Genomic DNA, 72,089 nt, shown 5'->3' on the forward strand with positions numbered 1-72,089 from the left:
ACAGTCCAAGATACTGTAAATTCCACCGCTTCATCAGTCATCCGACAGAAAAGTGCTTCGTGCTGAAAGATCTCATCATGAAGCTGGCTCATAAAGGAATCATCAAGCTAGATCTTGACGATGTGGTGAAGTCAAACTATACCACCATCACTTCTGGCTCTTCCAACTCAAAGTTTTCACCTCAACCACTGGGGGCATGTTCCGAGTCAAGCGAAGTTGAAGGATGGATTCATGTCACTCCGAAGAAATTACACATAAAGCCTACATCTCTTCCACAAGTTTGCCAACCGAAAAGGGGGCAAAACAGCTTTTGTCAACCTCAAAAGCAACGGGAAATTGTTAAAAATGATGAAATTTCAACACAAAGATCGTCCGTCCCCATCACGATGTGCGATTTCTTCCCCGAAGACTTCTTCAAACACTCAATCAAGACACCTTGCTATGAAGATTGCAAGGAATGCCTCTCTAAGATCATTTGACAAATTCACAATGCTCATTGTTCGCACAAGCCTAAACTGCACGAACCAAAACTCATTGTCCGCACAAGCATAAAAGGCGACAGCAAATTGCTCCTTGCTTGCACGAGTTGAAACTGCAAAACGGCACCAAAACGCTCATTGTCTGCACGAGCATAAAAGGTGACAACAAATTGCTCCTTGCCTGCACGAGTTAAAACTGCAAATGGCACCAAGAAGCTCCTGGCCCGTAAGAGCATAAACTGCGTACGGCACAAAAAAAAAATCCAAAAAAAAATTTGTATTTGAACTACGTTTTGACTTGATCTCTTTCTTTGGAAGGGTACGTAGGCAGCTCGAGCATTCGACTTCGAGTTCAGTCACATAAGAAATAAAAAAAATAGGGGTTTGATTAAAGTTTCATTGATGAAGGTCAATTTTATTATAAAAAAATAAAAAAATTTGCAAGTTTCTTTGTACAAAATTAAATTACAATTTCTTCGAGAAAAAAAATGAATACATATGTTATTATGTATTTACAAAAACAAAAAAAACAAAAAACAAAACAAAACAAAACAAAAAAAAATAAAAATAAAATAAAGGGGCTGGCCCCAAAACTTTTTCTTCCCAAAGCCAGCGAGCCCAGCTACAAATCAGGGCCCAGCTCTCAAAGCCCATTCTCATTCGGCTCCAAGCCTTCGTATTCGTCTGTGTTTTTTGAATCTTCTCGATTCAATTTCAAGCTCTGAAATTTGTCGCTGGAAATACCCAAATGGTGTCACTCAAGACGCAACTGCAGCTCAGCTCAACCGGATCGGCCTTCTGCACCTTCATCAACCAAATCTCTTCCTCCACTGACAAAGACAACCAGCTCTGCTTCGCTTCAGCCTAAGCCTTGCAGAACACAGCTATGGCAGCAAGCGTAGCAAGTAGCAGCCAGCAGTGCACAGTTAACGACAGCACAACCTCCGTCTTCTTCCTCTACAAGCTTGACGACAAGGCCAACCACTATAAAGACTTTCACACCAGCGGCTCCTCCTCCTTGCTCCGCGCCAAGAACACCATGAACATCATGCTCGCAAAGCAGCATCCCTCTTGCAGCATGCGAAGCTCAGCCTTCCTCCACAGCAACGAGCAAATGGCAGCCATCGTCACAGCAGCTACAAGTAGTCACGAGCAGGACTCTTCATCACCACTTGGCTCTACCTCTCCTTCTGCCTAGCAAGGATGCTCCGCTCCAACTCAGCCTACTGCACCTCTGTCTCTCGGCTTCCTCATCATCACCCACCTTCAACCCTCGCGGTTTGAACCAACAGCCATTCTTCACCAAAGCCCATGAACAGGGCCAAAAGATAACCATCTCCTCCATTAAAACCCTTACTCTGCTAGGGAATTCTCTCGTCCAAACCTTCAAGTGGAGCGGCCTCCAGAATGCTCATGCTCTCCGACTGCACCGTCGCCGCCATCTGTTGAGCTCGACAAGGTACTGGAAAATGGCGTTCTTAAGCGGGTGTTCAGCTCGTCCGGCTCCGCCGCCTACAGCTTTGTCACCATGGGAGCTATAGCAATGGCATAGATTTCGTCACTCTCCAAACAGCAAGGCCTCCGTCACCAAGGTCTCCGTGCTCTCGGTCCAAACTTCACAGCAGTGCCCATCCACTTCTGCTGGTAAATCTCAGTTTGATAACCATGCAGCAGCAACTGCAACACATGCGTTGTGTGCATGAACCAGTTGGAAGTGAGTATGAACGAAGCGAGGGAGTTACGGGACTACAGCAGCTTCGTCTTCTCCTTTGCATGGCACAGTGCCATCTCCCCATCTTTTCCTCTGCAAGGCAGTAAAAAAATGCAGTGGCTATGCAATGGCGGGGGTGCAAGGCAACAAGAATGCAGTGGCAGTGCAATGGTTATGTAGTGGCAGTGGCAAACAGCAACGGCGAAGAATTTCAATAACCGCCGTCAAACGACTAACCGGTCATGAAGCCTCGACTGTAGCTCTCCGTCCGTGTCAAACAGCAATGGCGAAGAACTTCAATAACCATCGTCAAACGACTAGCCGGTCATGAAGCCTCGACTGCAGCTCTCCGTCATTCTTTGTCCTTCCCTGCAAATTCCCCAGCCCATCATCAAATTTATACAGAAAAAATATATAATAAAAAAAGGGGGGGATGGTGGAGCAAAGTGGTGCTGGCACCACGTGAAAAAAAAAAGGAAGATAATGATGGAAGCTTGCTGGATACACGACACAAGAGGAAGAAAGAAAAGAGAAGTGGGGGGTGCATCCAGCACCGAATGTTAAAGAAAATAATATATATGTTTTGGGTGGTGCATCAACACCAAAAAATAGCGGAGATTATAATTATATATGTAATCACAAGGCATGGCCCATAGACATTCAACTATTAAAAAACATTTTCATTTTAAGGAATTCATAGTGCATTAAGGACACTTCTTTTTATTTATTGGTTAGGATAAAAAATCTGCGAAATTTCCCCATAATTAACACCCAACACTATAGTTCAGATTATATTATTTCAATTAGTTTCGCCAATAAAATTTATTCAAATGTATTCTTCTTTTTGAACATTTTTCCATTTTCCTAAAGGTCTACTGTAGGCATTAGGCTAAAGTAACACTATGAATAATTTCGACCTAACATGCATTTTAATTGTGAGTCGGGCCTTATGTTTTGATCACCTCTCAATGACACCCACTATACAGACCAGATCGACCAGGGTAAACTCTCTCGGACCAGGAGTGTCGAAAAACTCTCTCGGACGTGCCTCCTTAAATGGTAGTGAAATACAGTCAAACAAGTGTGCATGTCACACACCTATCAGCTAGCTTCCCACAACGACGGGACCACCACCATCCGACTCAACACTCTTTGAAGAGACTGGCGGTTTTGGTTTCTTAGAGACCAATCCACGCGCAGTCACGCACTATGGCCGAGAGTGGTGAATAATCACTGTTAATCATCTTCTCCCAATTTTCTAGAAACTTTCCAGATTTTATAGATCCTTATGCTCTAGCACCTTGTAGAACGAAACTATGGGGAAAGATTTGTGTGAAGGCCCCTAAGGTTGTGAGGGAGAAGTTACTATAGGAATTTTGGCTAGGGGGCTATGGAATGGCTGCTGTATTTACAGGCATATTCCACAAGATCAACTTAATAACTAAAAGATAGGGTAAATTACACAGTAGCCCCTCATGTTTTGAGGTTTATTACAACCCCATACAACAACTTTAAAACATTTCACTTTCATAACTCAAGTACTATTTTATTTCAATATAATACATCCGTTAGATTTTCCATCCATTAATCCGTTAAGTGCTGACGTGGCTGCTAAATGTGTGCCACGTGGCAATTTTTTTATTTTTTTTAAAAAACTAAATCTTCTAAAAAAAAGGTTAATTAACCACCCCTGTACCCCTCCCCCCACCCCAGTTCGTCGAAGAAGAAGAGGGAGAAAAAAAAGAAGCTGCAGTTCGTCGAAGACCCAGTTCGTCCATCCCCAAAACCTGCAACAACAACAAGAAGAAGAAGAGGGAGAAAAAAAAAAGAAAAAAGAAAAAAAGCCCCAGTTCTTCCCACCCAAGCCATCACCCACCCCCAAAAATTCCACCCGAGATTAGGTGGATCTACCACAAAACCAGTCCAAAAATCATCTCAAACTCAAAAGTATTTTCAAAACTCACCCACACTGAAAATCACAAGATCCTGGCGGCGGGGGGAAAAGAGAAGGGTCGCGGGTCGTGGCAGGGGGAAGGGAGGTGGGTCGCGGGTCGCGGGTCGTGGCGAGGTGGAAGGGTTCTGGGCTTTTTTTTCCCCCTCTTCTTCTTCTTCTAGATTGCAGGTTTTTTGCGGGTGGGACGAACTGGGATTGAGGTTTTTTTTTCTTCTTCTTCCTCCTTCTTCTTCTTGTTGTTGCAGGTTTTTGGGTTCTGGGTTAGGTGGGTAGTCAGGGATGGAGGGTCTTTGCGATGAGGGGGTGTCCTTTCCAGATCTGGTTTTGGGGGGGTGACTTTCTGCAATCCGGTTTTGGGGAGGGGGGATTTTTCTGGGTTTGGTTGTGTTGGGGGGGACGGGTTTCTTTCTGGGTCTTTTTGGTTTGGGGTGTTCGCAGGGGGTAGGGGTTAGGGGGTTTCACGGGGATGGGGTTTTCTTTCAGCTTTTGTTTTTTGTTTTAAAGAAGATTTAGGTTTTTTTTTTAAAAAAATTATTATTTTTGCCACGTGGCATACATTTGGCAGCCACGTGGCACAAATGTGGTAGCCACGTCAGCACTTAACAAATCAATGGATGGAAAATCTAACGGATGTATTATTTTGAAATAAAATAGTACGTGAGGTATGAAAGTGAAATGTTTTAAAGATGTTGTATGAGGTTATAATAGACCTCAAACCTGAGGGGTTACTGTGTAATTTACTCTAACAGATATTACTAAGACCTCTATTTACATTTGGGTGGATTATTATTCATTTAATAAGCCAACCCATCACTCCTTAGTCCTTACTGATGGTTAGAATGAGAATAAGGTAAGGGAGAAAAGGGGAAGAAAAAGAACGAGGGTGGTGACTGGTGAGGGTTGAGGAGGATAGAAAACACAGAGAGTCGCTCGGAGGTGTGGGGGATGGGTGGGGGGTGGTTTAGTTACTTGGGTTTAACTTTTTTTTCTTCTTTTATTTATTATATTATTATTTTTTCCTTTGACCAAGAGTTTGCAATTTCAAATGAAATGGAATATTTTTTATGCAGGTTAATTTTATATACAGGGTGATCGTGCTAAAACTCTATATGCTTCTGTCGTTTATCACTTACGAGCCGTGCGAGACGAAAGTCTCATGCACGGCTTTGAATGAGAGAAATAAGTGAGAAATCCTCTTTTCGATTCTGACTCTCCCACTTCAGTTGTTACTTTTCTTTCCGTTACTTCAAAAGTAGCTACTTCAGCTTCAGCCACTTGAATTTTTGATATTCTTCTTTATTTCTCATCAAACGAATGACATCATCTTTTGGAAATCCTTGCTATTCTTAGCATGATATTGGAGTATTTCATTGTTATTACTCAAACAAGCATGAAATGTATGCTTGCATTTTTGTCCATAGGTCAAATTGGATATGTAATTATTGGAATGCAAGCATGATAACTTATATGGTGTTATATATCTCCATGAATCTAGGAAGTTTTGCTTGCATTGTATCACTTAGTCTACGTACAAAACTGATAATATTCAAGATTATACAGGATTATACACAAATGATCTTTTTTTGGCTATCTCTTTAGCCCTATGTCTTTTATCCTTAGGAAATGTCTCTTATTCTTAGGAGGTCTTCCTCCACTAGTAGGTTTTCATTTATTCTGGTGTGGATGGCAGGCAGGCCTCTGTTTCTTGGTTTCAATAAGACTCCTATTTAGGATGAACGCTGGTGTCATGCATAACACATGCAAGTCCGACGGGAAGTAGTGTTTCCAATGGCGGACAAGTGGGTAACGTGTAAGAACCTACTATTGGGAAGGGTACAACAGCTGGAAACGATTGTTAATACCTCGTAAGCTGAGGAGCAAAATGAGGAATTCACCTAAGGAAGGGCTCGCGTCTGATTAGCTAGTTGGTGATACAATAGGTTGGTAACTTACCAAGGTGATGATCAATAGCTGGTCCGAAAGGATGATCATCCACACTGGGGCTGTAACATGGCCTAAACTTCTATAGGAGGCGGCAATGGGAATTTTCCGCAATGGGCGAAATCCTGATGGAGCAATGCCGTGTGGAGGTAGAAGGCCTACGGATCGTGAACTTCTTTTCTCAGAGAAGAAGCAATGACGGTATCTAGGGAATAAGCATCGGCTAACTCTGTGCCAACAGTTGCGGCAATACAGAGGATGTAAGCGTTATCCGGGATGATTGGGCGTCAAGCATCTATAGGATAAAACATTTTAATTTTTACACATTTAATTTTTTTGTATTTCAAAACAAAAACATGTTTATGGAACTTAATATTTTTGTATTTAACAACAAAAATATGTTTATGGAAGAGTATAAATAAATTTATTTAAAAAAGAAACTTCGAGTACGTTCGTTTTCTGTATAATTAAGAGAAAATCATTTCTAGCAATAGTGGGTAAACACCAATCCCAAATATAAGTATCACGAATTGAGTGTCCAACGCTAGTAATGACACTAGCAAGAAAAATCACCTTCCGAAAGACATGAGCCCGAAATATAGAAGTAAAAGATCGTGCAAATAATTTGATGTCTTCAGGAATAGTCTTTAATCGCCACAGTAAAAATGGTTCAGCCATTTGCATGTCGAACTTTGAATATTACATGAGAATAACCAATCATAGAACACCTCACTTCATTAATAAAGTGACATCTTTCGACGAAAAATCAAAGACTTTTCGTCGACCGAAAGTTAGAATGAATAGCTAGCCACAAACTTTGAGAATCTTTGTCTATCTAGTCGATCATGACTCCTAAGGCAAACTAACTCTCGAGCTTCAACCACATCTATCCAGTTGGTCGTGTTCATTGGTTGCTTTCGAAAAACCATGTATATCCAATCGGTTTCATCCTAGCTACCAATCCAAACCCAAATATCAAGGAAAAAATTGTGATGATGGTTAGCAAGTCAATTTCACATAAAGGATGAAAGGTTTTGTATTGAGCATTGATTTGTGTGTGAGTTTAAAGGTCTTCTTCATGTTTCCAATGCTTTTGTTTATATAATGTTCTCTTTTCAATTCCCACTCCAACTTAACCTCATTCACAGCTTATCTTAAAATTCACATAAACGAGCTTGGTCTATGAACTCATACTTGTTACTCTAATATCCAAATCTTATCGCCACATAATGTTTTTCAGGCTCAAAACTCTTCGACTGCCTCACCACTCTCCTACCATTGAGCCAAGGAAGATCACTCATTTCTTTAGGCCATACACAACAATTACTCGGCTCATACCACAATTTCAAGCACAAACAATATTTTTTGAAAATTGTCACACAACGAAATTTCTTTCAAGTATTACATTATTATACTATTAGGAAAAGCTTGTAGCTCTACCAAAAGCATCTTCAAACAAGAACAGTTATATTGTGTTGACGAGCTCTAGTTAACACAATTTTACCATGAATCGACAAGTAAACTAGAGGTTTTAAAATGCAAAAATGTCCTAGGAATGCCCCTGGTGCACGACATCTACTTATGAAGCTTTTCTCATACAACTTTAGACGGAAATCGATGAAAGTGGTACATTTTGGAGCTTATAGGCGGTAAGAGCAAGTCTAGCGGTGGCCCAACCCACATGGAATTGGGTTAAATTGTCCTTAACCCAAATTGGTCAGGTAATTGGTGGGCTCTAAGATGCTCGTTGGACTGCCCTTGCAACAATTGTTGGGCCTTGAGCCTGCTGGCAATTGGCTAGCCCCACCCACATGCATCGAAGCAAGCCATAACTCAAATTTGGGTGTGCCACATCCTTTGGATTTCCAACTGTTTGTTGATCAAGACCATTGAATATCCATCAGTAAATTTTTTTTTGAAAAAGATTTTGTGCCACGTGGCGTTTTCTGGTGCATCTGATTTCAAAATTTGAAAAATTCAACGACCATAATTAATTTAGCAGTAAAAAATAAAAATAAAAATATATAAAAAATTCAAAAAAACCTACAATGTTCAAACTTAAAAAAACTTACATAGGTTTCTGGTTTTTGTGCTAATCTTGGTTTAGGTGAGATTTAGTTTGGGCTGCTTTTATTGGGCTACAACTTGCATGGAATTATGGAATTAAGAAGATTATGGTAGAATCAGATTCTGCACTTGCGGTTCAATTGATTTCAAATGCAAAAGTGGATAATCACCATCTGGGAAGTTTAGTACTGAATTGTCATGCCCTTATGAACCAAAGTTAGTCTTGTGAAATTCGTCATATCTATCATGAAAAGAATTTTGTTGTTGATGATTTGGCTCGTTTGAGTTTGTCATGCAGTTTGGGTCTAGTCTTTTTTGAACAAGCTCCTCTTTCTTGTCATCAGTTGCTAGTTGCAGATATAGCTAGACTCTCGTGACCTCATGATATCCTTATGTAATCTTTCTTTTCTTTCTGGCTTATGTCCTGTTGTTAAAAAAAAAATTACAAAATTTAACATTAAAATAAAACACATTGCAAAAGCGATAATGACGGAAAAAGCCAAGAGAACGTTAAAAATAAAATAAAAAAATATTTATGAATAGTATTCACCTTTTAGCCTTTAGAATTAGGGCTGGGCACTGGCCGAGCTGAGCCTAACTTTGGAGGAACCTGGTCCTACCCATTTTAAAATGTAATGGGCGGGGCAGGGCCGGGTCGAAGGATTTTGAATTTGGGAACCAAACCTAACCCGGCCCGTTTCAAATGGGCTAGTTCGGGACGGCTCCATGGATCCAATTACTTTTTTTTTTTCAGCTTTGGAATAGCACCAATTTATTGAGCAGAAGCAGAAGCAAAACCAAACCAACCATTTTAGACACTCATTTACACTACTCAAAACACACAAAAAAAAAAAAACAAAACAAATCCTACAAACATTTATGCACTGCATGTGCTTAAACACAACTAAATCAATGTATATACTCCGCACATGTTAATGATTCTTCCATGCATGTCCCAAAATAAGCAAACCATGAAATCCCAGATCCATAGTTTCTAACAGAACCCATTACTCTTACACACAAAACTACATCAAATCAATCTCACATATAACCAAATTGTTCAAATCGGTAAATTGAATCAATCAAATGGCACACTAGTTGAACCCAACCCTGAAAATTACACAAAAATTAAAGAAAATCATAACCCTAAGTCTCAATTTCTCGGCAACAGCAAGCATTACACAGAAATTAAGGAAAATGGAAAAGGAATTACCCGAATCGGCCAGCTTTTTAGGCCTGGCCATGCTTGCTACTCTCGCCGATCCTCGAAATACTTACAAAGTCTTCCTTTGTGAAAACAACATCGTTATAGGCCAAAAGCATGGGGCCTTATGGCGCGATGAATTATTTTAACACACAAATTAAACCCTCTTGTTGTCAATTGTAGTAAAGAATGTAAGTAGGGATCGTTCTAGGCCGAGGATTAGGAGGGATTGCTAAAACACTTGAAATTGACTTAAAAACGTAAAATTAAGTTTAAAACACCAAACTAGACTCAAAAGATGCAATACAAACTAAAAAAATTCAAAACTAGTTTAAAAGACTCAAAACTGCTTAAAACAATGAATTAGACTCTAAACTGACTCTAGGGATGGTTTTGGATGAACTTAGGTTCTAACTTGACTCAAGACACTTAAAAACACAAATCAAAACAGATTTTGACTAATAAAACACTTTGAAGTAAAGGGGGTTTTGGTTTTGACGAATTTGAAAACAAAACAAGTAAATTAAAGAACTAATGAAATCTGCACGAAATTGAGTAAATTGAATGGATGGAAGGCTAGCTAGGAGGTTCTTCTCCACACATGACATACTTGCACATAAACCAATTTTCAGTTGTTCTTTCGATCAATCATGAAACTCAACACCCCAGGTTAATTAAGTCCGCTTAAATTAACCTTCAAGTTCTCTTTAAGTTATTGAATTGGATGGGAAAACGCATACAACAATTCAAGCATTCTTCAAAAGTTCTTTACGTGAACAGCACAATAAAGATACAATCAAAGATCATTAAGCATTATGAAAACTAGAAGTATTGACGAGACATTCATTACTATGATGAGCATGAAACACCTGCCAAGAATTTATTTAACGCGATCGTTTATAAGCAACCTCCACTACTTGTGAATATAAGTTTGTAACTATTAGGTGAAACTCCATTATATTCTAGCATCATATTCATGCATGCAAACTAAGTGTGCACTCTTAATAAACATACACGAATAGGTTATCAATCAAGCAGTTAAACAAATTGAATTCACAACTTATGAAATCACAACTAAAGGTAATCAAATCATATTGCAAGCATGAACATGGTTTCGAATTCCCCCTAACTAAGGGGGGTTTAGTTCCTCATACTCACAAAGCAAAGATAAACAAATTTAGACATTGAAAACAAAAGAATGAAAACACCTAAAAATGCTCCAACAATACAACTTGAATGGCAAGCACGTCCAAGGGTCCTCTTTCTTCTCTTTGTTGTGGCACAAGGTGTGGTTTGATGGATGAGTGGTAAATTATGGTGGTGGATGGATATATGTGAGTTATGGTGAAGGGTGGATGGGTGGATTGTGTTCTCTCGGCCAAGGAATGAAAGTGCAAGTGTATGGAGTTGTGAGATGTGAATGTAGTGTCTTTTGATGGATCTTTTTCTCCCTTTTTGTTATGGTGAATGGTGGATGTATTTATAGGTTAGGGAGAGAACCACCATCTAATTAAGGTGGTAGTGGTGTATGTTGTGGTAATGAGTGGATGTAATGGGTGTAGTGGGTGAATGTTTGGTAATGAGTGGATGTAATGGGTGTAGTGGATGGATGTTTGGTAATGAGTGGATGTAATGGGTGTTGTGGATGGATGTTTGGTAATGAGTGGATGTAATGGGTGGATGTAATGGGTGTAGTGGGTGAATGTTTGGTAATGAGTGGATGTAATGGGTGTAGTGGATGGATGTAATGGGTGTAGTGGGTGAATGTTTGGTAATGAGTGGATGTAATGGGTGTAGTGGATGGATGTTTGGTAATGAGTGGATGTAATGGGTGTAGTGGGTGGATGTTTGGTAATGAGTGGATGTAATGGGTGTAGTGGATGGATGTTTGGTAATGAGTGGTTGTAATGGGTGTAGTGGGTGGATGTTTGGTAATGAGTGGATGTAATGGGTGGATGTAATGGGTGTAGTGGATGGATGTTTGGTAATGAGTGGTTGTAATGGGTGTAGTGGGTGGATGTTTGGTAATGAGTGGATGTAATGGGTGTAGTGGATGGATGTTTGGTAATGAGTGGATGTAATGGGTGTAGTGGATGGATGTTTGGAGTTGTAGGTCAACACACTTGCACACACACATGCTAATTTCTAGCCTTCAAATCTTCAAAAATGTCCATCCTCATGTCTCCATGCTTGCACTATCCAATCTTGGCCCAAAAATGCTCCAAAATGCTCCAAATAGCACTTTGTTGCTAACTTTGTTATTTGAACCTACAAACACACGAAAATAGCTTAAAATACATAATTGACTAAGAAATAACAACATAAATGCACAAGAACAAGCTAACTAAGTCGCATAAATATGCTCTTATCACCTTGCCATGGTGCTAAGGTCGCCGAAAGAAAGGAGTCGGTGCCAAGACTCGCTCATTCTCCAGATCTTCAACTCGGTCTCTGACATCAAGACCATCATCGGTCTTCTTCCAGGTCTTCGACTCGGCCTCTAAGACGTGGTATCGAACAAAAAGCTTTACCAGCAGTACAAATCTGAGAGTGGTCGAAGAGTACGAAGGCTTCGACGATGTGGCAGCGGGGCTGAGCGACAATATCAATGAGGTGAGGCTGGTGAGTGGTAAGCACTGTGAGAAGCAGAAGACGATTGAGAATTTGAGAGTTGGAGGCGAATGAGAGGGAGTCGAGGGACTGAGGGAAAGGGTTTGAGAGTCTGATTCTGGAACTCGGGAGGAATTCACTAGGGTTGAAACTAACAGTTGAGATTGGATGATAGGTTATCTTTCAATCTCGGTCATTCATTCTAATTAGAAATGGGTCGATCAGGGAACCTGTTTTTCTAAGTATTTGGACTCGGTCTGCCCCAAAAATGAAAAGGGCCCACCCCATTTTTTCTTTAAAATATTAGGAATCGGCTCGTACCCGCCTCAAACTGTGATTATACGCCTCAACCTGTGGTTCCTATACCCGTTTGCCCAACCCTATTTAGCATTGCTCTATATTGTGCAAGCAACATTTAGGAGAAAAGGAAAAAAGTTAAACCACACAAAAATTATCAGGTGATGTGAAAAAAAAAAAAATATGAAGGGTAAAATTGTAAACCTAACTTAGATACCAAAACCCTAGCTTGTACAAAAGGTTATTTCCTCTCCTTTCTTCTACCCTTGCACTGCGTCGTTCCCTTGTCTCGCAATTCAGCACCCCATTCCGCGTCGCCATTTTCCTGTCTTATTCGACCTCTATTGCTCTCATCTGGAAATCCAACCTCCAGGTTAGGGATCCTTTGTTATATTATTTAATATGAAATCGGCTTGAATTTTCTGTTGGGTTTCTGAATTTGAATAAGAACTTCATAATCGCAAATGTTTATCTGGGGCGATTAGTTTAGTGATACATATTCTTTTTCTCCTTTTCATTTTCCTGACAATTTTATTTATTGAAAATTTAGAGCTTGATTCATAGAAACATATAGGTCAGATTTGCTTTGAAACTGGGTTCACTTAATGGCAGCTATTACCAAATATCATGCTGTTGTTTTGGTGGTTACCTGTGTTTTACTTATTATCGTAAATTCGTTATGCTTGTATAACGGTGTACCCTCCTTTAAGTCCGGCGGCATTTCACTTTTCTTTCACCTCTTTGGCTTGTTGTCTTGTTGTCCTAGTTGATGTGTTCTGTTTTTTTGCTTACAATATAAGTTGAATTGTTGCATGCTTTGAACTAGATCAAAATAATTTGTTTTTCTAATTTTCCTTTTAGTAAATGTAGTCTTCTGTTGATCTCCCGAGTCGCGATTCACAATTTTTCATTGTTGCTTTTCTTCATTCCGTTGTCTTATTGACATTTGCTTTTTTGATTTGTGTTTCAATATATTACTCATGGAATCCACGATTAAGCATGCTATTGTAATCAAGGTTATAAGACGGACTGGATCTCGTGGGCAGGTGACTCAGGTGAGAGTCAAATTTTTGGATGACCAGAACCGTTTCATCATGAGGAATGTTAAGGGACCAGTGAGAGAGGGGGATATCCTTACCTTGCTCGAGTCCAAGATGGAGGCAAGAAGGTTGCGGTGATCAATCTGATATGGTCTTGTTTGTCGACGTTCCTACGTCTGTTTTGGTTATTTGAAAACAATTATTATTTATGTTGGTGAATGGCTGTTGTGTTGCCATCTCTGGGTATTACTAGCATCATAGGCCTGATTTTTGTGATGAGATTTTGTTATAGAATCGTTCTAAACTAAATTGTCTTAACAATCTTTAAGTTTTGTTTGAATATGTAACAGTGGTCCTACTTTCTGTGTCAAATCTTTGTTTTCGTTTTTCCCTGACCGCATATTATTGTTCTCTAGCAACAATTTGGTTCTTAAAAGTTGCCATGTTTTGTTGCTTCGTTGGTGTTAAACTTGGTATCAATTTTATCTTGTTCTTCGTTTTGAAGGGTGAAAAGGAACCTACCATAGGTTCTTTCCCATACCCTTTAGATATTTCCAATGGGATTGATTTCGACACCTTTTTTAGCTTCTTATACACTTCTATTTAATCATGCCTATTGATTCGTTTTATTTATCAATTTGATGACAATAAATAAAGAGTGGGAGTGTGATTCTATAGAAGGTCTTTGAAAATCACATTCCTTTTCTAAATTGCTAATCATTTTATTCTCTGAATTTCCAAACTTTTTAATGCTATTTGTATGAGAAAATACACCATATGGTTGTGGTTCTACACTTGACTAATGCTATTTGTAAGAAGCAATTCAAACAAAGAAGAGTCGTCGAGTCTTTTAGCGGTGGCTGTAACTGAGTATGTTATTAAGTTGGGTGGACAAAGGCGTTCTAGTCTCTGCACCCACGGTTGGGTAAGATTTGATGCGTTGTGAGGCCATTAAGCATGCCTTAAATTACTCGGAATAGTAGAACACCATGCCCATTATGGTGGGAAGCAAATCAGCAACAAAGAAGAGTGCAATACGGTTAATATCAAATTTGTCCCCTAAATTTTTGGTGTTCTTACATTTTGGTCTTTGATATTATTTTTATCTTTCTAGTTTCTCTGAATCTTTGAAAGCGTGTTTAAGGAGAGAAAATGGTTTTCGTTACAATCTTACAAGACATATAAGTTGGACATTTTTTGTTTGCTTTTAAGGACGAGATTTTAGCCAACGATGCTAAACCCTAAACCCAAACTCATACATTTCCGGGAAATGCAAAACACAAAAAACCATTAAAACCACACTTACATTCTTGTTAATTTGCACATGCAATTTGGGGAAAGAAAAATCTGGTTTGGTGCGGTGGCACCACCTGCACCATCTACACACCCTTAGGATCAACAGTGTGCTCAAGACACGAATAATTATTATTTCAAGCTTGAGCTCGGCTCTTTGTAAACACAAACTTGAACTTATATGATTTTTTGGGTTCTTTCTCAAACAGAAAGATTGTTAGTTTGGTAATAAGGTTGAACATTTATCAGCCATACTTAACAAGGGAACCGAATCAAGTAGGTACATTTTGTGGTGCTCGTTTGAATGTGCTTTTAAAATAATTGAAAGCGTTTTTTAGAGAAAATGTTTTTGGATCCAAACGCTCTTGAAGTGCTTTCTATTCTGCAATAAGCACCAGTTATGTGTAAGCACTTTAAGTGCTTTTTCAAGATTTACTTGCATTTTTACTGAGGATTGATTCTAAAAATATTTTCATCAAAAACGCTTTCAGTCATTTAAAAACAAAAAAAAAATCACAATCTTGGAGCTTCAAACCTGGAACCTTTTTTTTTTTTTTTTTGTATTTTAGAAGTCGAAATCTGCGTTCTTACCACTGGACCACTTGATTTGGTTCCATTGGATTATTTTGATCAACTTGATTTATTGTATATTCATGAATCATAATCATGGACCACACTCCACTTGATTCTCCCATTCCACGTCCTTCTCCCTTCATGTAATCCCACAATTATTTGTCACATACCCATTTGTTGCCAACTTGCCATACCAAATTAAACATCCAACCAATAAAATATATTACCTACAACAATCAGACGACCCTGCCCAAAATTCCTGCACCAATCAACTGCACACAAAAATTATGGAGCCACGCGACACTTAGTAAACCCCACACCCACTTTCTCAGTTCTGCAAACAAGGATTTGGATCCCATCCAGATCCAAATTGTGGAAATCTTAAGAATCCTCATATTTTAATTATTCATCGTATATCATGCGGTCAGAAATTATTTGAATTTTTTATTTAAAATTAATATACAAATTATATGTAACAAAAGTTGATTGTATGATATGCGATAAATATGTAGAATGTGATGATCCTAGTATCCCTACAAACAGGATCCTTATCCTGCAAACAAACCCATTTGTTCATTCATTTTCCTCTACTTTCTCAAGAACCAAACATTCGATACCAATGGCCATTTCCAACCTCTTCCCCTTCCTTTGCCTCCTCTGTTTTCTTTTTCCTCCGGTGCTCTCCATCCTGCCCGACCTATCCGACCGTCCAAAAACCTTCATCGTCCACGTGTCTAAATCGGAGAAGCCATCCCTCTTCTCTTCCCACCGCAGCTGGTACATTTCCATCATCCAATCCCTCCCGTCCCCCCACCCCACCAAACTCCTATACACCTACGACCCCGCCATCAACGGCTTTTTCGCCAACCTCACATCCTCTTAAGCCAACCAACTCATTTCCCACCCCACCGTTCTCTCTGTCACGCCCAACCAACCACATCAGCTCCACACCACTCATACCCCCAGCTTCATCAACCTCGATGAATCCTTCGGCCTGTGGCCAAACTTCGACTACGCTGAGGATGTCATAGTCGGCGTCATCGACATCGAGATTTGGCCGGAGCGCCCGAGCTTCTCAGACTCGAGTTTTGGCTCAATTATGTCCCGATGGAAGGGCACCTGCGTCACCGCCCCTGACTTCCCGTCCTCCTCCTGCAACTGCAAAATCATCAGAGCCAGAGTCTACTTCAAAAGGTACGAATCCCACATCGGAAGATTAATGGACAAATCGAATGAATCAAAGTCGCCAATAGACACCGAAGGCCATATGACCCACACGACCTCCACTGTCGCTGGTTCTCCGGTTGTTAAGGTGAGCTTGTTCACATACGCTCAAGGCGAAGCCAGAGGCATGGCCACCAAGGCAAGAATTGTCGTCTACAAAATCTGTTGGTCTTTTGGATGTTTTGATTCAGACATTTTGGCTGCCATGGATCAAGCAATTGCCGACGACATTGACATAATTTCGTTCTCAATTGGAGCCAATGGTTAATCTTAGTCGTACGATCGAGACTCTATAGCCATAAGATCTTTCGAGGTCGCCAAGCACGGTGTTCTCGTCTCCACCTCGGCTGGAAATTCTGGGCCTAACTCATTTACGACCACTAACATCGCTCCATGGATTCTCACAATTAGTGCTTCCATCATTGACAGAGAATTCCCCACAGACGTTATCCTCGGTGACAACCGACTTTTTGGTGGGGTTTCGTTGTACTCCGGCGAGCCTTTAGTTGATCACCAACTTCCATTAATTTATGGTGGAGGCTTAAAGCAGGTACTGTTACACATGGGTTTTCAAGCCATCAAAAGTCCAGTGGAATATCGTTGTCTGCGACCGCAGCAACAATGCGAGAGTCAAAAAAGGAAGCGCGGTGAAGCTAGCTGGTGGGCTCGGGTTTCTCTTGGCCAACAAAGAGGACAACGGGGAAGAACTTCTTGCCGATGCTCACCACATCCCAGCAATAGAGGTGGGTGAAATTGCGGCCAATCAAATAAAGGAGTACATCAAGTTGAGCCAATATCCGACGGCCACAATTATTTTCCTAGGAATTGTAATTGGTACTTTGCCGCCAGCTCCAAAGGTCGCAGCTTTTTCGAGTAGAAGACTGAATTCGCTCACATTGGAGATTCTCAAGCCAAATGTAATAGCTCATGGAGTGAACATTTTGGCCGGTTAGACTGGGGCGTTTACCCCTACTGATTTGGACATTGATCATAGAATAACCGAGTTCAATATAATTTCGGGGACGTCCATGTCCTGCCTGCATATGGGCGGCATTGCTACTTTGCTTCGAAAAGCCTACCTAAATTGGTCAATTGCCGCTATAAAATCTGCTTTGATCATAACAACTTACACTTTAGACGATTCGGGTAAGAAAATCAGGGACCTTGCAACAGGGAAAGAGTCGATTCCTTTTGTTCATGGAGCAAGACATGTTGATCTCAACAGAGCTCTCAATCTCAGGTTGATTTACGATCTTAATGTGAACGATTATGTTGCATTTTTGTGCTCAATCGGGTAAATTCGAGGTAAATTGCAGTTTTCTTAGGAAAGCCTATTGGTTCTGATATATGCTCAAAGAACAGTTTGTCTAGTCCTGGTGATCTGAATTACCCTTCGTTTTCCATCATTTTGAGCTCGGATCAAAGCCTGGTTAAGTACAAGAGAGTCGTTACGAATGTGGGGAGCAATGCGGATGCGGTTTATAAGGTGAATGTGACTGCTCCAATTGGTGTTGAAATCAGCGTTTCACCGAGCGAGCTGGTGTTCAATGATGAAAACCAGAGTTAGAGTTATGAGGATACATTCTGTAAAGGAGTTGGCTATGATGGCGGAGAGCGATATGGGTCTATTAAGTGGATAGATGGTAGTCATCTGATGAGGAGTCCAGTTGCTGTGAGGTAGAGCAGCACTAGGTATACAACTTCCATGTGAGAATTAGCATCAGGGTTGTTCAGCTAGCATTTGGGTGATCACTTTGCTTTGTTTTCTGCAATTTTAAGCTATCAACTACCCATTTGTACAAATACGAAGGGCATGGGATATGCCGGGTAGGCCATGATTATTCGAATACGTTACACTGTTGAGAAAATCGAACCTAAATCAATAAAATGAACCAAATTCTACCCAAAAACTTCAAACCATGCATCTTTAACATTATTAAGTGGAGTTTAAATAAATGATTAGGTGTCAACAAATGAGATAAGTCACAGAAAGCCCAGAATTTTAAAGGTAGAAGATTTGATCTCATGCATTGGTAACCAAAAGAAAAGCTTTCTATCTTCTATCCTAGGTGAAGGAATTGGAACTGTGTCAGTATGCTTGTAAAACGCTCAACATTTCAATTGGATTTGACTTAACCTAAATCTCAATCCATTCATAAATCAAACTTTTGCTTAATCAATAAAACTCATAGATTGGCAACCAAAATAAAAGCTTTCCATCTTAGGGGAAGTGGTTGGAACGATCTCAATAAACGCTCGAATTTGAATCCGATTGGACTTGATCCAAATTCGAAACCCATTATAGTCGGACTATTGAATTTGAGCATAGAATCTTAATTTATCTCCTACATCAATTCAGGACAAAACCCAATACATTTAATCAGAGATCTTAATTGTCAAATCGTAACAAAAGAAACTCAATTGGATGTGCACATGCATAATCTTTTATGTGGTAGAAAAGCAACATGATCCGCACCGTTGTTGCTTGGTGGGCACAATAATTATGTTGCTTTTCATTGTATTATTTTTTTGGTCAAGTAGGAATTTTATAACAAAGTCCAAACTAACACAATACAGAGACAATAACCCCATAAATGGGGTAGGTACAAATGAGACACCACTTATGCATTCATCGCATAAGTAAAGGTTCCCATTTATACCTAAAGCATAAAAAATTACAAACGATGTGACTCGGCCCAAAAGCAAAAGCCCACTTAAAGAGGCCCAAAAGTGACCCCATTAAAAAAATCTAATAACCGAAAAACGAGAATCACATGCGCCATTATCGCCGCATAAATGATGGAGATGATTGACAAATAGAAAAACCGAGGGATATCATCACATAGCGCAATAACAAAACCCATCAATGCTTCAATGTCAATGAAAAAGAGCCCAAACTACAGATCAGGAAGAACCGAACCTATTCCAAATGCCACAAATCTGGTCCTCAGATGAACACAAAAACATAAAAGGCAAGCGAATGCCTCGAACCAATCAGTAACCAAAAAGGTTAAGTGGTGTAAACACCATTCTAAAGAGATACCAGACTTTTGTAGGTGTGACAACATATAGTTGTCTTTGACCGAAAGCAGCAAACAAGAGATAAGATAAAATCCCCCAAAACTGGAGTGGAAGGCAACGGTGGGGGTATGAGGAATTGGAGGCATATTTGAAGTATTTGAGGTGTTTGAGTGCAGAGCCCCAAAGTCGACCCCTGTTGGAAATTTGAGTAGTTTGAGTAGAAATTTCTTTGTCCCACATTAGCCATTCCCAAAAGATTTTATCACTTTATAAAGCTTTGTCCTTTAGAGAAAGTGATTGGAGTAATAGGTCTGGAGACTAAAATTGAGCTCACCCTTGGGGTTGGACTTTGGGGTGTACTAATTAATTGGTAATTAATATATAATTAATTATAATTAATATATATTTAATTGTCAAAAGATGGGCCTTGGGCTCTAATAATTAAATTATTTAATTAATTATTTTTTATGAAAAGACTCATCCTTTCAGATGAAGTCTGAGAGTTCTTTCTGAACACAGAGCAAAGCACCCATCTGAAGAGATGTCTCCCAACAGTCACACCCCATTCTCATACCTGTTGCAAACAGGCATCCATCTGCTATATCCATCTGCTATATATACATCCATCTGCATGGCATTTAGAAGACAAAAAATAATCAACTTCATCTTCTACATTCCTAAACCTTCTTACTGAGAGAACCACACTAAATTCACCAGAAGTTAAATTTTTCGGTGTTGGAATTTTAACTTGATCGTTGAATCCTGGTGAAGCAGACGTCTGTAAAACTACAAGCACGGAGTAGGTACGAAATTTCTGTTTCAAGGACATTGCAGTACGCAAGCCTCAATCTTCAAGTTGTCTGTTTTATAATTCGTATTCTAGTTTATATTCTGTTAATTCCTATTGCATTTATTATTTATTAGCATATATAAATTATCACAGATTGTTGACATATATCCAACAATCTTGAAACAGAAATTTATGGATCAACAATTTGTGAATATGAATGGCGATGTGCCTAAATACTCTGAAAAGCCTGGGAAGTTCAAAGTGTTGGACTTCAAGAGATGGCAACAGAAGATGTTGTTCTTCCTGACAACAATGAATCTTGCTCATGTTGTCAAGGAAGAAGCTCCGAAGTCTAATGAGAATCCAATGACGAGAGAGACTATCATAGCAATTGAAGCTTGGAATCATTCTGAGTTTTGTTGCCGAAACTATATTCTGAATAGTTTGGATGACAATCTCTACGACATTTATTCTCTGTGTAAGACAGCGAAGGAGTTGTGGGAATCCTTGGAGAAAAAGTATAAGATTGATGATGCCGGTTCAAAGAAATTTGTTATCGGTAAGTTTCTCAAATATAAAATGGTGGATTCAAAATCTGTTGTATCTCAGGTCAAAGAAATCCAGAAGTTGATCTATGAATTGCATTCTGAGGGATGCGAGATCAATGAGCATTTCCAAGTTGGGGCGATAATCGAGAAATTGCCAAATTCCTGGAATGACTTCAAAATGTATCTCAAGCACAAGCGTCGTGAGATGAATATGGAGGATTTGATTCTGAGGCTACGTGTGGAAGAAGACCATAGAAAGGCAGACCGTTCTGGAGGGTTTGCAGCCATTAAAGCCAATGCGAATTATGTTGAGGGAGGAAACTCCAAGGCTAAGCCGAAAAAGAATAAGGCTCCCGCTCCGAAAACCAAGTAGTTTATGCAATTTGCCCTTGCTCCTAAAGGCAAGAATTTGAAGAAGATTAAGGGCGTCTGCTATGTGTGTGGCAAATCTGGTCATAAGGTACAAGATTGTTATCATCGCAAGGATGGAAATCATGGCCACGGAAACAACAATAACCATGCTAACATGGCAACCACCAATGAAGAATTGGCTGCTGTTGTGTCCGAGGTTAACATGGTCTCGAATGTGAGTGAATGGTTGATGGATACTGGTGCTACAAAGCACATCTGCGCTAACAGAAATCTGTTCACAGAATATCACCCTGCTGCCCTTGGAGAAAAGCTGTATATGGGCAATTCTGCCTCATCTGCTGTAGAGGGATATGGCAAGGTGGTACTCAAATTCACATCTGGGAAAAGTTTGACCTTGCTGAATGTGCTGCATGTTCCTGAAATGAGGAGGAACTTGGTTTCTGGACCAATTCTAATTGCTAAAGGCTTCAAAAGTTGTAATGGAATCCAACAAATTTGTACTTACCAAGGGTGGGATGTTTGTTGGAAAGGGTTATGTGGCTGATGACCTTGTGAAACTCGATGTAATTGCCATTGATGATGCTAATAAAATAAATGCTTCTACTTATATTGTTGAGTCTTCTAATATTTGGCATGCTAGATTAGGACATGTTAATTTTCGTTCCATGCATAGAATGGTTAAATTAGAATTATTACCTAAATTCGAAATTGATTTTAATCATAAGTGTGAAACATGTACTGAATCAAAATTTGCTAGGCAAACGAGAAAGTCAATTTTGGAAAGATCAAATGAATTACTTGGAATAATTCATAGTGATCTTTGTGACTTTAAATCCACACCAACTCGTGGAGGAAAGAATTATTATGTCACTTTCATTGATGATTGCAGTAAGTATTGCTATGTTTATTTGATTCATAGCAAGGACGAAGCTTTGAATATGTTTAAGACATATAAAGCCGAAGTTGAAAATCAACTTGAGAGAAAAATCAAAGCACTTAGATCCGATAAAGGAGGAGAGTATGAGTCTACTGCCTTCTCAGATTTTTGTGCACAACATGGAATTATACATCAAACAACGGCTCCATACACACCACAACAAAATGGTGTTGCCAAAAGAAAAAATAGAACATTCAAAGATATGATTTATTCCATGTTAAATAGTACTGGGCTTCCACATAGTTTGTGGGGTGAAGCTTTACTTACTGCAAATACCATATTGAATAAGGTTCCTCTAAAAAAGATTGACGAGTCACCTTATGAACTATGGAAAGGACATAAACCCACTTATAAAACCCTCAAAGTGTGGGGTTGCTTAGCAAAGGTGCAAGTTCCGTTGCCTAAAAGAACGAAACTAGGACCTAAAACTATTGATTATGTATTTATAGGATATGCAAATAATAGTGCTGCTTATAGGTTCCTTGTTGTCAAATCTTCAATTTCTGACATACATGTTAACACTATATTAGAATCGGTGGATGCAGAATTCTTTGAGGATATATTTCCTTACAAAGAAAAGGAATATGGTTTTAATACAAAACGAGTTCATGATCATAGTCATGATGAAGCTTCTTCTTCTGGTGTTCAAGAAAATGATGTGGAACCATGAAGAGGGAAAAGAACCAAAGTTTCTAAAAACTTTGCACCAGATTTCATTGCTTACTTGTCCGAGAATGAACCTCGAACTTTTAAAGAAGCAATGTCTTCTTCCGAGGCTCCTTTATGGAAGGAAGCAATTAAAAGTGAAATAGAATCCATTATGGAAAATAACACATGGGAATTGGTTGGTTTACCTCTTGGTAGTAAACCAATTGGCCATAAATGGATTTTCAAGAAGAAACTTAAGGCGGATGGAACCATTGATAAGTTCAAGGCACGTTTAGTAGCCAAAGGTTATCGCCAAAAAGAAGGGTTGGATTATTTCGACACCTATTCTCCAGTTTCTCGCATAACGTCAATTAGGACGTTAATAGCGATTGCGGCTGTATACAACTTTGATATACATCAAATGGATGTAAAAACAACATTTTTAAATGGAGAACTAGATGAAGAAATATACATGGAACAACCTGAAGGGTTTGTGCTTAAAGGACAAGAAAGCAAAGTGTGCAAATTAGTTAAGTCATTATATGGACTTAAACAAGCACCAAAACAATGGCATGAGAAATTTGATCATACTTTGTTGACATATGGGTTCAAGATAAATGAATCTGATAAATGTGTCTACATTAAGAGTAATGATAAAACTTGTGTTATTGTCTGCTTATATGTGGATGATATGCTCATAATGGGAATCAATAAAGATGTAATCAACAAAACAAAGAAAATGTTGAATTCCAGTTTTGACATGAAAGACTTAGGTCAAGCCGATGTCATTTTAGGAATTCAAATTAAGAGAAATAGTGAAGGATATGTCCTTACACAATCCCATTATCCAGAAAAAATATTACGAAGGTTTGGTCAATTTGATTGCAAACCTGCTGCAACTTCTTTTGATGCTGGATGCAAGTTGGAGAAAAATAAAGGCGATGCCATATCTCAACTTGAATATTCTCAAGTAATTGGAAGTCTGATGTACTTGATGAATTCAACCAGGCCTGACTTAGCTTATGCAGTAAGTAGGCTTAGTAGATATACAAGTAATCCGGCACAAGAGCATTGGGATGCTTTAGTACGAGTGTTAAGGTATTTAAAAAATACTCTTGACTACGGATTACACTACACAAAATATCCACCTATTGTAGAAGGCTTCAGTGATGCCAATTGGATTTCTGACACTACAGAATCCAAGTTGACAAGTGGATATGTTTTTACCTTGGGAGGTGCAGCAATATCTTGGAAATCCTCTAAACAAAAATGTATAGCTCGGTCCACCATGGAGTTCGAGTTTATAACTTTAAACTTGGCTGGCGAAGAAGCCGAGTGGCTAAAAAATTTTCTGGAGGATATTCCGATGTGGCCAAAGCTGGTCACGGCTATATGTATACATTGTGATAGTATGGCTGCGCAATCACGGGCCAAAAGTCATGTATACAATGGGAAGTCACGTCATATCAGGCGTCGACATAATACTTTTAAAAAGTTGGTCTCCAATGGAATAATATCCATTGATTATGTGAAGTCAAAGGAAAATATAGCTGATCCTTTGACAAAAGGCCTACCAAGAGAGCAAATATTATTTACATCGAGGGGAATGGGTCTTAAGCCAATTCAATGAATCGAACTGGGCGGAAACCTAATCTAGCTGATTGGAGATCCCATGGTCTAGGTTCAATAGGCAAACTGGTTGAGTTTGATTCAAAAGTTGAACACACACCTTACCCATTCTTATGATAAAATGTGTGTTGTCTGTTGACGTTTGAGGGGTTATGTTTTATACATTTAATGACATTAATATCTTATTATCAAGAGGAATATGGCAGACTATTCTTAATTAATGTCACCTATATAGGAGTTAATGGGGCCACATTTATGAGAATTGACATGGCTAAATTCTCTAAAGCTCCTACGAAATCCGGGATCTGTTCAGGGCCAAAATGAACACAACCGTATGAATTGACGTGTGGCAACCATGATATGTGTGTAGCATATTGTCTTGGTTTACTACTGCGGTGCATAGTTCAAGATCTTCCACATCCACTGCGTCACCAAGTAAACCCGATATGTTTTCACTAGGGTAAGTTCAAGTCCAAAAGACACTTCACCCAATGCATCTCATGACTATTCTCTCTCAGTTTTAGGCAGCCTAGTCACACATTTGCATTTACATTTGCATTCAAATGTGGGGTAATTGTTGGAGTTTGAATGAAATTTCAACTCAAATGTGGGGTATTGTTGGAAATTTGAGTAGTTTGAGGAGAAATTTCTTTGTCCCACATTGGCCATTCCCAAAAGATTTTATCACTTTATAAGGCTTTGTCCTTTAGAGAAAGTGATTGGAGTAATAGGCTTGGAGACTAAAATTGGGCTCACCCTTGGGGTTGGGTTTTGGGGTGTACTAATTAATTGGTAATTAATATATAATTAATTATAATTAATATATATTTAATTGTCAAAAGATGGGCCTTGGGCTCTAATAATTAAATTATTTAATTAATTAATTTTCGGATTTACTTAATTATTTTTAATTAAATTCAAATTTAATTATTTATTTATTTTTTATGAAAAGACTCATCCTTTCAGATGAAGTCTGAGAGTTCTTTCTGAACACAGAGCAAAGCACCCCTCTGAAAAGATGTCTCCCAACAGTCACACCCCATTCTCATACCTATTGCAAACATGCATCCATCTGCTATATATACATCCATCTGCATGGCATTTAGAAGACAGAAAATAATCAACTTCATCTTCTACATTCCTAAACCTTCTTACTGAGAGAACCACACTAAATTTGCCAGAAGTTAAATTTTCCGGTGCTGGAATTTTAACTTGATCGTTGAATCCTGGTGAAGCAGACGTCCGTAGAACTACAAGCATAGAGTAGGGACGAAATTTCTGTTTCAAGGACATTGCGGTACACAAGCCTCGATCTTCAAGTTGTCTGTTTTATAATTCGTATTCTAGTTTATATTCTGTTAATTCATATTGCATTTATTATTTATTAGCATATATAAATTATCACAGATTGTTAACATATATCCAACAACCCCAATATAACCCAACATTTGATACCAAAAACCAGAAATCAAAGGAGTATGACCTTGAAACATGGGCACAAAACTCGAAAACAACATTCCATCCACACCACTAGTAGGTGGCAGGTTGCTCCGCCGATCGTTGAAGGGGATCGGGGCGATCGCAATTATGGGGAAAGACAAAACGCCAAGAGATAGATCTCCATCCACATTGGGAATCAAGGACATCACAATGCGAGGAAGAAAGAGGGAGAAGGATAAAAATGAAAATTGAAGGGGTGCGCTACCACTGGCCCCAAGCGGGAGCTGGAGGCCGGCGGCGGAAGGGTTTAAAGTTTGTTGTTTATGCTAGGTTTCGTTTTCAAAGGTTGATCCAAGTGCCTTTCATTGTATTATGATTCAGCTAACATGCAACTTCACAACTCAATCAATCAATTGGTAAGGCGACTCTCGACATCTTGCATGTGTCCAGTTTTGTAATATACAAATTATATATTGGAAAATGATTGTGATATTAGTTTATGTTACGCGCAAAACACTCAAACAGATAACGCGCAACACAAGGTGTACGTGACATGCGGCTAAATATCCTCTGTGAGGAGGGACTACCAAGAACGACGCTTTGGCCGAGTGGTTAAGGCGTGTGCCTGCTAAGTACATGGGGTTTCCCCGCGAGAGTTCGAATCTCTCAGGCGTCGTCAATTGTTTTCCATTTTATTTTGCTATTAAATAACCCATGTTGGGCTCCAAACTAGTTCAATATAACCTTTAGCAGGTAGCTAGAGGTAAAACTAAAGCCGGATACCAAAAGCCAACAAAAAGTTTAAATATTATTAGAGTAACTTGTCGATTGGTCCTTAATTATTACGCATCTGAAAATGTCCCCAAATTATTTTTTGTGTAAAAACTGTCACTTTTTTTTCTACTATACTATTTCATTTTCAGTTAATTTAAGCCACGTAACATACTTCGGGGATAATACCGTCATTTTATCGTTCATAAACTCTTATCGTTGCATACCGGCATTTTTTTGCCCATAAACTCTTATTGTTGCATATAGATTGTGAATTTAACTGTTAACTTACTCTCCAATGTTAACTCTATCTACTATTTTTCATAAAATTAAGTTCCTAAACTCATTAAAAATTTGTCAATCTATCATTCAAAGAGTATCACATACAAGTCACATGACTTAAATTGATAAAAAAGTTGAATAGAATAGCTTCGTGTGTTATAGTAGGGATGAAATTGACGAGTTTAAGGACTTATTTTTCAAAAAATAAAATAAAATTAAAGACTTAATTTTCACTTGCGTAATAATTGATGAACCAAATAGACACATTAATCTTATTATTATTATTACTAGAAGGGGCAGACATTTTGTGTGAGAATCAAATATTGTTTTTTAATTTTTTATGGGAGAAGTTATTTGTCTCAACGGGGTTGGCAGACATTCGAATAAAAGGGGTTGGCAGTTAAGAAGAAAGAAAGAAGAAGAGAGAGAGAGACTGAGTTTAGAGGGTAGTGATATGGTGACATGAATGTAAGGTTTAGGAAAAAAAACAACAAAAACTTATTTGTGCGAAATTACTTTAATGTCTACTTTTTTTATTTCCAGCATTTTTTTTGTCAGTTATGTATTAAAAATTATAATTATAATTACATTGATTTTTGGTTGACAAAGAAAGTACTATTACTATGTAGTTTAGATTGTTATTATTATTATATGCCTCATGGTTAGCGTGAAAAAAAAGTAGAAAAATTAACGAAAAGTCTAAAAAAACTTCTCTTTCAACGAAAAGCCATTTTTAAAGGTATAGTGAAGTTAAAGGTAAAAATGTGGTTTTTCGTTAAAAATGAACAGTACCGGGAGTGTTTTGTTAAAACCAAGGAATTAAATATCGATATTATCGGCGAAATATCGCCGATAATATCGTTTTTTTGACCCGGCGATATTTTTTTTAGTAAAAATAAAATATCTTTAAAATATCGCGCTAATATCGCGATATTACCGATATTAGCGATATTATCGCGATATTCGTCGTCATCGCCGCCGTCGGGAGGTGAGAAAGGGATCCAGAAACCAGATCGAAGAAGATGGATCCAGAAACCAGATCGAAGAAGAAGGATCCAGAAACCAGATCGAAGAAGAAGGATCCAGATCGAGGGACAGACGAAGACAGAGAGACCGAGGGAGAGACGGAGACGGAGAGACCGAGGCAGAGATGGAGACGGAGAGACCGAGGGAGAGACGGAGACGGAGAGACCGAGGCAGAGACGGAGACGGAGAGACCAAGGCAGAGACAGAGACGTAGAGACGGAGATGGCGATGAGGTGGTGTCGCCGTTGATGTGGTGTGGAAGTGAGGGTGTGGGTTGTTCACGGGGAGAAGGAGAGAGTGCAGAGATGCAGAGAGTGCAGAGAGTGCAGAAAGGGCGAAGAGGGAGAATGAGGGTTGTTCACGGGGAGAAGGAGAGAGTGCAGAGAGTGCAGAGAGCGATGAGGAGGTGTCGCCGTTGAAGTGGTGTGGAAGTGAGGGTGTGGCGTGTGGGTTGGTTCACGGGGAGAAGGAGAGAGTGCAGAGAGTGCAGAGAGAGAGCACGGTAGAGATGAGAGAGTGAGGGAAAAGAGAGATCTGAGAGAAAAGAGAGACGGGGACACAAAAGCAAGGTGGGCCCCCTGGGCACACCTATTAAGATCTAAAAATAATTTTAAAAGCAAGATAAACTCAAACTTAGTGAAAATACAATTTAAATTGGGGTGGGTGTAACAATCTACCCCTCTTAAAAGAATTTCGTCTCCGAAATTTAAAATCACTTACTAAACTGAAATACTAGAAAATAGGAAGAAGAATATATGTATAAAGAGAAATCAAGTCCAAATAATTACATCATATTAAAATTTGATTAATTTTTTTTCAGTTACATATATTCTATATGATAAATTTCTATTTTAAATCAAGTCCAAATAATTACATCATATTAAAATTTGATTATTTTTTTTCAGTTACATATATTCTATATGATAAATTTCTATTTTAAATCAAGTCCAAATAATTACATCATATTAAAATTTGATTATTTTTTTTTCAGTTACATATATTATATATGATAAATTTCTATTTTAGATCAAGTCCAAATAATTACATCATACTAAAATTTGATTAATTTCTTTTCAAGTATCTACTTTTGAACTACTCACCACGTTCACTCTATGTGATACTAAGTCACTCATGTATCTTACCATACAATGTATAAAGTGTAAAATATTGTACTAATTCATTATATATAAATGATTATGGTGTGTTTAAACTTATTTCATTAATTACTACATATTTTCTACACTTACAATGTTTGCCAGCTCGCTATATAATCAACTTAAATCAGTTAAATCCATCATGCAATGCATTTCCTTCCAATTTTTTGTGATAAACTAATAGATAATTGACTAAATAAACATCCTGCAAAGTTTCAATAAAAATTTCCAAGTTTTTCTTACAATTTCCGTGGTTTCCATGTAATTTTTATCGATATCGATATTATCCCGATATTTCCATCGATATTTCCGTGTTTTCGGACTACCGATATTTCCGATATTACCGATATTTTCTTCCTTGGTTAAAACTCTCAAAAAAATTTGGTTTATTACATTTCGCATCCCTCTATGATTTGTATAAGTTAGAAACATATCTTTTAAAAATTGACACTTACGACTCTTAAATTGTGAATTTTTGCACTATTTTTCCTTTGCCATGTTCAAATCAATGGGGGATAGCAAATCCGGTCCACACACCTCTGTTGGGATGAGGTGAGGCATTTTAGCCTTTCTCTGACCACCATTGTACGAACGAACGCAGGACGTGCCATGTGGAATACAGGAGCTTGAAATTCATCCCTAATTATTGGGTCATCCCGTGGTGGTTGACGCATAAGATTGTTGATTTATGTATTTGTAATAGGAAGGTTATATTTTAATTATATTGTAATCCCATGAGATCAGAAATTAGGATTCCTTGTACTGGGAGAATTGTAATATGTATATGTTTCCGCATAAAAGTGATTATAATGATACTGCAGACCATAGTCATCGCCTACGTAAGACTCATGCTTATTATTAGGTGGTTACATTAGTATATATATGTGCAGGCCCTTACACATCATATTAATTATATACATCGAATTTTTTAAAACACTAGTTAGTGTGTCTTTTGTGGTCAAATTATCTGCTTTTCAATAATCGAATTCATTTTGATCGTATCTTATATTTTAATCTCAATTTTTGCTACTTAGCACTACGGTTTAGTGGTATTTATCTTCATTTGTAAGTGAGCGGTCTTCGGTTAGATTCTCACCAAATGCAAATTTAAACTACATTATTGTTAACCAATTGTGAGATTAGGCTCACCCCTCCCCTTAGTGTAAATATAAAAAACAAAAAAAATCTCAATTTTTACACGTTGCTATCACTTAAAATTTACAACCCCATAAAAAAAAAATTTTAAAGTTCCCCAACCAAGGTGTGACAATGTCCAAATCCAGAAAATAAAATTAATATGGACTTCTCCTTGTCGATGTTATTCGAATTGGAATTTTCCAATAATGTATGATATAAAATTTCAATTTGCGTACACTTTTATTTTAGTTTTTTGAGAAATACGTATGTACACTTATGACGCAGTAATTAATTAACCTTGTTTGCTCATATTCTTATCTCTATACTATTCTTTGAAAAAAAAATAGAATATGTCAAATTCATAAAATGTCAATTATTCGCCTTTCGATATTTTTAGCCATTCAGTTTCACTTTTCACAACTCATTTTCTCTTCTATATCAGACATTTTCAATCTGCACGTAGAATTTCAATACTTTCTTTGAAAAACATAAACGAGATACAAATAGAGAACTTTTAGAAAACCTGAAAAAAAAATAATTCAAAAGAGAATCAAGATTGACAATTCAAAATCAGCGTGTAACAAGTGAAAATAAGTGTGTACAAATAATTTTAGATTAGTGTATCAATTTGATCATTCTTTTGTTAATAAATCTGATTAAGAATACTAACATATATTTATTCCAAATCTCGAACCTTATTTATTACTTTATTTAGAACCCCCACATACGCGTGTGGCAATTGACATTTTTATATATCTTTTATTTAAATAATTAATTTACATATTTTTAAAAAAATATTTAAAAAAAAAAGAAGAAATGAATTAAAAACGTGAAACCACCCACTAATGTGGGAGGTTTTGTTTTTTTTTTTCTATAATTTTAAATATTAAATTCATTCAAAGTAAAAATATGGTTAAATACTTTAGCTTCTTTTGGTTCAATTGTAATTTATGAAATTCTTAAAGGACAATTTATGGTATTTTGAATGTTTCACCATTTTAGGGTGCTCACTTTATATATATAGAAGTTCATCAAAACCTCACCCTTATCTCTGCTCCTTACACCTTCCACACCCTCACCCCAACACAACCACATGGCTCAAGATCATGATCTCCAACGCCAAAGCCAGCCGCTTATAGGACGCGGGTTCCCCATCCGGCGTCGGAAACTTCCTATGGTCCGTCTCTGCGGGCCAAACCCGAGGCGAGGGGTTCTGTTTGCTAGAATGCTTAAGAAGATCAGACTAAGGTGGCTGAAACTTCACTACTTGTGCATATTGAAGAAGCTCAAGGAGTCGTACAGAAACATGGTCAAGGATCTCATGGAAGCTGGGGCGAGCTTGGACACCTTCCACCAGAGGGTTTTCATGGAGAGTACATTTGCTATTCCAATGGGAGTTTCTCTCTCTAGCTACCCTTCTGTTGCTGGATCAGATCGGCCTCGAACTCTTTTCATGCAGATGTAACTCTTTAATCTTATGAAATCTCATCAAGTTTTCATCTTTTGGAATTAAAGAGGAAGAAAGATGTTATCCTTTTGCTGTTTTTGTTTGTACGTTATTAAATATAATTTTTATTTTATTTTGTTGAATCTCTACCTATGTATTAAAAGTAACAAATTAATGAAAACTATATACCAATATATTAGTCTCGAGTCTCGATAGTAGATCAATGTTATAGAAAGACCATGTATACTCGTTCTGCAGAACTATTTTGGACCTGAGATAAAATCCTGGTCAATACAATCATAAACAAACCAATTTTTATTTCCCTAAGAAAAACATATGTATCTTTTTTTATTTTTATTTTTATGTATATATCTTTTTTATCATGTAATATTTTAGAGAGTTAAATCAAATTTTGTAAACCATACAATGTGTTGTTGATGATTCAATTATTACTTAAGCGTTGATTAACTTTTTTATTTCCTATTGGTAACACATTAGACAATTTACAAACTTAATTTAAAATTTTAATTTACCTTGCATTATTCATATAATTTTATAGAGACACAATTTTGTGTGTGGTCTCTATTTGGTTGCCATCATGAATTGACACGTGTTAATAAATCTAACCCCCCTTAACTTTATTGTCATAAATTTAATATATATCAATCAATAATAGAGGCCACAAGCCACACACAAAACTTTGTTTGCCCTTCTCTTAGTTACAAGTTACTTCCATGTACAACAACGCATTAAAAAGTCTGGAGTTACTTTATGTTATCAATTAATGTACATTGGAAGGAGAAGATGTAAGGTAGTAATTACATCTGTGGTCACTGATCTCAAGTCAAATTATATAAACTAGCCTTTATGCACGAGCTCACGAGCACGTAAAAGGCATTTTTTGAATCACGGCGTGCTACACGCAACCTAAATATTTTAAATATATTTATATGCGTAAATTGACAAAAGGAAAGTCAAATATTTGAAGTACATGAATAATCTTAGATCATGCTAGAAGAAACCCCTCATAAACCAATTAAAGCAGCTGAATTCACATAATTAAATCGGTCTCTATAGAATTTACATTAAGAATAGAGAAAATAATATTTAATAAACAATTGATTGAATCGCATTATTGCTAGCCCATTGTGAGGCTAAGACACCCCCTCCCCTTAGTGTAGATAATATTGTTTGTTAAAAAAACAAAAATCATTTGACAACTAATTTAACCACATTATTATCCGCGTGCGAAATACCTTTTTTATAACCAACATTACCCACCTCTTAAGATGTTTTAAACGTGTTTAAACATAGAGAAAATAATATTTAATAAACAACTAATTGAATCACATTATTGCTAACCCATTGTGAGGCTAAGCCCACCCCACCCCCTTAGTGTAGATAATATTGTTTGTTAAAAAAAAAAACCAATCATTTGATAACTAAGTTAATCACATTATTATCCGCGTGCGAAATACCATTTTTATAACAGGCATTACATGCGTCTTAAGATGTTTTGAACATGTTTTAAAATAGAGAAATGAATCACATTATTGCTAGCAAATTGTGAGGTACTAATTAAAAAAAAAGCACAAAAAAATAATTAAAATGACGAAGGCATTTTTTGAATCATTGCGTGCTACAATCGACTTACACGTTTTAAATGTATTTATATTCATAACTTGACATAAGGAAAGTCAAATATTTGAAGTAAATGAATAATCTTAGATCATGCCAGAAGAAACCCCTCATAAACCAATTAAAGCAGGTGAATTCACATAATAAAATCAATCTCTATAGAATTTACATTAATAATAGAGAAAATAATATTTAATAAACAATTGATTGAATCACATTATTACTAGCCCATTGTGACGCTAAGCCCACCCCCTTGTGACAACCTATCCCGAATTTTACGTTTTTATACATTTTAAAAGCGTGCATTGACGAAAATGCCCTAGAGGCAAGGACTTTGACTTCCCATTGACCCTTGTTTAGAGAAACGTATAACTTATTCTTTTAGCATATTTAAGTAATACTCGTCATTACGAACGCATAAGCGAAAGCCGTTTACGAGCCCAGATTATAATGGTATAGTTATGGACGTTTGAAGTTGGTTATTTAAAAGTAGTTAAATGATTTGAACTCCCACCTTGTAGGATTGAGAACCAATCAACATATGGGTTAAGGGGGAAAGCTCCCAACCTTCCCGTGGCTTTTCACACGCACCTATACCCGTTGCAACCACCTATCTTCCAAGGCCGATTCCGGCCAACTCCGGTGGAGTTTTTCGACACCACCACACCATCTTGAAGCTCTCATTCCTTTCTACAAAACCCAACCAAGAACCACCTTGATTAACCATTGTATGAGGCGGTTTGAGACCAAGAAAATCGACGGTTCTCGCGGTGCTCCGACCACCATTTTCAATTTTTCGACGAATCGGCCAAGCAATGGCCAATGCCACCACTTGGGCTTTGTAGCCCATCATCCCAGGAGAAAATCCCAACCAACTTTTACCCTGTTGGACCACCGTAGACGACGAATTGACTCTGGGAAGCTTTAGGCACCCGCCGGCTTTGTGGGCAAAATTGACTATCTTCTGTCCAATTTTTAGAAATAATTGAATTTTCTAGCAATTCGAGGCGGCCAACCGCCACCTGCGGCGGCGCGTGGGTCAAGGGGTCCCTTGACCTTCCTAGGCTAAATTTGAATACCTTGGTTCCCTTTGTGAAGTTCGATTGACGAAATTCCATCGTTTGAACTTAGTCCCATTATGGTCCGCCACTTGATTATTACAGCAATCGACGATCCGACAGTTGGATTGTTATTAAATTTTAATATATTATAGTACGTAATAGTTGAGGATAAATTGGAATTGTAAGTTCGTAAAATAAAACGTTGACCACCGCTTGAATTGGCAATTGGAGGAAATCCAACCGTTGGCTCGTAATGAAACTTTAGTATGATGTTTTAGAAGCACAATGTGGATCTTTAGAAGTTACAGATCTGAAATCTGAGATGCGGATCTTCTGGATCGAGCTACGTAGGGTTGTGGACCCTACCGTCGATATTTGACCGACGATTGACTTTTGGTCAATGGCTCCCAAATCATTCTAGAACGTCCTTGGGGATATGTTTTATGTAAGTTACGTGTTTTATCAATAACAACTCTGAGATGTGATTTGATAATTGTTATAGGCGACAATGTTTTGTGATGTCTCGATTTTCATGCTAGGGAGTCGTAGCGCGGACCTCAGGTGAGTGAGTCTTTTCCTTTTATCGTATATAGATATGACTGATAATTCCGCAAATTCTTTTAAATTGTTCCATGCATCTTATGCCATGTTTTATATATATGTTAAAATACTATGGTATGGTTGAGTTTTAGATTGCATTATGGTATATCTATATGCATATTATTGGCATACAATTACTGTGAATGCTTTGAATTACTAAGTTGAACTACGAATGACTTGATCTCGTTTGAAGGTACTTAGGCAGTCTAACAAGACAGTTAGATGTAGCCATAAAACAATCAAAATTTAACATGGTACTTGGTTTCTTTAAGGAAAGAAGTTATGATGGTTAATAGCGTAGAGATTAACCATGATTTTATTTTGGTCTATCACTGGGTTTAGTTTTGATTAAGAATGTTGGGACGTTAAAGTGGTTATGCCAAATGACGTTGCAGATGCCCCGGTAAGCTTCATGTGAGTACATGTTGATGACAGTGATTTCAATGTGTATGGTTATGTTTTCATGCATTTAATGCTCATTATCCTGCACCTCGGTGTTAGTGCTCCGCCCGAGGACGAGGCCTAACCTTCACGTGATCGTAGCACTTGAGAGTATTTATTTACACCCAGTCTGTTGTACAGACCACATTATGTGGTTCCGACTCGTGTGCAGGAATTGGTAGATGAGCTATATAAGCAACTCCGACATAGTCGTACAGGTTGCAATGAATAGGAAACTCCTACACTGTCGTACAAGTTGCCTATGAGTCGTACAGGTCATTATAAGTGACTCCGACTTATGTGCTAGCATTGATTGAAGAGATATGGATGAGTTGTATATGTCACTATAAGTGACTCCGACTTATGTGTTATCATTGACTGATGAGATATAGGGAGTCGTACAGGTCACTGTAGGTGACTCCGACTTATGTTTTAGCATTGATTGATGAGATATGGATGAGTCATACAGGTCACTATAGGTGACTCCGACTTATGTGCTAGCATTGATTGATGAGATATGAATGAGTCGTACAGGTCACTATAAGCAACTCTGACTTATGTGCTAGCATTGACTGATGAGATATGGGGGAGTCGTACAGGTTACTATAGGTGACTTCGACTTATGTGCTAGCATTGATTAATGAGATATGGATAAATCGTACAGGTCATGTCACTATAGCTAACTCCGACTTATATGCTAGCATTGACTGATGAGATATGGGGGAGTCGTACAGGTCACTATAGGTGACTCCAACTTATGTGCTAGCATTGATTAATGACGAGGATTTGGGGGCAAATTTTGGTATTGGAGGTTACCTTCAATGATATGATTCTCAATCCACTATACTGTACTTTACTTATGCTCTAACATCACGTATGAAATGGGTACATTTCTGCTCACAGTGCACTCTCGTATTTAGACACTTTTAGATTTAAATTTATTCACATTTTCCCACATCACTATACTTTATGGCTTCGTCACCCTCTTGGTGTCGGCCAACACAACTTGATTTGGAGTCCAAGTGGACTTTCCGGGTCGGGGTGTGTCTGTTTGGTATCAGAGCATAAGTTTGGGCAGTATTGCGTCCATCACACACGTGATGTAAGCATTCTTGGTTCTTGTGTCTAAGGTTCGAATCTTGCCACCTTGTCGAATACGGAAAAATATGCTAGCTTTTCCTAAGTTTTGGACAGTTATGTTGTCTTCACGACATTTTAGAAGATCATTTTGGCAATGTCCTTAGAATTAAAACGAAGATTTTCCTTGTGGAGGAAAGGTGTATATTTTAGGCAAGTTAATGGCCTAAGTTAATGTATTGATAACCATGTATCACCAGAGATTTTACCAAATAATTCTATCATTATTCTTCCGCCGTTAGTATTGATCCTTTTAAGATTGGAAGTCTCAGCTAGTCTTGAATTCTTGGTAGCATTTCACGGAAGATCATCTGAGGGATAATTACTTTTGGTCCCTATTAACACTAATATCTTCAAACGCACTTGTGTTCATGCTGGATCTTCAGGAGGAAGATCGATTCTCAATAAAGTCCTTTTTGAAAGTAGATCTTTAGCAAGTTTTTTTTTTTTTTTTTCCAGCATTGGAATTTTTTGACCCACACTAATTCCCAGATTTTGCTTTTTATGGTTATACTTATTAAATGGGTGAGAATAGGCTTGCGAGTGTAAGTTGTCATATCCTGGGAGTAGTAGAAATCTAAAAAGCAGTCATCAAATCCTCCTAGGATCAATGAACTACTTCACTTAAGCCGAATAAACTAGGATCATGGAAGCTTAGGAACAAGCTTTGTATTAGAATAGTTAACTCATGGTTGTTTTTACCTTATCACCTACCTAGGTAAATGAAACTTCTTTGACTAGCCACCTTTCGATCACTTCCATAGGTAGATAGTAGAATCGAATTACGGGATAATATCTCACTATTAGAGTGATTTAAGTGTCGAGGAAACTGTGTGGACCTTTTAGTTCGTGTCGTAGAGTTGGTTAGTAGTATTGTACGTTTTGAGGACGTATACTTTTGGCGTCGTATCCCAATCTTACCACGAATACCACAAAATTATTAAGTGATGTACATCATCGACCCACTTCCTAGTATTACACCAATTTTCCTTGCTTCATATCGAACGTTTCTAACGTCATTGAGAAACTTAGTTACAAAGTTTACCAATTAGGAATTTACCCAACCAAGGACTAAACACTTTATCGTAGGAACCTCAATCCTTTCGGCTACAAGGTTTTCCTCACTTACGACCGAGGAAAGTTAAATTAGAGTAGGTTGTTGGAAATGATTAAAGTTTCTGACAACTAAAGTGTTGTCTTATCTTACCCCTATTTTACACCTTTTGTTGACTCTGATCATTTCGAAATCCAGTGTGATGTGTTCTTTAGATGTTTCGACTGGGCAGAGGCAACATGACGGAGTATTGCTTTTATTTTCCAATGGTTAGAACCGTTCGAAATGAACTATCTTATTCATGACCTAAAGTCAACAATCATCATCTTATTTCGGAAGCTAGATGATACTTCTTTGTGGAGATTTTGGTGATGTATGGTGATTGTCGATTGATGTGACAAGTTAATTCGCTTTCCGTTGGTTCAGAAGGACACTTCTTGGTGCTGAAGGTCTTCTGGTTAACCTTGGGTACGTGTCTACCCTACTGCACTTTGTATTGCCTTAAAGCGGAAGCACTGTCTAAAAGAACCATTGACGTTGAAAGTGCAGTCGTAAACATTAATTACTTAATCACCCAGCAAATGCTCAATTGAACGAATCTTACCGTGGTGATCGAATATCTCGAAAGCTATTGTCGTAGTTTGATGTTATGCATCCAGTCTAGTTATCTCTTATTCTAAACTTGATGGACTTGCTTTGATCCTCAAATTCTTGAGTATTCTTCTAGCCTTCTCGACGTAATCACTTTCTCACTAAGTTCGAGGGAACTTCATTATGAATTTGCTTGCTAAAGTTTTGCAAACTATGTTAGCTTGACTACATAACAAGTATGTCACTATTATATCTTATCAGGATGCATGTTTACAAGTGTTTAGGAAGCCTTCTTGAAGGCCACGTGTAGTAAGTTGTAGTTGACTATATATTTCCCTCAGACTAACAACTAGTCTGAACGGACTATCCAGACTTTCTTGGTGTGTTACGTTTATTTGCTTTATAGTTGTAGTATTATCATATTTGATACATATCTTCACTAGAAATGCTTGTAACTCTTCACAAAATATTGTTAGTCTCTATTGTGACACTATGGAGATTTGGAATGGATATTCTTTGCTTAGCACTTGCTTGACTGAGGAGTTTTACGAACAAGTGTTTCATCGTGAGAGTTCACATTATAACAATGTTATCCTATTGTTGTTGTTACCCAAGGAGGGGGAGTGTGTGAGTGTGGTAAAGATTTGACTAGACGTTATTTGTGTATTTCCCAATGGGGGGGCATGGTGGTAATATTACACCCTTGGGAATTTGTTACTTACTTAGCATGACAACAGTGAGTTGTCGATATCCTGGGCTGCAGACCGTAATATCAAGAACTTATTCATTGGATTAGTTAAGCAAGTAAATTTGTAGGTCTTGTTTTACATTAGTGCATACTTATGTGTTTGTTGTTTTTTACCTATTTATTACTTGGGCTCAACCCAAGGATATTATGTACTTACTTTTGGAGTTCGCAACTTTCGATTGCGAGTTGAAAATGCTATTTCCAGTTTTAAGTATCAATACTACTACTCTAAACCATATGTTATTACATATATATTTTCATCGGGACATTAGTACATATATTTTAGGCTTCCTTAACTTTGAGTTTTGTGTCATAACTCATTTTAAATTTCAGGTACGAAATTTTCTTAAAGGGAGTAGATTGTGACAACCCGTCCCTAATTTTACATTTCTATAAATTTTAAAAGCTTGCATTGACGAAAATGCCCTAGAGGCAAGGACTTTGACTTCCGTTGTCCCTCGTTTAGAGAAACGTATAACTTATTCTTTTAGCGTATTTAAGTAATACTCGTCACTACGAACGCATAGGCGAAAGCCGTTTACGAGTCCGGATTATAACGGTATAGTTATGGACATTTGAAGTTGGTTATTTAAAGGTAGTTAAATTATTTGAACTCCCACCTTGTCGGATTGAGAACCAATCAACATATGGGCTAAGGGGACCAATCTGATTTGGAGGGAGAGAGAGGGAGAGCCAATGAGGAAAAAGAAAGAAAAAAAAAAGGGAAAGCTCCCAGCCTTCTCGTGGCCTTTCACACCCGCCCACACCCATTTCGACCACCCATCTTCCAAGGTCGATTCCGGCCAACTCCAGTGGCGTTTTTCGACACCACCACCACAATCTTGAAGCTCTCATTCCCCTCTACAAAACCCAACAAAGAACCACCTTGATTAACCACTGTATGAGGTGGTTTGAGACCACGAAAGTCTACGGTTCTTGCGGTGCTCCGACCACCATTTTCAATTTTTCGACGAATCGGCAAAGCAATGGCCGATGCCACCACTTGGGCTTTATAGCCTATCATCCTAGGAGAAAATCCCAACCAACCTTGACCCTGTTGGACCACCGTAGATGACGAATTGACGCCGAGAAGCTTTAAGCACCCGCCGGCTTTGTGGGCAAAATTGACTATCTTCCGTCGACTACTTCGTGGCAGGTATGAAAGTTGTTACTCTATTTGAGTTCTTCATTTTTGTGAATTTTGGTAATTTTTAGAAATAGTTAAATTTTTCGAAAAGTCGAGGCGGCGCATGGGCCGAGGGGTCCTCTGGCCTTCCTAGGCTAAATTTGAACACCTTGGTTCCATTTGTGAAGTCCGATTGATGAAATTTCGTTGTTTGAACTTAGTCCCATTATGGTCCGCCACTTGATTATTACATCAACCGACGATCCGACTATTGGATCATCATTAAATTTGAATACATTATAGTACGTAATATTTGAGGATATTAGAAAGTTACGGATCGGGAATCTGACGTACGGATCTTCCTAAATTGGAATTGTAAGTTCGTAAAATAAAACGTTGACCACCACTTGAATTGGCAATTGGAGGAGATCCAACCGTTAGATCGTAATGAAACTTTAGTATGATGTTTCAAAAGCATAATGTGGATCTTTGAAAGTTACGAATCAGAAATATGAGATGTGGATCTTCTGGATCGAGTTACGTAGGGTTGTGGACCCTACCGTCTATCCTTGACTGACGCTTGACTTTTGGTCAATGGCTCCCAAATCATTCTAGAACGTCCTTGGGGATATGTTTTATGTAAGTTACATGTTTTATCGATAAGAACTCTGAGATGCGATTTGATAATTGTTATAGGTGATGATGGTTCGTGATGTCTCAATTTTCAAGCTAGGGAATCGTAGCACGGACCTCAGGTGAATGGGTATTTTCCTTTTATCATATATAGATATGAATGATAATTCTGCAAATGCTTTTAAATTGTTCTATGCATTTTATGCCATGTTATATATATATATATGTTAAAATACTATGGTATGGTTGAGTTTTAGATTGCATTATGATGGTTAACAGCGTGGAGATTAACCATGATTTTATTCCGGTCTATCACTGGGTTTAGTTATGATTAAGAATGTTGGGACGTTAAAGTGGTTATGCCAAATGACGCTGTGGATGCCCCGGTAAGTTTCAGGTGAGTACATGTTGATGATAGTGATTTCAATGTGTATGGTTATGTTTTTATGCATTTAATGCTCATTATCCTGCACCTCGGTGTTAGTGCTCCGCCCGAGGATAGGGCCTAGCCTTCACGTAATCGTAGCACTTGAGCGTATTTATTTTCACCCAGCCTGTCTTACCGACCACATTATGTGGTTCCGACTCGTGTGCAGGAATTGGTAGATGAACTATATAGGCAACTCCAACATAGTCGTACATGTTGCAATGAATAGGCAACTCTGACATTGTCGTACAGGTTGCCTATGATTCGTACAGGTCATTATAAGTGACTCCGACTTATATGCTAGCATTGATTAAAGAGATTTGGATGAGTCGTACTCCGACTTATCTGCTAATTGATAAGATATGGATGAGTCGTACAGGTCACTATAGGTGACTCCGACTTATGTGTTAGCATTGACTGATGAGATATGAGGGAGTCGTACAGGTCACTATAGGTGACTCCGACTTATGTGCTAGCATTTACTGATGAGATATGGGGGAGTCGTACAGGTCACTATAGGTGACTCTGACTTATGTGCTAGCATTGATTGATGAGATATGGAGTACATGTCACTATAGGTGACTCCAACTTATATGCAAGCATTGATTTATTGAGCACGTGATTATTTATATTGCTCATGAGATGTTGTGTCGTGGTAAATTTATGGATTTACAGTTGATATGCTTTTGATTTTACATTGATACGTGGTATGATTTTTTTTTAAACTATAAAGGTGTTACAGCGAGGGGTTATAACGATTTAGAAGGTTTTTATTAGAATTTTATTTCCAGGGCCACTCACCCTTACTTTATTTCCATCTTCTAGGTTTTTTTAGCTGAGCTTTCTTATTGACGAGGATTCAGGGCAAATTTTGGTATTGGAGATTACCTTCAATGGTATGATTCTCAATCCACTCTACTGTACTTTATTTATGCTCTGACATCACGTGTGAAATGGATTCATTTCTGATCACAGTGCACTCTCGTATTTAGACACTTTTATATTTAAATTTATTCACATTTTTCCCACATCACTGTACTTTATGGCTTCGTCATCCTCTTGGTGTTGGCAAGCACAACTCGATTTGGAGTTCAAGTGGACTTTCCGGGTCAGGGTGTGTCACCCCTCCCTCTTACTATAGATAATATTGTTTGTTAAAAAAAACAATCATTTGACAACTAATTTGATCACATTATTATCCGCGTGCGAATGACCTTTTTTATAACCGTCATTACACGCCTCTTAAGATGTTTTGAACGTGTTTAAAAATAGATAAAATAATATTTAATAAACAACTGATTGAATCACATTATTTCTATCCTATTGCAAAGGCTTAGCCTACCCCCTTCCTCCTTAGTGTAGATAATATCGTTAGTTAAAAAAAATAATCATTTGACAACTAATTTAATGTAGTTTAATCATATTATTATCCGCGTCAAAAGACCTTTTCTATAACCGACATTACACGCCTCTTAAGATATTTTGAACGTGTTTAAAAATAGAGAACATAATATTTAATAAACAACTTATTGAATCACATTATTATTAGCCCATTGTGAGGCTAAGCCCACCCCCACCCCCTTAGTGTATATAATATTGTTTGTTAAAAAAAAACAATCATTAGACAACTAATTTAATCACACTATTATGCACGTGCGAAAGACTTTTTTATAACCATCATTACACGCTTCTTAAGATGTTTTGAACGTGTTTAAAATAGAGAAAATAATATTTAATAAACAACTTATTGAATCACATTATTGCTAGCCCATTGTGAGGTTAAGCCCACCCATCTCCCCCTTAGTGTAGATAATATCGTTTGTTAAAAAAAAAATTACTTGACAACTAATTTAATCACATTATTATCAGCGTGCAAATGACCTTTTTTTTTAACTCGCATTACACGCCTCTTCAGATGTTTTGAACGTGTTTAAAAATAGAGAAATTGAATCACATTATTGCTAGCCTATTGAGGTACTAATTTAAAAAAAATACCCCAAAAAAATTAATTATTAAAAAAATACTATTAAAATGACGAAAATGACCTTACCTTATTTGATGCATTATTTTGTCTTGGGGGTATTTTTGTCTAAAATTTTTTGTTGAAGCTTGGTGACACAAAAATCAATATTCTCGTGCCAACATTATAAAACACTATGCTGGCAAAAAAATCTAAGAGATTCCCACTTTAAGAGAGTCCCTTTAGCATTGAGTTTAAATTTTCTGCAACCATTTTGTGTGTGGTCTCTATTTGGTTGCTATCAAGAATTGACATGTGTTAATAAACCTAACCCCCCTTAACTTTATTGTCATAAATTTAACATATATCAATCAATAATAGAGGCCACAAGCCACACACAAAACTTTGTTTGCCTTTCTCTTAGTTACAAGTTACTTCCACGTACAACAACGCATTAAAGAGTCTAGAGTTACTTTATGTTATCAATTAATGTACATTGGAAGGAGAAGATGTTAGTTAGTTATTACATCTGTGGTCAATGATCTCAATTCAAATTATATAAACTAGCCTTCATGCACGCGCTCACGAGCGTGCAAAAGGCATTTTTTGAATCACTGCGTGCTACGCGCATCCTAAATGTTTTAAATGTATTTATATGCATAAATTGACAAAGGGAAAGTCAAATATTTGAAGTAAATGAATAATCTTAGATCATGCTAGAAGAAACATCTCATAAACCAATTAAAGCAGCTGAATTCACATAATTAAATCGGTCTCAATATAATTTACATTAAGAATAGAAAAAATAATATTTAATAAACAATTATTGAATCACATTATTGCTAGCCCATTGTGAGGCTAAGCCACCTCCTCCTCTTTAATGTAGATAATATCGTTTGTTAAAAAAAAAAAACATTTGACAACTAATTTAATCACATTATTATCCGCGTGCGAAAAACCTTTTTTATAACCGGCATTACCCACCTCTTAAGATGTTTTGAACGTGTTTAAAATTAGAGAAAATAACTTTTAATAAACAACTGATTGAATCACATTATTGCTAACTCATTGTGAGGCTAAGCCCACCCCACCCCCTTAGTGTAGATAATATTATTTGTTAAAAAAAAAAACCCAATCATTTGACAACTAATTTAATCACATTATTATCTGCGTGCGAAATACCATTTTTATAACAGGCATTACATGCGTCTTAAGATGTTTTGAATGTGTTTTAAAATAGAGAAATTGAATCACATTATTACTAGCCTATTGTGAGGTACTAATTAAAAAAAAAGCACAAAAAAATAATTAAAATGACGAAGGCATTTTTTGAATCACTGCGTGCTACGCGCGACTTACACGTTTAAAATGTATTTATATTTGTAACTTGACATAAGGAAAGTCAAATATTTGAAGTAAATGAATAATCTTAGATTTTGCTAGAAGAAACCCCTGATAAACCAACTAAAACAGCTGAATTCACATAATAAAATCAGTCTCTATAGAATTTACATTAAGAATAGAGAAAATAATATTTAATAAACAATTGATTGAATCATATTATTGCTAGCCCATTGTGAGGCTAAGCCCATCCCCACTCCCCCGTACAATAGATGATATCATTTGTTATAAAAAAAAAAATCATTTGACAACTAATTTAATCATATTATTATGCGCGTGCGAAAGACATTTTTTAGAACCAGCAAGCATTACATGCCTCTTAAGATGTTTTGAATGTGTTTAAAAATAGAGAAAATAATATTTAATAAACAACTGATTGAATCGCATTATTACTAACCTATTGTGAGGCTAAGCCCACCTCCTTCCTCTTTAGTGTAGATATATTGTTTGTTAAAAAAAATCATTTGACAACTAATTTAATGTAAGTTAATCACATTATTATTTGCATGCAAAAGATTATTTTTATAACCGGCATTACACGTCTCTTAAGATGTTTTAAACGTGATTAAAAATAGAGAAATTAATATTTAATAAACAACTTATTGAATCACATTATTGTTAGCTCATTGTGAGGCTAAGCCCACCCCCTCCCCCTTAGTGTATATAATATCGTTTGTTAAAAAAAAATATCATTTGACAACTAATTTAATCATACTATTATCCGTGTGCAAAAGAATTTTTTTATAATTGTCATTACACGCCATTTAAGATGTTTTGAATGTGTTTAAAATAGAGAAAATAATATTTAATAAACAACTGATTGAGTCATATTATTGCTAGCCCATTATGAGGCTAAGCCCACCCCTTCCCCCTTAGTGTAGATAATATACTTTGTTAAAAAAAAAACAATCATTTGACAACTAATTTAATCACAATATTATCAGCGTGCGAATGACTTTTTTTTTTTTTTTTATAACTCGCATTACACACCTCTTAAGATGTTTTGAACTTGTTTAAAAATAGAGAACTTGAATCACATTATTGCTAGCCTATTGTGAGATACTAATTTAAAAAAAAAACCACAAAAAAGTAATTATTAAAAAAAATACTGTTAAAATGACGAAAATGCCCCTACTTTATTCAATGCATTTTTTTGGGATACCTTTGAAGTTTTTTTTTATCTTGGAGGCATTTTTGTCCAAATCATTTTGTTGAAGCTTGGTGACACAAAAATCACTATTCATCTTTTCCATTGGCTTTATATATAGAAGATGCATGGAGTGTGAAAGAACTACTTTACAAATCACTAAGAAATTTGGGAGCTACACCCTGACTGGTTCGGGAATCAAAACATTTAAGCAATTCTTTGTTATTCTCAGCTATATGTTTCTTTATATATATGAGACGAGAGATAAACGAAAATAAAATAAAATATACAACCGGTTATACCAATCAAATTCTACGACTATCTACGCAGCGAGAGGAAATTGAAGTGCTGATAGAGAACTGTTGATAAGAAAAGATAACTGACAGATTAAGAAAGCATTGGTATCTATGCTCAAGTATAGCAGGATGCATGAGATGGGATCCAATGACTTCGTCAATAATTTATCTTCCTTGATGAATGATTGAAGTGCAACTAGCAATAGCTAGCTAGCACGTTTTATGCTTTGTCTGTGTCTGGAATGAGAATACATGTTCTGTATATATCTGCTTGATCTTGCTTAGCAGATCTACATTAGTTCCTCAATTTTATCAAATTGAACAATGACTAGAAATTTCAATCCCTGGGTATTTAGTGCACAAAGACCAAAATAAATTGAAAGAGTAATTAGGGAGATCAACTATTTAGATTAAATTTTGTAAACAATATGACGTGGTTAATAATAATTACGGTATTACTTAATTAAGTAACGTGCTTATTTTTTATTAGTGATATATCACATAGTTTGTATAATTGATCTAAAAAATTGCTTTACCTAGCATTACTCAAATTGAAAACTCTGGATTAGTATTATTGAAATTGATTACAAACGATATTACTATTCTACACTAAACTAGGAGGAGGGAGAAGAATTCCAGCTCGAAATGCAATTGGTCGAAGAAAAAGCCCTATCACAAGTGGTGGCATTATTAAAGAGGACTGCCCATTTGCATACATGAAAAAGCCCTAAACTAAGCTGTCATGTTCCAACGTTTGCTTGCATTGCATGCCTACCTCCACATATAGCTTTGAGCTGCTTGTCTTATTTTAGCTGCTCCACCATGGCTACAACAGCTACATTTAAAATATAGCCAATTTTATTTCCAGCTTTTGTACGTATTCTATTTTTCACTTCCTCTGTTATACACATTACATTATACAAAATAAATAAATTAATTAATTAATTAATTAAAAAAAAAAATATATATATATATATATATAAGGGCTTGATTAAAATCCTGAGTCATGTCGTATGACGACATGCAGGTGGTGAGTGAGGTCCGAAATTTCTACTTTATATGTTCACCACAATATTGGAGTGAAAGTTTGTGCATTTTGAACTTTAAAAACCAATGAGCCGTGGAAGCAACTTGGGTTTCTTTTAAAGAGAAATTAGATTTTCATCCCTCTTTTTTTTCCTTCATTCATTAAAACATTGTTTCTTTTCAATTTTTAATCAAGGTCTTGAGGTTTTAATAAGAGTTACTTATTGATTTCCCCCTCAAACTTGCCAGGCGCTGTCAATTTACCCCCCCCCCCGGGAACTTTAATTTTAGCCAATTATCCTCATAAACTATTATAATTGGCCAAAATCCTCCATCCTGTTAGATTTTCTAATTGGCTTATTTGACGATTTCCCTCTTGAACGTGTAAGGCGCTGCCAAATTCCCCCATGAATTCTTATAATTAGCCAAATTCCCCCACGCCGTTAGATTTCCTAATTTTTCATTTGATATTCCATCCATCCTGAACAAAAGCGTCTTTTTATAGGCAGACTGACTCAACTCAACTCACCACAACCTCTGCCTCCTCCTTCGAATACCTTATGAGCCCCTTTCATTTTCTATGCTTCTCTCTCCAAAGTTCACAACAGATTACACACAGAGCAATAAGAAATGCCACTACTGTAAAATTCCCCACCGAATTCGACAGTTAAATCTCATTTCCAATTCTTTCCACCCCACATCTCTAAACCTCAATCTCTCCCAAAACCACCTCCAAAAATCTAATTCCACCAATTAACACCCAAATCCCAACTTGCCCACCAACCCATGCTTCTTTTCTCTACAACCACCCTACCAACACCCATCAATTTCCACTTTTACCCACCTCTTTCCTTCTATTTCCCATAAACTCTCACATCCCTCAAACCCAACGCCACTTCCATTCCCCGACCCATGACCTTTTCACCATTAACGCCTTCATACCCTCATCCCTCCAAAACTCTAGAAACCCCCCCTCCCCACTACCCACTACATCACTCACTCTGGCTTCGATGGCGATCCCAATTCCAATTCCATGGTCCCTCGACGTCCGCCGTCGTATTGTTCTAGAAGATTAATGAGACTCTTGGGAAGTTACAGATAAGAAATCCATCGGTGGATGTTCCATATCGAATTATATAAGATTGTGGACCCCCACCGTTGACAGAGAGTTGACTTTTGGTCAATATGTTATGAATTGATCTTAAATATCAAAATTAGTAATACTAGATACTATGTAGGACTTACTGGGCCTACATTTGTTAGTGAGTTATCCCATATAATATATACCTTAGTTTACGTGTATGCGACGCTTTATTGTGATATATATATATATATATATGTGTGTGTGTGTGTGTGTGTGTGTGTGTGTGTGTGTATTTATCTTCTTCATAATATGAATCATATGTATGATAACTGTTATGACAATGTGAGCCTAGAATCCTATTAGAAACATTCTGTATAACTTATATGCTTGTGTGACATGTTGGTTAGTGGCCATGAAAAGTTGATAGTGCAGGTGCCTACGTTGTAACTCATAGGCGTTCAGGTAGGGGCAGGTGGTGTGTTGAATTACTACACCATGTAGCAGTGGTACATGGATGGTCCTGCTTGGTATATCCGCGATAGGAGACCATACGTATTACAGGGGTGATCATGCTTGGTAAATCCACAATGGGTGATCACCGCTTGCACTATTAGACTATGCTTATGGTTATGGTTGGTTTCTCCGCAATGAAGGACCATACACATTTTAGGAGTGATCGTGCTTGGTATATCCGCGATGGGCGATCACGACCTAGAGCTATATGATATAGTCTTGCTTGGTATATCATGATGGGGGACTATTAGGGGTGATCATGCTTGGTATATCCGCGATGGGTGATCACTTTCTACATTATTAGACTACGCATTGGTTCTGCTTGGTTTATCCGCAATGGGGGACCATACGTATTCTAGGATTGATCACGCTTGGTATATCTGCAATGGGTGATCACTACCTAGAGTTAGGATGTGGTCCTACTTGGTATATCTGCAATGGGGACCGTACGTATTTTAGGGGTTATCATGCTTGGTATATCCATGATGGGTGATCACTGTCTGCACACTTAGAATATGCCTATGGTTCTGCTTGGTATATCCACAATGGGGGACCATACGCATTCTAGGGGTGATGAGGATTAGTTGTACTTGGTACATTTCGATAGGCCACCATATTTTAGTTGGATTCCGTTGAGTGGTCCGGAATCCCTACTCTTACTCATTTCCATAAGGTTAGTTCGACCCTAGATTCGAGTGAATATGAATTGCTCGCAATAGGCGTTGTGTTTATAAATTAGATTTATCATGTTGTTACTTGGAATCCAGGTAGGGAATTGTGTAGAATTCCTCTATTAAATTTCATGAATTGATATGTGATCTTATTGATTGATTAACGTAGTTAAATGTTAATATCATGCATCTTTGATTCTTGGGATTGATTAATTAGAGTGATTGTGGAATGACATTGGATATGATTGTTATTATTATGACTAGATTATTTGATCAATGTGGCTTGAGAATAATATTGTGTTTCGTTGATTCTTTGATATGTTACATGCTATGGATTGAGCTATCATGTTGAAAACATAGTGATTTATATGATTAATGAAATAGAAATCTTGAATGTTATTTGGGTTGTTATGTAGTCCTGAATCTAGTAATTCATGCTTGTCAAGTTCTAATAATTGATTGAGGGATGCTATGCCTTTCTGTTATAACGTACTGTGATAAACGTCAGAGTGTAGTGATTGGTGAACTGCGAATGGCGTGATCCCTTCTTAGGGTACGTAGGCAATCTAACGCAATGTTAGATGCAACCATGAAATAAAAAAAAATGTCTGTGTGGTTAAATCATTGACTGTGTTTTGGTCTTGTCTCGGAGGCGAGAGATGATAGATAAATAGGAATGTGGTGATGTCACGTGTTGATCTTGGACATATGTCAGGATTGGGGTGTGACAGTCGCCTTCTAGCTTCCACCTCCCCCGTTGACTTATTGCAGAGTTTCGCGAAGGACAAGAAGATCGTGCTCCCCAACCCCTACTTCCAGAAACTTTGTGTTCAATAGTTAGACCTCTTTTGCCAAATCATCGACGCTGATGCGTCAAAACATCTTAAGAGGCGTGTAATGCCAATTATAAAAAAAGGTCTTTCACACACGGATAATAATGTGATTAAATTAGTTGTCAAATGATTGTTTTTTTTTTTTTTTGGGTAAAAGACTATTTACTACCCTCATGTTTTGTGGTTTTCAACATTTAGTACATCAAGCTTTTTTCGTCTCAGATTCATACCTAAAGTGTAAATTTTGGGACAGTCTCATACATCCGTTAGTCAAACTGTTAAATCTACTGTTAATTGTGACGTGGCACCCATGACTGGGCGCCACGTGTCATCCATGTTTTTTTTTTTTTTCTTTTCTTCTTTCTTCTTCTTCCTTCTTCTGCAACTTTTTTTTTTCTTCCTCCTTCTCCTTCTTCCTTCTTCCTTCCCCTTCTTCTCCTTCTTCCTTCTTCTTCCTTCTTCTTCTTCCTCCGAATCTGGGGAAGTTTTTTTTTTTTTCTTTTCTTTTTTCTTCTTCCTCATTCTTCCTTCTTCTTCTTCTTTCTTCTTCTTCTTCTTCTTCTTCTTCCTTCGACTACAACTTTTTTTTTCTTCCTCATTCTTCTCCTTCTTCCTTCCTCCTTCTTCCTTCCCCTTCTTCTCCTTCTTCTTCTTCTTCTTCTTCTTCTTCTTCTTCTTCTTCTTCTTCTTCTTCTTCTTCTTCTTCTTCTTCTTCTTCTTCTTCTTCTTCTTCTTCTTCTTCTTCTTCTTCTTCTTCTTCTTCTTCTTCTTCTTCTTCTTCTTTTTTCTTGAATATGGGGAAGATGAAGGTTTTTTTTTTTTTTTGAGGAAGATGAAGAAGGAGGAATGAGGAAGAAGAAGAAGGAAGAAAAAAAAAGTTGCAGTCGGAGGAGGAAGAAGAAGAAGAAGGAAGAAGGGGGAGGAAGAAGAAGAAAGAAGAAAGAAGAAGAAAAAAAAAAAACCTTCATCTTCCCTAGATTCGGAGGAAGAAGAAAGAAGGAATTCTTCTTCTTCTTCTTCTTCTTTCTTGAATATGGGGAAGATGAAGGTTTTTTTTTTTTTTTGAGGAAGATGAAGAAGGAGGAATGAGGAAGAAGAAGAAGGAAGAAAAAAAAAGTTGTAGTCGGAGGAGGAAGAAGAAGAAGAAGAAGGAAGAAGGGGGAGGAAGAAGAAGAAAGAAGAAAGAAAAAGAAGAAGGAAGAAGGGGGAGGAAGAAGAAGAAAGAAGAAAGAAGAAGAAAAAAAAAAACCTTCATCTTCCCTAGATTCGGAGGAAGAAGAAAGAAGAAGGAGAAGAAGGGGAAGGAAGAAGGAGGAAGGAAGAAGGAGAATAAGGAGGAAGGAAAAAAAAACCTTCATCTTCCCCAGATTCGGAGGAAGAAGAAGAAGAAGAAGAAGGAAGAAGAAGGAAGAAGAAGGAAGAAGGAGGAAGGAAGAAGGAAGAAGGAGGAAGGAAGAAGGAGAAGGAGGAAGAAAAAAAAAAGTTGTAGTCGGAGGAAGAAGAAGAAGAAGAAGAAGAAGAAAGAGGAAGAAGGAGGAAGAAGAAGAAAGAAGAAAAAAAAAAGAATAAAAAAAAAACTTCCCCAGATTCGGAGGAAGAAGAAGAAGAAGGAGAAGGAGAATGAGGAAGAAGGAAGAAGGAGAAGAAGGGGAAGGAAGAAGGAGGAAGGAAGAAGGAGAAGGAGGAAGAAAAAAAAAGTTGCAAAAGAAGGAAGAAGAAGAAAGAACAAAAGAAAAGAAAAAAAAAACGTGGATGACATGTGGCGCCCGTCATGGCACCACGTCACAATTAACGGCATATTCTACAGTTTGACTAACGGATGTATGAGATTGTCTCAAAATTTACACTTTAAGTATGAATCTGAGACGAAAAAAACTTGATGTACTAAATGTTAAAAACCACAAAACATGAGGGTAGTAAACTGTCTTTTACCTTTTTTTTTTTTTTTTAACAAACGATTTTATCTATACTAAAAGGGAGGGGCTGGGCTTAGCATCACAATGGGCTAGCAATAATATGATTCAATCAGTTGTTTATTAAATATTATTTCTGTATTTTTAAACACGTGCACAACATGTTAAGAGGCATGTAATGCTGGTTATAAAAAAGGTTTTTCGCGCGCAGATAATAATATGATTAAATTAGTTGTCAAATGATTGTTTTTATTTTTATTTTTAACAAACGATATTATCTACGCTAAGAGGGAGTAGGTGGACTAGTAATAATGTGATTCAATCAATTATTTATTAAATATTATTTTCTCTATTCTTAAGGTAAGTTCTATTGAGACCGATTTTATTATGTGAATTCAGCTGCTTTAATTGATTTATGAGGGGTTTCTTCTAGCATGATCTAAGATTATTCATCCTTCAAATATTTGACTTTCCTTTTGTCAATCTACACAATTGTAAATAATATCATTTGTTTAAAAAAAAATAATCATCCATGAGTAGATTAAATTAAATAATTGAACAATGCCACTGGGCAGGATCATAATTAAACTTCTCAACTTTACATTTTGACTTAAACCCTATCATTTTCGTCTTCACTTCATACATTCATCATTGATCTATAGGATAAATTGTGGTAATGGTTCCTTAATTTTAATCAAATTAGAGCAATGGTTCCTCAACTAAAAATTCATTATCATTGGTTCCTCAACTCATCAAAACGTGTAGCTATGGTCATTTTCGTCAACTTTGTCAGAATTTTATCAAAATGAGTTATGTTGGAATGACTATTGCTACAATTAGGTTAAAGTTGAGGGACCATTTCTCCAATTGGGTTAAAGTTGAGGGACAATTTCTCCAGTTGAATTAAAGTTGAGGGACTATTAGTAATGTATTTTTAGTTGATGAATCATAGCAGTACGTTTTGATGAATAGAGGGTGCGTATGGTACGTGGGACGGGACGAGACGTTCCGTCCCGCGTTTGGTGCGCCAAAAATGGGTGGAACGAGCTGTTCCACGGGACAGATTTTGGATGTTTTTGCGTCCCACCTCCCCCCTGGAACGGGTTTGTTCCACATCTGTGGAACACAATGTTTTACCATTTTAAGACAAATATACCCCATGTCTTTTTCAAAAATTACACCTTCGTTCCGTCCCGTCCCGTCCCGTTCCGTCCCGTCCCGTCCCGTTCCGTTCCGTTCCGTCTGCGTACCAAACGCACCCTGAGAGACCAATAGTAATGGATTTTTAGTTGAGGGACCATTACTTTAATTAAGTTAAAGTTGAGGGACCATTGCTACAATTTACTCTAAAACAAAAGAAAAATAGAATTTGTACATAACATGCATCCATATGCAGTTATGTTTCTATTTTGTTTGTTTTCATTTTCTAAACACACATAAAATTATTAAATGGGAAGTCAACTTATTGTTAAGATTTTCTTAATTTTTACTCTTTCCATTGACTTTTATTGTCACGATTAAAAAATAATAATGATGTTTGGAGCTGTTACTCTTGGTTTTTTTTCGAGAAATTTTCTCAAAGTGAGACTCTTTATGAACTCTACTATCTCCCAGTTAACATTAATTTTCGTGAAAACATTATAAAAAATTTATGCTAAAAACATGAGATGACAGAGAGTCTGTGAAAAGTCACACTTTTGAAAAAGTCTCCTTAGCATTTTATTTTTTTTATTATTATACATGATATTCTATATTAGAGCAACTCCAGTGTATGAGCCCTCCCCCCAGGCTATTCACTATTTAATCCACCTAGTGAACAGTAACTACCCTTAATGAATAGTGCATTCCCCTGGCAATTGCCTTTTACATCTCCACCCCTACACTGAATAGTCCTGGCAATTGGCAATAAAATATTAGTATTTTTTTATTTATAAAATAATACATAATAATTTTATTTGTAATTTCGGATAAGATTTTTAATCGTTCTCGTTGCACCACATGTCAGTAACCGAAAAGCCAATAGCAATAAATTTTTGTATTTTTGTATTTATAAAATAATTCAAAAGAATTTTATTTGTTATTTCAGATAAGATTTTTAATCGTTCTCGTTGCGCCACGTGTCATTATCTGCAAAGACAATTATTGGTGATAGATTTCCGATAAGATTTTTAATCGTTGTGTCAAGGGACGTGTCATTATCTAAAAAGACAATTATTGGTAATGGATTTCTGATAAGATTTTTAACCAATCACGTCATGCCACGTGTCACAATCCGATTACAATATTTGAGGATAGATTTCCACCAGATTTTTAACGAATGACGGCATGCCACGTGACATTATCTACAACCTAATCCTTTCTGAATCCTCCATATAATCAACCATCCATCCTCATAAATCTCACACCAATTTTCTCAAGATCTCTATCATTATTCATAGTTTCTGCTTCCTTCTTCGCCAAAATCTCTATCATTATTCATAGTTTTTGCTTTCTTCACCAAAATCCCTATCATTATTCATAGTTTTTGCTTCCTTCTTACAATGTCTTATTCTTCTTCTTCAAAGATGATGTGGGAAATCGATCAAGAAGAGGAAAAATTGTTTAACCAATCAGAAAGAATGTTCAATGTTGGGGATTAGGCCCAAAATGAGATGGAAGAGGATGACGAGCGTAGACGGAGAGATGACGAATCAAGAATGGCTGGAGCTTCACAATCCCGTCGAGTCGTCCAAGCTGTGGCTCATATTTGCAGGCCCAACCGTGCTGTAAACATTGATAGAAACAGGCAACGACGAGGTCAGAAGCTCTTGGACGATTATTTTGTCCGTAACAGTGCATTCCCTGATACATACTTCCGACGTCGTTTTAGAATGGAACGACATTTGTTCAACAAAATCATGGACGTTGTTTGCAACCATGATTCTTACTTTGTACAAAAGCCGGATGTTTTTGGTGCTATGGGTCTCCTGTCTGAGGAAAAAATTACTGCTGCCTTGCGGATGCTTGCATATGGAGCAGCTGCAGACCAAGTGGACGAGATAACGAGGATGGGAAAATCAACCATTCTTGAGTCCCTGATGAGGTTTTGTTCGGCAATCGAATCTATCTACACCGCAGAGTACCTCCGGAGACCTACTCATATGGACTTGCAAAGGCTTCTGAAGAAAGGCAAGATGCGAGGTTTTCCAGGGATGATTGGAAGCATTGATTGTATGCACTGGACTTGGAAAAACTGTCCAAGTGCATGGCAAGGCGCTTATAGGGACAGAAAAGGATAAAAAAGTATCATTTTGGAGGCGGTGGCATCTTTTGATACATGGATTTGGCGCCTTTTTCGGGGTTCCGGGAGCTCAAAATGACCTCAACATCCTTGCCCAATCCCCAGTGTTCAACGATGTCCTGCAAGGAAAGGCACCAAAAGTCACGTATGAGGTCAACGAACGTATGTACGACGGGCCATACTACCTAGCTGATGACATTTACCCAAGGTGGTCAACATTTGTCAAAACAATGCCACATCCGCGAAGTGCAAAGGAAAAACACTTTGCAAGATGTTAAGAGGGGTGCAAAAAGGATGTGGAGCGTTGTTTCGATATCCTCCAAGCTCGCTGGGCGATTATTAGGGGTGCTGCCAGATTGTTTGATGTAGAGTCGCTTCGATCCATCATGATGACGTGCATCATTCTTCACAACATGATTGTGGAAGATGAGTACGATTATGAAACCGTTGATGAATATGAGCCAGACACGATGAACAATTCAAGAACACGTATATATTGTGCTCATGACGCCACCGATGAGCCCGTGCAACATGAGCCATTAGAAAGGGATGGATGATACAATGAAAGGATCATTCAACGATATACTGCACTTCAAAGCTCATATATGCACAATTCCCACCAAATTGACTTGATAGAGCACCAGTGGGAATTAAGGGGTGCTGAAGATACTTACGTTCATTAGTGTTTGTTTTTATTTGGTGTGTTTATTTTATTTTATGTGGTGTGTTTTTTTAGTTCATTTAGTGAGTTGAAATGTAATTTTATTTGGTGTTTGTTTTTAATTGGTGTGTTTATTTTATTTTATGTGGTGTGTTTTTTTAGTTCATTTAGTGAGTTGAAATGTAATTTTATTTGGTGTTTGTTTTTATTTGGTGTGTTTTTTTGGTGTGTTGATGTTATTTTATTTGGTGTGTTTAAATGTGTTTTGAATAAAGTACTAAATTCAATAAATTGGAAACAACATAAAGTACTAAATTCAATAAATTGGAAACAACATAAAGTACTCTATTCAATGAATAAGAAATTACAACCCGAATTGACTGGAAAATTATGGGTTCGTGAATGGATAACCATCACCTAACCAATTTGTGGTGCTAGGATGATATTTTCTTGTCGTGCTAGGATGATCTTCTCTTGTCGTGCTAGGACCATCTCCTCTTGCTCTCACTTCTCTTGCATGCCTCCTTCGCACCACGTCCGCTTTCTCCGACTTCCAAAAATATTTAGAGTCTGGAGACTTCCCTTCTAAAGGCTCATTCATAATGTCACGATCTCGTTCAACCATTCTTTCTTCTCTTCTATGTTTCCTTTCTTGCCGAAGTAGTCCTCTTTCTCTCTCATCAGCTTCAAATGTTTTCTCAAAAGCTGCAGCTTTTGCATCCTCTCTAGCCTTATCAGCCTCAAATTTAGCCATTTCCCAGGCCAAATTCAATTCACCTTGGCGGGCAAGTTCTTCCATATATTTTGCATAATCATTCTTGGAAGCATTACCTTTTCTCTTTGAAGCCTTCTAACCTTGAGGCCTAATTGGAAAACAGGTCGACCCCGACGCTTGTTCAACGGGGGGCGTTTCAAGCACTTCTTCATAATCATCTTCATCATGATCATGCGAGACATGCTCGGGTGTAGAGTGTAGAGGGGTGTTGTTCATGAAAACTTCTGGACCGACATGCACAACTCTAAATTTAGGACAATCTTTGACAATATTCCAACATTCAAACCGGGTGAATGTTTTGTTTTTTCTTTTGGTTTTGGCACCATACCAAGCTTTTGCTTGAAGTTCCTACACAATGCGGGAGAATAAATAATTATAATGAGAATAGGTAACAAATAAATAATACAAACAAATAATTATAATGAAAGTAGGTAACAAATAAATAATACAAACAAATAATTATAATGAAAGTAGCTAACAAATAATTATAATGAAAGTAGGTAACAAATAATACAAACAAATAAATATAATGAAAGTAGGTAAAAAATAAATAATACAAACAAATAAATATAATGAAAGTAGGTAACAAATAAATAATACAAACAAATAAATATAATGAAAGTAGCTACCAAATAATACAAACAAATAAATAATATATTGTTACCTGATCCGCTAAATTTTCTCCACTTCAAAGATTACCACTAACTTGTGCCAAGGCGTCTCTCCATGTACTAAACGATTGACTAAGTAATTTCCAACGACTGGACATCGATTCTTTAGTTCTTTGCCCACCCATTTTCTCAAGATAATTGGTATGAATAAGACTCCACATTTCTCGCAACTGCATCTCATTACCCGTAATCGAATCATGAGTAACTTGAACCCAACTAGTACACAACGCAACATCTTTAAGAAGCGTTCAATTCGTACCTGCTTGAGTAGTCATTTTGTTGGAAAAAAATTGGATTGAAACTTTGAGAGAAAGACAGGAATGTGGTTGAAAGTGGTTGAGAAAATATGAAATTGTGGTGTAGGGTAGAAGATAATGAGAAGGTATTTCTAGAAAAGTAAAATCAAAATTTTTTATAATTTTTCATAATTTTTTTCGGATTTTTAAGAATTTTTTACATTTTTTTTTATTTTTATTCACCTAATTAATCTCTGCCGTTGGATTTAAAAAAATTTAAATTCCAACACTCCAGATTGTGCCACGTGTCACAACGGTAACATTTTAGATTTTTAAACTGTTTTTTTTTAATTTACAAAGCCTAATAACGTGGACCGTTGATCTTAGATCAAACGGATGAAATTAAATGAGATTTTTAAATGTTTTTTACCATTGGAAATCCAACAGTCCATAAAATAGGACCGTTTCAATCGAACGGACATGGGGAAGCCACGTGGCTTCCCCAACGGTAACTTTTCACAACTGACTCGCGCATGAAACGCACGAGCCTGACGCAGCCCTCGGGCTATCGGGCTGGCAATCCTCGATGGGCCTGCTCCTCGAGCCTCGCCTATCGCTCGGGCTTCCTAACGATGGAGGTCATCCCCCCAGCAATTTGTTACTGTTTGGAGGCCTGGCCCCCGAGCAACCTCTCCCGCTGGAGGTGCTCTTATGGAGGGAGAGGCAGGGTTTGAAGTCAGGAACTCAGGATGCAATGGATTAAAGAGAAAGACCCTAACTAACCACCAGGACAATCTATCACTTGTTTCTTTGTAATTTTCTTTCATAGCTCATTTTCATTACTATTAAATCATTCTACTTCGCAATATTAATCTCGTGATACTTATCTTCTCATATATAAATATACACGAGATCAAATCTTCTGCACCTAAAACAAGTGTGGTCTTTCTATGGCCCCAATTGTTGACCGACACGTATTTATAAACTTAACTTTTCTTAATTTTATTATCATAAGCTTAATATGTGTCAAACAATAATTATGACTACAGAGAGACCACATATATTTTAGGTGTAAAATATTTAATATTAGTATACACATACTAGAAGACAATTAAGGTTAGAAGCCATTGGCCTTGGTCTTCATCCATTGCTCAAACATTCATGCATGCATGGTTCATATTTACTAGCCTTAATTCACATATGCATGCAAAAAAATTTGTAGTGTCCCATTTTTATTCCTCCAAAATCTCTATCAATATCCATTAGTGGCCCAAATCCTTTCATGGGCCAAACTATAGCTCAATTATATTTTGTCTTGTTGTTTATTGAAGAGCAGGCTAAGCCCAAAATTAACAAACAAAATAAAAAGCTACAAACTCTATTATCATGAGAATCAAAGTGTAGAATAAAAAAAGAAAAAAAAACAAAAAACAAATCAAGAGCCAAGAGCACTCTCAAACTTAGTAAACAATTAGCCCCCTTATTTATAAACTAGCCTTCATGCACGCGCTCACGTGTGTGCAGAAGACATTTTTCGAATCACGGCGTGCTACGCTTAACTTACATGTTTTAAATGTATTTATATGCGTAAATTGACAAAAGAAAAGTCAAATAGTTGAAGTAAATGAATAATCTTAGATCATGCTAGAAGAAACCCCTTATAAATCAATTAAAGCAACTGAATTCACATAATAAAATCGGTCTCTATAGAATTTACATTAAGAATAGAGAAAATAATATTGAAGAAACAATTGATTGAATCACATTATTGTTAGCCCATTGTGACGCTAAGCCCACCTCCTTCCCTTTAGTGTAGATAATATCATTTGTTAAAAAAAAAAAACAATCATTTGACAACTAATTTAATCACATTATTATCATGTGCGAAAGACCTTTTTTATACCGACATTACACGCCTCTTAAGATGTTTTGAACGTTTTTATAAATAGAGAAAATAATATTTAATAAATAACTGATCGAATCACATTATTGCTAGCCCATTGTGAGGCTAAGCCAATCCCCCCTCCCCTTTAGTGTAGATAATATCGTTTGTTAAAAAAAAATCATTTGACAACTAATTTAATGTAATTTAATCACATTATTATCCTGTGCGAAAGACTTTTTATATAACCGGCCTTACACACCTCTTAAGATATTTTGAATGTGTTTATAAATAGAGAAAATAATATTTAATAAACAATTGATTGAATCACATTATTGCTAACCCATTATGAGGCTAAGTCCACCCTCTCCCTCTTAGTGTAGATAATATCGTTTGTTAAAAAAAAAATCATTTGACAACTAATTTAACTACATTATTATCTGCGTGCAAAAGACTTTTTTTATAACCGGAATTACACACCTCTTAAGATGTTTTGAACGTGTTTAAAATAGAGAAAATAATACTTAATAAACAACTTATTGAATCACATTATTGTTAGCTGATTGTGAGGCTAAGCCCACCCCATCCCCATTAGTGTAGATAATATCATTTGTTAAAAAAAAAATCATTTGACAACTAATTTAATCACATTATTATCCGCGTGCGAATGACCTTTTTTATAACAGGCATTACACACTTCTTAAGATGTTTTGAACATGTTTAAATTGAGAAATTGAATTACATTACTGCTAGTCTATTGTGAGGTACTAATTAAAAAAAAAAACCACAAAAAAAAAATTAATTATTAAAAATTACTATTAAAATGACGAAAATGCTCTTGCCTTATTTGATGCATTATTTTAGAATGCCTTTGAAATTTTTTATCTTCGCGGCAGTTTTGTCCAAATCTTTTTGTTGAAGCTTGATGACACTAAAATCACTATTCCCTTTCCATTGGCTTTATATATAGAAGATAAGATAAGATAAGAAGTAGGAAATATCTACTCATGGACTTGGAATACAGTCGTGTACACATGTTTGGTCGTAGTCAAATTTCAAGAGGAGTGGGTCTCTGGTCAATCGCTAGCTTTGACACTCAATCTCTCAATGCGTCGAATGAATTAGGTCTCGTAGAATCCACGGTATACAAAACATTCTATGACCGGACTAATCTGTGCCTCATATTTTCTGCTATTCTAGTTTGTTGGATATTTGAACATTGTTTCTGCATGGCAAGATACTTCAAGACCAATTTTACAATATACATAGCCAACTCATTTCTGCTATATATCTACCATTAATATATCAAATACATTCGTACAATTTCATAGCTTAATTTTATTTTCTTTTAAAACGTGGTTTAAGAAACGGCAAATCATTGGTACTAACCACGGAAGAAAACACTACAAGAAAAGTGTTAAAGTGAGCAACATCTACCAAGATTAATAGCTATTTAGTTATTATTGCTGATGTAACAATAATTTTACTAACGAGGAAAAGGTGGCAAAAAACCAAAAAATAGATAATAGTTGCATCATAAACACAGACACACACAGATTCTTTAAGGAAAGAAATTCTCATTTTTAAAAAGAGGGGTGTGCTATCCACACACCTCTTTTTACTTCTCCCACACCCCTTGTTAATTTATGTCCTTTGATCTTCTTCAATTCATCCGATCCGACGGTCGAAAATTAAAAGGGTGTGAGAGAAGTAAAAATGGGTGTGTGGATATCACATCCCTAAAAAGAAATGAGGATTAGTTATAGGGCCTACACCACATTGAATTTTAATGATCCGACCGTTTATTTTTCAAGTTACACCTCATAGATCATTCTTGCAAAAAAATTAACGAACATTTTCTAAGAAACATTGAAATCCCTTCTCTTAAAGGGCTTGTGTATATATGTTTGATCTTCTTTATTTTCACATTTTTTTTTCCATTAGTAACTTCATTGTTACGACAAAAATAACAACCAAATAGCTACTAATCTTGGTAGCTGTTCCTCATTTTTCTTGTAGTGAAAAGCATCAAATCATTGAAGTTAGTCTAGTGATGGGGGATAGAGCGACGAGTAAAAAGCGGCTAGGTACAAGGTTTGAAATCCTCCACTAAACAATAAAAGAGTAGGAAAAAAATCTACTACATGTGGATACATATCATCTCTGTCAAAAAATAATTGACAGCAATTAATATTTAAGATACGTTATATGAACCATTTCTTAAGTAAAATTTTACCTTTCACTCAATTGCATGACCTGCCATCTTCATTTTCTTTCTCAAAACTACTGCTTGCGTTATTGAATATTTGTACAGAATTGACCAAATAACTAGTGATTCTGCAGCCTTAGCTTAAAACTCAAAGTAACACAGTCCTGTATGCTTTCGTATGTTTCAGAACGTCACAATTACGATCAATATATTTTTAGTGCGATTTTGATTAATATTATTGTTGACTGCTTATCAAAGTTAGGTTTATTTGAATCAGTGTCATTAAATTGTTCTAATCATGAGAAGCACTAGAGGAATTTTCGTGGAGGTGAGTTATTGCAGAATCTCACAATTGCAGCACGCTATAAATTTGCTAATACTTTTAGTCTTCCATTGCGATATGCAACTATGCAAAATCCACTAAAAAGATGCCCCGCCCCACTTTACTTGTGGTGGCAACTATGTCCTTGTCCATAGCAAATGATGATTACTTTTAGATGCATATTAAGGATATAATTAACGTTTATTAAGTTAATGGACATTTCCAAAAACTTGATGCGATTGTTTGCATGCGCGCATATATTTGGTAACAAATAGCAGACAAATAAACCCCAAAGTATGGCAGCTTTCCCAAGTGAAGATTTCCATTCTCCCTAGTACTTATAAAGAAGAAAGACGCATTATATAAAATCATAGATATCTCATATATATCATACAATATACTGACCACAACTTTTTACGTTTACATTTTACCGACAAACTATTGTTATCTACACATGGATAAATGATTGTCAATTGTAAACATATCACACATGTGGATATCAACATATAACTTACCTACATGCATGAATGATAGAGTATATATAGTATGTATAATTCTGACTCCCCTCTAGATCTTGAACTTAGAAAAATAGAGAATAACTAAACACACACAAGATTTGTACTGGTCTGGCAAAACTTTTGCCTATATCCAGTTGTGATTTCTCTGGGTAGAGAAATCATGTCTTGTTTGATTAATAATAATGTTACAGTACTTTTGCAAAACCCTAGAACTAATCCGCCCTCTTTGTCCCTCTCGGCTGTCTCTGACTTTTCTTGCTGATTTCTAGCCTTGCCGCACCCTATTTATAAATATAGGGTGTAGTTTACATTTTTATTTTCTGATTAAGTTTCATATTTTATGTGGAATAGGAAAGTACACTTTCTTACCTAGTCCAATTAGATTTTCAGGCTTCCTAATCTAATTGTGCAAGGAAAATTTTGATTCTTTCCTAGTCCTTTTTTGAGAAGAATCGGTACACCTTTACTTTCCGTAATACAATCCTAAACAAAATAGGACACTAACTTTGAGCCAAAATCCAAACAATCTCCACGTTGGTGAGTCAAACCAAGAATTGAATGCTTTATGTTTTAGTTCTTTGGCTGATCACCTTAAGGCTTTGCATATAGTAGTTTGAAGACGAATTTGAAGCGTAACAACAATATAATTTGAATTAGCTTCTTGTGAATATGGCTTGTTAATTACATAGATGTTGTAACAAGATTTTTATGGTTTGCATGGTTCTATCGCTTTCTCGTACATAATGAGTTTTACATGTTAAATCTATGTCCTAATCGGATAGAATGAATGTTAAGATATAGAGCCTCTTCCCTAACCCCATAGAGATACATACACTTAAGGACAACTATGGTGTATAGTGCTTTAACCAGACTTAGATACGGGAGTTCTAAGAGAAGAAGTATTCCATTGAATGCATTAAAACCAAAACTGGATTGCTTGTAGTTGATTTCAAGACAAATGAAGATCATTGTATAAATTGTGTAAGTGCCATAGACTCATAATACAATTTATTGTTTCGCATATATCAATTTTTTTTTTTTTTTGGAACAAACGATTTCATTCATAGCTACTTAAATAAATTAGATTTTTGTTTTCTATCAAGAGTGAAATTGGCTTGATAAATTTCCAACTTCAGTTTTAATTTGCATCATTGCATGTATGCAATTCATGAAGTTTATCTGTTTACCTTATCTGTAATAACGTTTATCTGATATTTTACTCGATAACTAATACTTTTATGTTATACTGAAAGGGGAATCAAACCCCTAACTTTTAATAAAGCATTTTGCTCATGCGCGAGTTTTTGGTATAAACTTGTTGAAATCTTTCAAGCGCGAGAGCAAGTATTTTATTTTATTTTTTTTTCCCCAAAAAACGTTAGTATGAGCTAAAAGCATTTCCAAATTTTTATCTCAAAACGGTTTTAGCCTTCCAGAAGCAACCACAAAACATACTATTTAATAGGGAATTGTTATTAGTACTTTAAAAATCTCATTTTATACTCCAAACTTTCTATATTAGGAAAAAAAAATATACTTGGGAAGAGTGTAGAATGATATTTTTGGAATGCCAATAACACTTCCTATTTAATATATATATATATATATATATATATATATATATATATATATATAAATTGTAATATAAGAAGTACTTATTTTTAACAAAATATGAATCTCACCATAGCAAATTTAAGAAAATATAGAAATTTTATTTAAATATAAGGGTGTGCTATCCACACACCCTTTGTTATTTCTCACACACTCTTTGTTAATTTATCTCATTTGATCTTCTTCAATTCATCTGATCCGCCAGTCGAAAATTAAAAAGGGTGTGTGAGAAGTAAAAAAAGGTGTATAGATATCACACCCCTAAATATAATAATGGGTTCGTTATAAATCATGAAGAACATACAATAAATATTGAGAGATGATTCAAAATAGAACTTTGCATATAAAAATCATTGTTCGGCGCTAGGCGGCTGTCCACCGTTCCAATTAATGCCTAAGCGTTTGAAAATTAAGAAAGGACACCTAAATTTATTGAGTCACCCGCCTAGACTGCCTAGGCACCCCTCCTAGCCCGTCCTGACCCGCCTAGGTCGCGGCTCACTTAGACAGTAATAGATAGCTTTCATTTTGTATTTTATCTTTTTCAATAAATTGTAAGAGACTTGTTGAATACTTAAATGAACACACATTATATGCTTGTTCCCCCTGTTTTCATTATGTTCCAATACTTCATAATACATATGTCATTTTATTTTGTAGTTTATGATGAAATTATATATATTGTCACATACCAGACCGACTCTACCGTAGCACGATATTGTCTGCTTTAGGCCATGCCCTCACGGCTTTGTTTCTGAGAACTCACGCGAGAACTTCCCAGGGGGTTCACCCATCCTAGGATTGCTCTCGCCTGAACTCGCTTAACTTTGGAGTTCTGATAGAATTCGAAGCTAGTGAGTTCCCAAAAGGCCTTGTGCTATATGGAGGCGGGCATGTACATATAAGGCACATCACCCTCTCTCCGTTGGTCGATGTGGGATGTTACAATTCACCCCCCTTAGGGGCCCGATGTCCTCGTCAGCACACTCGTACCACATTGTCACATCTCAGACCGACTCCGTCGTAGCACGAAATTGTCCGCTTTTGGCCACATCCTCACGGTTTTGTTTCTGGGAACTCACGCGAGAACTTCCTAGGGTGTCACCCATCCTAGGATTGCTCTTGCTCGAACTTGCTTAACTTCAGAGTTCTGATGGAATCCGAAGCCAATGAGTTCCCAAAAGGCCTCGTGCTATATGGAGGTGGGCATGTACATATAAGGCACATCACCCATCTCCATTGGTCGATGTGGGATGTTACATATATTTTAAGTATAACCAGATACTTACTCACAAGAAATATAGTATTTTTACTTAATTCTGCCTAGGCGTCTAGGCGCTAAGCCCCAACCCGCCGCTCAACTAGTGCCTAATGTCATTTAGAACATTGATAAAAATAAATGCTCTAACCACTTAAACTATTATTTACAATAAAAATATCTAATTGATAATATAAGTTGGGACAATTCCTTAATCTTAGGACATAAATAGGACATTTCGAATATGCACACGACATGCATAACAATCGAACATAAATAGGATTTTTTCTACACCTTAAAATGACTTAATTACCCTTATATATAAATGGGTTATTTCCTCCCATTTTCTGATTTCTCTCTCTACTCTTTCTATCCCTCCTCTATTCTCTCACTTTCTCCCTCACGCACTCCCTCTCCCCTTTTCATTGTGCACACACAGTGCACAGTCGTCCCAACCAACACCATCCAAATCGAAGCCACCACCTCTTTCATCTTGTCCTCACGAGTCCAAAACACCTAACCTTGTCACGAATCTTATCCTCGATCCTTGGGATCGAAACTTAAGCAGGCCACAAATTTCTCGACCATTTTCTGGCGACACGGGAAGCAATTGAGGCTCGAGACCACCACCACTGGACTCGCATCGAGGGTGGGAACAAAGCCCAATCATTAAATGCTGGCGTTTTGTTGGATGAATTTTTCAGGATTTGTTCACTGTATGGTACACGACATACACATGATATGCTCACAGATTTGAGCCAACCAAAAAACCTAGAGCTCACAACTTTCTCTTTGAAATCAGAAAAATGACGTCATCACCTATCCATATACACTATATGTACACTACATGCACATAATATGTATATTACATGCACATGATATGCACAGAATTGGAGATCGAGCAATGAGCTGCTTTTCACATGAATAAGAAAATTTAATGGCAACCTATTGGTATAGTGGATACAATTAAAACATAATTGTTACGTATATAAGGTTATAATGGCAGTTTGAAAAGTCTTGTTACTTATATCAATCATCGCTTAATCGTGCACGTGGAAAACATGATACTCGTTGTCGTAATTCATGGACATGCATGTTCCTTTAATGTCCTCTAATCTTTTTCTTAATTTTGTTTTTCGTTGAGGCCAACTAGGTTGTGGTCATACTCGTTAAATTTTGGGCCACAACATACGTGGATCATAACTAGTGAACATTCCCCTTTCTCATATTAAGATGTAGCCATGCACACCATATGCACACCACATGCACATACAGAAAAATTTTCACAAATTTCTGCAATTGAAAACTTGAACCAAAAATTATTATATTCTAGTTTTGTAGCACGTCAAAACACTAAATTAATTCCATAACACATAGGCCCCAACATGAAACACAAACCCTAATTTAACTTCTAAGTAATAATTCATCTTACAAACAACCTATTTACTCCATAAATCATTGATGAAGGAACTTGGAACTACACCCTACCTTACTATGCATGTCGAAGCTTTAGTCGTAGGAAAAAATGGAACTTTCCGGCCAAAACAAAAAATATGGTACAAAACCTAGCTCACACTTCTCACCTCTCTTTCGCATCCCTTTGTTCGAAATCAGAGGTATGAGGTCAACCCAAAACCCAGCTCACTTTTGTCACCTCTCTTTGGATTTCTCTCTCTTCGAAATTAGAGCTCAACCCAGAAACCCAGAGCTCACAGAGATCTCTTGACATCCATCTCTTCCAAATGAGAAAAGTGAAGCAATGGGCTTCTGATTTTTATTATCTATATGTGGGTATTTTAGTAATTTTGGTTTTATGTATGGTGGGCATGACCTGTTTGTCTTATTTCTGTTCCAAGATTAAGAAATTGTCCCATCTTGGATATTTCCCTATAAGTTATCCAATCCCATAATAAAATAAAATAATAAACTTTTTCTCGTGAGAAAATGTTGAAAATTATTGGAGTTAATCTAGTGGTCAATAACGAGAGAGTGGGTAGAATGATGGGAATTAGCACGAAAGATCATTTTATTATATTTGGTTACAGAAAGATCATTTTTAATAACGATGACATAACTACATCTAATCATTATTACAACTAAATATCAAAAAAGTGATTGTTTTAGAATAAAGGAAAACTAATGAAAAAGACTTGAAAAGTTTGAGTTTTAACAATAAGGACAAAATAAAGGGTAAAGTGAATAATATCATGATTGACTTTTTAGTATAAAAATTTATTTTTTCATTAAAATAAATAGTATCAGAAGTTTTTCATTAAAATTCCCTTAAAATAATTGGTACGAAACTATGACTAGGCTAAAGATGTAGGATTCCTATCCCCATTTTATACCAAAAAAAAGTAATATATTAGACAAGAACCAAATACGGTCAAAGAGAAAAAAGAAGCTTAGTTGTTAGTTTTTTTTTTTTTTTCAAAGACCATATATTTAGTCAAATCAAACATGGGCCATAGACCAAGGACCAAGGACCAAGGACTAGTAAAGTTGATCCACTTCTACAAGAATCAACATCGCACTGATGAAACTTTTCTACTACACAAGGACGCAGTTGCCATTTCTACAGAAGACAAGGAGATACTCGTCCTTTGAACCCAACATTTCCTACCGAGTCTTTGACTTCCCTATGCCACTACACCGCGTCTTTACTCGGAAACCTGAAACTCGTTTTTGACTCGGACCCTTTTGTCTCTCTCTCTCTTTGAAGTTGAACTCCTCCCAAAAAAATGTTTCCCAAAAACTAAAAACTTGTGCTACCTACATAATTATTTTTACTTTTTACATATATTTTCAATTTTCGACCGTTTGAATTGAATGAATTAAAAAAAATTAATAAACACAAATTAACAAAAATATGTTAAAAATAAAATAAAAATGTGTGAATGATACTGTCAAAACAAAAATACAAAAAAACAAAGCCAACATTAAAAAGTAGGGTTAAAAACCTAAGTGTTTTTCACAAGCACATATTTTTTTTTATAAAACGTGTGGACGGTGAGAACAAACTTTTTCTCTCGCAGAATCATTTTCTCTTTGTATATATATACCAAAGCAGAAGCACCAACTCATCGTATTCTGCATATTCCATTAACAAATAAATCATCTCACTTCTTCTGCAACTACCATTCTTTTTTTCTCTGCACAAAGCAAGAAAAGAAAAGGATTCAAACTTTCTCGAACAAATATAAGTTTTGCAGAGAATTAAGGAAGAAGAAGAAGATGGCACTGGCTAAACAAATCATTGGTAGTTCTCTGATTGAAAAGTCTGAGTTTTTTTCATCATCTTCTAAGTTGTTTTTGGCCAGACCAAGTTTGGTTCCTTCACAGAGGAGGCTGGTCCATTTGAGGAGGGCACAGAGGGGTCCTGTGGCAGCCATCAGTGAAGATTTGGTGAAGATTGTGCCTGTTTTTTCTGCTGAGAAGCCTGCGAAGTTGAAGGTGAGAGCTGTTGTGACTGTGAGGAATAAGATCAAGGAGGATTTTAAAGAGGCCATTTCCAAACACTTGGATTCCCTCACTGACAAAATTGGCAGAAATGTTGTTTTGGAGCTTGTCAGTACAGAATTAGACCCAAGTAAGCAACTTTCTATCTGATTTTCTTAGAAAAGAAACAATTTCTCCACACTTTTTTTTCTCCTCTGCACACCATGTTTATTTCCGTCACTTGATTTTCTTTGTTTTATTCAATTCGAATGTCAGAGATAAACAAGGGTGCGTATGTGAGAAAATTGGTGCATGGAAATCACTCTTCTTTCAGAAATGATGAACTTAAAATTCAAGTACGCAATTTAAGAATTGTACTAATTTTTTTCTTCTTCTTTGTGTTCTTAATTTTTTATAGGAACAAAGGCTCCCAAGAAAAGCAGTGAAGGAGTGCTAAAAGATTGGTCTAAAAAATCCAATCTAAAAGCAGAGAGGGTAAATTATACAGCTGAGTTTACTGTGGACTCAAGTTTTGGCGTCCCAGGAGCAATTACAGTTACAAACAAGCACCAGAACGAGTTCTTTTTGGAGACCATAACCCTTGAAGGTTTTGCCTGCGGTCCCCTGCATTTTCCTGTAAATTCCTGGATGCAATCTAAGAAAGATCACCCGGAGAAAAGAATAGTCTTCTGCAACAAGGTAGATTTCATTTTCCCCTTAATTTTGCTTGGCCTAGATTGGAAAGTCAAAACCTAATTATTTATTTTAGGCTTTGGATATCTGCAAGTGATGACCTATAATTTAGGTCGGTATTGTTGTGAATCAATCATACATTAATGCATACTTTCTTGGTGTATATTTTACATAAGAGAAGTTTGAATGGTCATACCTTGATAGCTAGCAGCCATTAGCGTCACATTTTATTTTTTTTCATTAGATAAGTATAACTTAATTGGCTGGTCACTTCTTGTCCTTTCACTGTTTCAATCTATCTCCCTGAGCCCCGTGGAAACAATTTTCAATGTGCTGAAAATATGTCAAGTACATTAAATATTATAATATTAGTAATTAAAATATTTTAAAAAAAAAATATTCAATCACTTGTAACCAAATAATATGGATGTTAATGATTAGATTGTTACTTAAATGTTGATTAACGCGCTTATTTTTTATTGATGACACATAATTTGGTTTACAAATTTAGTTAAAAAATTTCCAACAGGATCCTCTTCAGATCTTTTAGTAAGGATCATGGGAAGCCGTAAATCGTGTCTGTTCATCGTAATGCGGTCAATTTATGTCAGGTACTGTTTGTATTTAATTTTAAATAAAAATATTTAGAATAATTTCTGACCGCAGGATGTACGATGAACGGATATGATTAATGATTCTCCGGAATTTCCACTAAGAGGATCCGGATTCGAAAAATTTAACCCACTTTACCCTTACTTTAATATCAATACAGAATTTTAATTTTTGGCAGCATGTTTAAATGCATTAAATAATTATCGACTTTTATTTCTTTCTGAGCAGCCATATTTACCAGACCAGACTCCTGATGGGCTTAAGGAACTGAGACAGAGGGAGTTGAAGAATCTGAGGGGTGATGGCACTGGAGTTAGAAAATTATCAGATAGGATCTATGACTATGCTTTGTATAATGATTTGGGAAACCCTGATAAGGGAATCGACCTTGCTAGGCCTACACTTGGCGGTAATAAAATTCCCTACCCTAGAAGATGTCGAACCGGTCGCCCCCCAACTGATACTGGTATGAAATGTTCACTCGCCACATAGTCTGTCACATTATGTTGCCAAACTATGACTGTTAATAACTTAAATTTAAATGGTCTATTTGTTTTGTTTGTGGCTCAGATATGCTAGCGGAGAGTAGGGTTGAGAAGCCACTACCAATGTATGTACCAAGAGATGAACAATTTGAGGAGTCGAAAATGGACACATTTTTATTTGGGAGGCTCAAGGGTGTCCTTCACAACTTGGTCCCTTCCCTAATGTCCAGCTTCAAAGCTGACAAAGACTTCCGGGGATTCGCTGACATCGACAGCCTCTACAGTGAGGGCGTCCTCCTCAAATTGGGTTTGCAGGATGAATTTTTAAAGAAGCTTCCATTGCCAAGTATGGTCAGTAAATTCCAGGACTATAACCAGGGCGTTCTCAAATATGACACCCCCAAGATTCTAAGCAGTGAGTTCAATTCTTCAACCTATATGCTCTTAATTAATTAAAATCCCTCAATGTGCCCACTAAGTATATAAATATATGTAGTGCGCAGTCATTGTGTGGGAATATAATGAATCAATCAAAAGCCATGATTAATCTTTTGATTAACTGAGATATTATTCCATGTGCAGAGGACAAATTGTGTTGGTTGCGAGATGACGAATTTGCCCGCCAAGCAGTGGCAGGGGTTAATCCACTGAGCATTGAGAGGCTTAAGGTTTTCCCACCAGAAAGCAAACTTGATCCTGAGGTTTATGGGCCATTAGAGTCTGCTCTCAAAGAAGAACACATCACACCCTATCTCTATGGCATGACTGTACATCAGGTACTACTCATTATCCCATATACTATTTCAATAGTCCCAGACTTTTTTAGGAAAACATTCCGAGCATCATTCTGTAGTTAAATATCGGTATTTTAACTACAACAAATTGAAAGCGTGAATAATATTTCCAACCTTTTTATGGGACTATCCATCTTTTCTTCAACCATTTTTTGTATCGTTGATGGTCATCTTTGTTTTTTGTTTGTTTTATTAATTTTGCAGGCGTTGGATGAGAACAAGTTGTACATGGTGGATTACCATGACGTCTATCTTCCATTTCTTGATCGGATTAATGCTCTAGATGGGAGAAAAGCCTACGCAACTCGTACCCTTTATTTCTTGACACCAACTGGAGTTCTCAAGCCCATCGCTATCGAGCTTACCCTCCCCAATACAGGACCAAGTTCAAGATCAAAGCGTGTTTTGACACCTGCTGTTGACGCCACCACCAACTGGATGTGGCAGCTTGCTAAGGCACATGTCTGCGCCAATGACGCTGGCGTCCACCAACTTGTACACCATTGGTACGTAAATTCTCTTTTTTTGTTCATAATAATTGACTAACTATATTTTGTGACAGTTGATTATATATTATCAAATTAGCCATAATAGTTTATGTAGCCAACTTGGGGTTACTTATTTTATAATAATATATGATTTTGTTGTACATGTTTGTGCTGAAAATTTGTTGCATTGGTTGCAGGCTTCGTACCCATGCTACCCTAGAGCCGTTTATCTTGGCAGCACATAGACAGTTAAGCGCAATG

The 72,089-nt window shown here is 36.8% G+C and overlaps 4 protein-coding genes, 1 long non-coding RNA gene, 1 other non-coding gene and 2 pseudogenes across 7 annotated transcripts in view; 7 read left to right on the plus strand and 1 right to left on the minus strand.

The window, feature by feature from the left end:
* Positions 1–5,189: 5,189 nt before the first annotated feature.
* On the plus strand, positions 5,190–5,924 carry LOC126611846 (NAD(P)H-quinone oxidoreductase subunit 2 A, chloroplastic-like; annotated as a pseudogene).
* A 1,549-nt stretch (positions 5,925–7,473) lies between these two features.
* On the minus strand, positions 7,474–11,046 carry LOC126610163 (uncharacterized). 2 transcript variants are annotated; one of them, XR_007618403.1, is made up of 4 exons: positions 9,366–11,046; positions 8,703–8,906; positions 8,158–8,576; positions 7,474–8,040 (listed from the first exon to the last, which is right to left on the minus strand). It is a non-coding gene; the product is annotated as an uncharacterized LOC126610163 (long non-coding RNA). The 2 variants fall into 2 exon arrangements; XR_007618402.1 differs by having other exon boundaries at positions 8,703–11,043.
* Positions 11,047–12,642: 1,596 nt separating this feature from the next.
* LOC126610003 (40S ribosomal protein S28-like) lies at positions 12,643–13,675 on the plus strand. The gene has a single exon (XM_050277970.1). It carries the CDS (start codon positions 13,244–13,246, stop codon positions 13,439–13,441), a length of 198 nt encoding a protein of 65 aa, XP_050133927.1. The 5' UTR covers positions 12,643–13,243; the 3' UTR covers positions 13,442–13,675.
* Positions 13,676–15,640: 1,965 nt separating this feature from the next.
* LOC126609927 (subtilisin-like protease SBT1.4) lies at positions 15,641–18,303 on the plus strand (annotated as a pseudogene).
* A 2,114-nt stretch (positions 18,304–20,417) lies between these two features.
* Positions 20,418–21,125, plus strand: LOC126611847 (uncharacterized). The gene has a single exon (XM_050280183.1). The coding sequence runs from the start codon at positions 20,418–20,420 to the stop codon at positions 21,123–21,125; it is 708 nt and encodes a 235-aa protein (XP_050136140.1).
* A 5,247-nt stretch (positions 21,126–26,372) lies between these two features.
* TRNAS-GCU (transfer RNA serine (anticodon GCU)) lies at positions 26,373–26,454 on the plus strand. The gene has a single exon. It is a non-coding gene; the product is annotated as a tRNA-Ser (tRNA).
* Positions 26,455–31,184: 4,730 nt separating this feature from the next.
* LOC126612129 (uncharacterized) lies at positions 31,185–31,789 on the plus strand. The gene has a single exon (XM_050280439.1). The coding sequence runs from the start codon at positions 31,242–31,244 to the stop codon at positions 31,611–31,613; it is 372 nt and encodes a 123-aa protein (XP_050136396.1). The 5' UTR covers positions 31,185–31,241; the 3' UTR covers positions 31,614–31,789.
* A 36,611-nt stretch (positions 31,790–68,400) lies between these two features.
* Positions 68,401–72,089, plus strand: part of LOC126610818 (linoleate 13S-lipoxygenase 3-1, chloroplastic-like) — a 4,998-nt gene continuing 1,309 nt past the window's right edge. The window contains exons 1-7 of the mRNA XM_050278951.1: positions 68,401–68,907; positions 69,175–69,455; positions 70,290–70,527; positions 70,632–70,961; positions 71,129–71,322; positions 71,545–71,846; positions 72,026–72,089. The exon at positions 72,026–72,089 is cut by the window's right edge and continues 200 nt beyond it. Coding sequence (XP_050134908.1) covers positions 68,553–68,907; positions 69,175–69,455; positions 70,290–70,527; positions 70,632–70,961; positions 71,129–71,322; positions 71,545–71,846; positions 72,026–72,089 — 1,764 coding nt within the window. The 5' untranslated portion in view covers positions 68,401–68,552. The remainder of the gene's footprint in view (positions 68,908–69,174; positions 69,456–70,289; positions 70,528–70,631; positions 70,962–71,128; positions 71,323–71,544; positions 71,847–72,025) is intronic.

Source organism: Malus sylvestris, chromosome 17 (genome assembly GCF_916048215.2).
Source record: "Malus sylvestris chromosome 17, drMalSylv7.2, whole genome shotgun sequence".
In the NCBI taxonomy this organism is placed as follows: Eukaryota; Viridiplantae; Streptophyta; class Magnoliopsida; order Rosales; family Rosaceae; genus Malus; species Malus sylvestris.

Bases quoted from the DNA above. Each gene is read 5' to 3' on its own strand.
- LOC126610003 (XM_050277970.1), top strand. From the start codon at position 13,244: ATGGAATCCACGATTAAGCATGCTATTGTAATCAAGGTTATAAGACGG.
- LOC126611847 (XM_050280183.1), top strand. From the start codon at position 20,418: ATGAATGGCGATGTGCCTAAATACTCTGAAAAGCCTGGGAAGTTCAAA.
- LOC126612129 (XM_050280439.1), top strand. From the start codon at position 31,242: ATGGCTCAAGATCATGATCTCCAACGCCAAAGCCAGCCGCTTATAGGA.